This window comes from Aplidium turbinatum, chromosome 18 (genome assembly GCF_918807975.1).
Source record: "Aplidium turbinatum chromosome 18, kaAplTurb1.1, whole genome shotgun sequence".
Classification (NCBI taxonomy): domain Eukaryota; kingdom Metazoa; phylum Chordata; class Ascidiacea; order Aplousobranchia; family Polyclinidae; genus Aplidium; species Aplidium turbinatum.
In genome coordinates, this window is record NC_137489.1 from 5,937,662 (window position 1) to 6,009,577 (window position 71,916).

General features: G+C 38.3%; 4 protein-coding genes across 5 annotated transcripts; all 4 read right to left on the reverse strand.

The window, feature by feature from the left end:
* Positions 1 to 3,852: 3,852 nt before the first annotated feature.
* Positions 3,853 to 17,300, reverse strand: LOC145787321 (kelch-like protein 10). Its single transcript, XM_082599044.1, has 13 exons — positions 17,014 to 17,300; positions 13,040 to 13,148; positions 11,716 to 11,858; positions 11,185 to 11,364; positions 10,888 to 10,994; positions 9,935 to 10,089; positions 9,133 to 9,235; positions 8,755 to 8,918; positions 7,331 to 7,422; positions 6,619 to 6,724; positions 5,741 to 5,881; positions 4,774 to 4,991; positions 3,853 to 4,400 (listed from the first exon to the last, which is right to left on the reverse strand). The coding sequence occupies exons 1-13, from the start codon at positions 17,199 to 17,201 to the stop codon at positions 4,118 to 4,120; spliced, it is 1,989 nt and encodes a 662-aa protein (XP_082455170.1). The 5' UTR covers positions 17,202 to 17,300; the 3' UTR covers positions 3,853 to 4,117.
* A 2,294-nt stretch (positions 17,301 to 19,594) lies between these two features.
* On the reverse strand, positions 19,595 to 34,528 carry LOC145787615 (cilia- and flagella-associated protein 251-like). 2 transcript variants are annotated; one of them, XM_082599386.1, is made up of 21 exons: positions 34,379 to 34,528; positions 33,458 to 33,798; positions 32,342 to 32,469; positions 30,541 to 30,712; positions 30,064 to 30,167; positions 29,666 to 29,774; positions 29,223 to 29,378; positions 28,805 to 28,894; positions 28,311 to 28,398; positions 27,684 to 27,909; positions 26,912 to 27,094; positions 26,463 to 26,522; positions 25,874 to 25,953; positions 25,183 to 25,316; positions 24,548 to 24,712; positions 23,712 to 23,938; positions 23,035 to 23,271; positions 22,653 to 22,887; positions 21,880 to 21,970; positions 21,425 to 21,562; positions 19,595 to 20,506 (listed from the first exon to the last, which is right to left on the reverse strand). In XM_082599386.1, the coding sequence occupies exons 1-21, from the start codon at positions 34,503 to 34,505 to the stop codon at positions 20,310 to 20,312; spliced, it is 3,288 nt and encodes a 1,095-aa protein (XP_082455512.1). In that variant the 5' UTR covers positions 34,506 to 34,528; the 3' UTR covers positions 19,595 to 20,309. The 2 variants fall into 2 exon arrangements, with proteins under 2 accessions (XP_082455512.1, XP_082455513.1); XM_082599387.1 differs by lacking the exons at positions 32,342 to 32,469; positions 34,379 to 34,528 and having other exon boundaries at positions 33,458 to 33,594.
* A 22,673-nt stretch (positions 34,529 to 57,201) lies between these two features.
* On the reverse strand, positions 57,202 to 58,173 carry LOC145787439 (large ribosomal subunit protein eL27-like). Its single transcript, XM_082599184.1, has one exon. The coding sequence runs from the start codon at positions 58,104 to 58,106 to the stop codon at positions 57,696 to 57,698; it is 411 nt and encodes a 136-aa protein (XP_082455310.1). The 5' UTR covers positions 58,107 to 58,173; the 3' UTR covers positions 57,202 to 57,695.
* Positions 58,174 to 62,672: 4,499 nt separating this feature from the next.
* On the reverse strand, positions 62,673 to 64,261 carry LOC145787539 (transcription elongation factor 1 homolog). The gene has a single exon (XM_082599301.1). It carries the CDS (start codon positions 64,202 to 64,204, stop codon positions 63,953 to 63,955), a length of 252 nt encoding a protein of 83 aa, XP_082455427.1. The 5' UTR covers positions 64,205 to 64,261; the 3' UTR covers positions 62,673 to 63,952.
* Between the last annotated feature and the right edge of the window lie 7,655 nt (positions 64,262 to 71,916).

Below are 71,916 nucleotides of genomic sequence, written 5' to 3' on the forward strand. Positions count from 1 at the left end.
AAATATTTTTACTAGCCACCTAGTTAATGAAACTAAAATTGAAACCAGTTCTTCTTCAGTGCCTGAAGTGTGTGTGCACAGGTCGTTGTCAGGGGAGGGGGCACGCCCCCCTGCAGCAACGGCCTTGACAACACAATAATTTTTGGAGTTGCAAATTGCAATGCAATGAAATGCATGCAACAATTCTCTTGTTGTTTTGCTGCAATCGGCAATCGTGAGTGACTTTTACAATTAAAATGTAAGCGCAACTCTGATTGCAGCATCGTGCATTTTATCGCACTTTTCAAGATCAAGACTCTGGAGAGTGGGATTTTATTGCATAGGCTTAGATTAGGGGCGTAGCAAGTTAAAAGTTGTTCCTGTTTAAAGTTAAAGAAAATTAGCCATGCAGTAAGCATGAAGTAGATAGGCTATGTATGACCGCCGAGAAAAGATGCAAGAACAATACAGTAGTGTAGACCTATAGTTCAGTGCTCTCGCCAGAGCGAAAAAAGTAGGGAGGGGGGGCACCTGCCCAAAGTGAGAGAGCACCAAAATGTTAACCTAATGAACAAGTCATAAAAAAGCCGGTCACATAATAAACGCCATAAGCTTTCTTGGGGCAACAATATTATGAATGCGGAATGGTAATTTTGCAAATCAAAGTTAACAAATAACTAATCAACATAATAAGAAATCGGTTTATAAGGAGAGGCCACAGAGACAAAAAACGTAACAAATAATAGCCTCGTGAATTTGAATGAAAAATCATTTAAAATTCAGCCAGAAAACTGGGGAAGCGCTGCAAACTCACTCAGTGAAATCCGAGGATCGGAAGCTCAGGGAGTTTATCAGAGAGTTTTTGGCATTAAATGGCTAATTTTAACATTGAAAATTCCGATATTGTTGTTCCGATATAAATTTCGTTTGATTTTGCGTTTTTTTGGAATTTTTTGAATTATTGCTGACTTTGCTGTAAACAGCCTTTGAAGCAAAAAGCATAACACAAAGTTTGGAATATTAGCAATTTTTATTTGATTTAATTATTTTGCCTACTGCACGTAAGCGGCAGTGTAACTCAATTGATAAATAGCTTGGAACTAGTTAAATAGTTATAATAGTTAATATAGTTAATATAGTTAACATAGTTAAATATAGTTAAATTATAGTTAAATATATTACTTAGTTAAATATAGTTAAATAGTTAATTAAATAGTTAATAGTTAAATATTAAAATTAAATTAGTTAAATATAGTTAAATAGTTAACTAATATATTATAGTTAAATATATTACTTAAATATAGTTTAATTAGTTAATATAGTTAAATAGTTTGATACAAAGTTTGGAATATTAGCAATTTTTATTTGATTTAATTATTTTGCCTACTGCACGTAAGCGGCAGTGTAACTCAATTGATAAAAGCATTTAACTGGCAGAGATGTACGTATACGCCGCAAATTCTACGCCGCATACTTGCGGCGTAGACTTTTTGTTTACGCTAACGCTTGCGGCCACATTTTTTTGGATAGTTTGCGCTTGAGGCCACGCCGTAAAGTTTTCGCGGTTTTTTAGCGCATAGCGTCAACGCATACTTTTTAATGTATTTTTTTCGCTATAACACGCCAATACCTTCCAGCGCTGCAGTTGAAAGAATGTTTTCAATGGGCAAAGACATATTGGAACCAAAACACAGCAAAATGTCAGACGAACACTTTCAGATGCTTGTGTTTCTTTGTGGAAATTCAAAATAAAACTTGTTTGTTTCGAGTGGTTTATACCGTGTGAATGTTTGGCACCTAGCAAACAAAATGAGTTTGCGCTAGTGTATGCGCTAACGCTGACGCCGCCAACATTTTTTACAAGTTACGTTGACGCATACGGCGTATGGTTTTTCGAACGTTTGCGTTTGCGCTGACGGCGTCAATATTTTTTGTATGCGCGTACATCACTCCCAACTGGTATCTGAAGGTATAATTATAAGCAGGGCGGTTACCTCAGTGATTTGATTCTGGATCAAGAGGTTGAAGATTCGATACCCACTGCCGCTGTTGCGATTCTATTCATGCATAACTTACAAAATGTTTTGTCTCTTTACAGTAGCCTATATTATGTTCAATTTTTCGTCATGTTGATGAAAACACTTCGTGCTGCATGGGATGGGGCAGCGCTAATCAAGAAAAAAAAAAATTATCGTTATCGGACATTATAGGCGATAATTTATCGTTTATCGTCATCGCTTAACTTTTTTTTGATTTATCGTTTATCGCTTTAGGCATTTTTCGTTTATCGATTATCGCTTAACTGAAAAATGAGTTATCGTGCCCAACACTGCACAATTTGCAACTGCCAAAATATTTTCCTTAACTTGGAAGCAAAACTAGCCCAGTTTCTGTGGCGAAAACTAGTATTGAATAGCACTGAAAATAAGTCACTAGCGCTGGAAAAAAAAACAGTCTAGTTCTTGAAACTTTTGTTGATCATGAGGTCGTGTTAACCGCCCCACATAGGCTACACCCGGCCGGAACGATTTATTAGGGGCCTACTCATTTTAGTCTGTCTCATGTTTTTTGACTGTTTAAGAACAAAAAAATTACTACAGAAGCTCTATAACAATAGCTAATTAAATTATGCCGTCTTAACTGCTTTCCTAGGCTACCTCTTACTGGGGGCTCAGTTATATGTTTAGTTCGCGCAGCGTTTTTTGACTTGTAATTTTACATTTTTGGATATTTTTTTCGCTAGCTCACCAACATTTCGTTTATCTCGTCGATATTGGGCAAGCATAGTTGATGGTGCTCACACAACCCTGTAGCCTAGGATAGGCTTTCTTTTTTGTTACCGTATATATATGTTCAGAGTGCACTAATTTTTGTTTAAAGTACGATACGGCAATAAACTGCATTCGATAATTAAACTTTCAAAAAGAGGCTCTATATAGGCTATGCTTTAATCTATAAGGACATTTCTTGTTAATCGAACTATTAGGCTACAGCTTTTACTTATCCGTTTTCGTTTTTTAGGCCTAATATCATAGGCTACTTTTTATACCTAGCCTATATACTGTATCTAATAATTCAATTCAAAAGTACAGTGACATACGCAAAGATGGTGAGAGTTTGTATTTCACTAACTGCTAGGCTCTAGCCTCGTCTACCATAAACTTTGGTCAGACTAGAGGCTACTGTAAAGTAGCATTAGGCTATTCTTGATAAAAAAAAGTGTCAAATTATATCGCACGCTCCCCTCTCCCAGTAAGAAATCCTGCTTACGCCACTGAACGTAGGCTCAATACGAGTTGTTCACTAGGTTGAGTAAGCTAACTACGTCATCTACATAAAACATTAAATGCGACGTCAAGTCAAGAGTGTTATAGGCTATCACATATTTTTGTTTTCAATGCAAAATCTATCTAAATGAGTAAACTAGTTGCTGCAAACTAAAAAAATTATCGTCAATGCAAGCGGAGTATGGTAGGCTAATCTTACACAATACACAATATGACTTAGGCTACTGGTTATTATTAGCAAATGTTTTTTTTTCAATTCGTTTTAGTTTCAATTCAAAAAAAAAATCGAAAACCTTTTCATATAAGCTACATATGAGATGGAAAAAGCATTATCTTTGTGCCAATTCAGAATGGTAACGCCTAGAACATCACACGCCCAGGGCGAAAGAGAAGATTGAATTGAGTCCTGTCTTTGTCATGAGTTACCATGGGAGGTGGGGGGAGACAGGTTATACCTGGGACTGGTATATAAGTCCTCCCCCCACCCCCTTGGTAACTTATGACAAAGACAGGACTCAATTCAATTTTCTCTTTCGCCCTGGGCGTGTGATGTTCGTCTTTTCCATTCAGACTGTGGTGAGCGAAAAGTGACTGGTATGGCTCACTTCAAAATGGTGTCAATAAACACTCAACAAGCAAATTTCACACAAGCTTAGTGGTAGCCTAATTTGGGGTAGGCTACAAGTTAGGCTATTCATATAATAGGTAATTCAGCTTTTAGTCTGGGAAAGATTTTTATTCTTTTAATTTCTAATTATTTTATTGTACTGAATTACTGCAACGTCTCAATGATTAGGTTTTTATTTTTATAGCCTAAAGTTTAAAATTATAGAAGCTCCGTTTATCAGCATTTAGTGTTCTTCGATTCCATTTTGTCCACTTAAATCTTGGTTAGCAATTATGTAGCCGTTTGGTGGTATTCGTAGGTTGTACGCTCCCATTTCGTCGTCGTCACTTGTTACTTCGTCACTACGTTCAGAGAAGGCATTTTCTTCATCAGGTCGGGCCTCTTCAGACAGAGCAGAAGGCATGTCTCGTGGTACACAATATTTTTTAATGATCTCATGAGGTAGCGCAGTTATCACGCAGCAGCTGAGGGCACTACGACAAATGTGCATGTCTTTCACTGCATACCTTCAAAAATTAATTGACCATGTGTTAAAAGGAGCTAGAATATAAAAAAGTATCAGCCTAACGTTTTGGTCCCTTTTAAATACAAAAACTTTGTAAGTTACGCTACATTCCAGAGAAGACCAACGAGCAAAAGCTCAGAAAAAATAGCTACAGTTTGATGAACTTCACAGCCTACAATCTACATTTACTCATTGTTTACACAAAGTGTGGAAAAATGTCAAAAAATCTTCATTACGGCAGGCTACGAAAAAACGCAAGCAAAAACCTCGCTGATGCTTAAACTTGAAAGGTCTATATGAATGTTCAAATAAAAAAGACAGTAAAATAACTTATTAGTGATTTTTCACTCGGGTTTAAATAAAATTTAGCCTACCATTCGTTTGTTGTGTCATCATAGGCCTCCACATCAGCAGACGTTTTCTGCCCATTGTATCCACCGACGACAATCAACTTATCATCAATCACTTCAATTCCGAAGTTCGATCTGGGAGTGGCCATGCTACTAGTGTTTTTCCACGAATTGGTAAGTGGGGAATACGCCTCTGCGTGACGAAGACGGTTGATACCGTCAAAACCTCCTACGGCGTAAATCTGCAACAAGACTCACAGTAAGTAGCCTACTGTAAACTATCAGATGTTACTTGAAATTTTAGGTTATTTGTGTTGCAACAAAGTCACACACAAGGCCGTTGAGGGAATAATTTAGGCTCGGTACCAATGAGATCCTAGGCCCCCAAATTAAAACACTTTCAAGAAAAACGCAGCGTATCCAAAGTTGGTCACAGCAGAAAACCATAATATCTCCGCGGGAAAGTTGTAACATAAAATTCCCGAATCCTTTCGTCTGTATGCGATGACACCGAAAAAATACCCTTCTGAAAACGTCTTTTCACGAATTGTATTTCAGCAAAGAATAGCCACAGGCTGTCGAAAAGGGAGAGAAACACGGTACGCACTAAAACTTGTCAACACAATACAGATTTCTGGGATAAAAGACGGAAATTTCGTTTAGTACTCTAGTTGGTAAGCCCAAGCAAAACAGTTTTAATATTTGACCAACCTTTCCAGCGACAATTTTAAAATGACAAAACTGACTTAGGATATTTCAAACCACATAACTTGCGTATGTAACGTAACAAAAGTATTATGAGGTGGTTTCTTCAAGTTTCCAGGCCTCTTGGAAATGTTACCGTCCCCTAAAGTTATCCCAGGTCTAAAAGGGTACCTCCTGGACCTGGTGTCTACTATACTGGCCTTATGCCAATGGACAGGCTACTGATGGGAGAAATTAAAATACAGTAGTGTCAGTATCGAGTCAAAAGAATCATCATTTTTCTCACCAATCCATGAAAGCTGATGATTGATACTCCAGACCGTCTGCTTCTCATGGGAGTTATACGCGTCCACACCATCGATTCGGGATCATAAAATTCAGCTGTGAAAAGGCACTCTTGTCCATTGAAGCCCCCTGCTATGTAAATCTAAAATCTTAAGTGAGATCACTACATCAGTTTTAAACTCTTTCACGCTTATAAGAGGTCGTCTGAGTGCCTACAACGTTGGTATAACTGATGTTGAATGGAGATACCATCATAAATAAGGTTAGCGAGCTATTAATTTATTAAATAGCAGTGCTTTAGGTTTGTAGGCGATTAATTCACGTGTCACAGATTCAACACCAAATGCACATTGTCACATAGAAACAGCGAAGAGAGACCCTCTGTAAGGTTACGAGTAAATTTTATAACCGAATAATGAGAGAGTGATGGCGTTCGAATGGACAAACACCCCTTGAGAAAACACTCGGTGACACAGATATGGCTGACTCGATGACGTAGGCTTTTGCCGACCCCGACTGCCTGTTCTGTTTCTTCATTGTGCTCTAAGTTGTAACATTTTTTGTCGTATCCAGGCTTACCCCTGGTGGTTAAAAGTTTAGATCAGTGAAGGGGACAAGGAAGCCAATCTTTATGTCCACCTTCTGGCATGCCTAAACTGAGCGCTAAAGACAGCCGCACGCTCTTGAACGGTGTCGAACTGATGCCCTTTCGCAGTGCCGTATCAGAGCTCTTACCATTCGGCTAAGTAGTCGATATTTGACAATAGAAACAATTGTAGCAATTGCGACAAAAAAATAGACGGTCACATTAAATCAAGGGTGCAGTGTTGCCTAATGGGTTTTCTGAAACAAATACGAAGAACTATTTTCACCGCTCACCTTTCCGTTGAGAGATGTAGCGCTTGCGTCACTTCGCCTCTCATTCATGTCTGGTAAGTCGCACCAGGTCTTCTGCGATGGATCATAGCATTCACCTGAGTTTAATCTAGTAATTTCAGAAGTTAATTACAAATCTTGTAATTCGGTCTGTACAGTTTACCACAAGAGCAATTGAGTTGGTAAAAAAGTAGACTACCCGACTTTTCAATCACTACACTTTGAACATGTCAAAGTCCTTCGGAAACTACCTTCGGAAATTAAAAAATATGTTTTAAAATGTACTGCAAACACTTAAAACCTAAAACTTGCACACATAGAAGGAATGACATAGCAATCAGTCTAGTTTGTGTTTCTTTCTCGCAACCGCAACAAACATGTTGTCACTTACAATCCATAAGCGCATAACACCAATAATTGAAAAACCAATAATAGGTAGCCTACTTAAGCTTTCATATTATTTATCATAAACTCATTTTTCGTTATTAGTCAAAATAGACATTGTGACTTTACAAAAAGTTCTTTTCATAACAAACCCTATAATAAACTAATTATAATATAAATTTATCGTAAGCTATAAAATAGCCTAATGAACCATCGGTCTCAGAAGCTCAAACAAAAAAGAAGAATGAAATGAGAGTGTTGTTCATGAAGCATCCCAATCGATTCTGAAGGCGAAGAGTAATACAGTAGTAAGATGAAAATTACTTGGCACCTTTTTTCCCCGTTCATTCCGCCAAGAGCATAGATGTTCCTATTCAGCACTGCAATGCTGATGTAACAACGCTTGTGCAGCATGGAGGGTTCCTATAAAAACAATAATGTCTTAAAAGTGCAATACTTCACATTGATTCTTTATGAAAATTTGATTTAACGATTCAGAAATTTTTTGGCAAATTTAATTGTGACAGTTTTACTTTGCCGATTGCTACAGTCAGATTTCTGGGGTAAAGTAGCTTAGCCCTACTTTCTAAGAGCAGTAACTAACAAGGGACAACGAGGAAACCGACTTGCTTGGTTCCATCATAAAGAAAATTAAAAAACCTGAAACCCTTTTATAGATTTCAGATAACATGAAACCAAGGAACTTTCAGAAATCATTAGTTAAACTACCATTCAACGTTTTATAGGCAGAGAAAACTTTTTCTCGAACCGTAGAAAATTTCATTGTCAGATCACCGCTTCAATGCGTGATGGAAATCTACAGATAAATCTGCATCAGGCATTGCAGAGTGCAAAAAACAGTGTTGCAGAACGCGTTTTCGAATATTAAATTCTCATCAGTGCAACTACGTTTATGAACGCAATAACAACGGTTAAATTTAAACTCAATACAATACATTACAAACATTATAAGGACATATTCTCAGTGTTCAATTGAATATTAATAAATCCAGAGACATCAGAAAATCACTTCCCGCATGCAATTCCAGACCGACATTACTCGCTTAAGGTTTTTTTTGTTAAAACAAACTTAATGTTCAAAGCAAAAAAGCTTTACAATACCGTCTATTAATTTTCAGTGCTTATTTAAGTACTGTAAATTAGTATACTTCGGTAGATGTTCATTGTGATGGCTTTTTTGCTTTGAACATTAAGTTTGTTTTAACAAAAAAAACCTTAAGCGAGTAATGTCGGTCTGGAATTGCATGCGGGAAGTGATTTTCTGATGTCTCTGGATTTATTAATATTCAATTGAACACTGAGAATATGTCCTTATAATGTTTGTAATGTATTGTATTGAGTTTAAATTTAACCGTTGTTATTGCGTTCATAAACGTAGTTGCACTGATGAGAATTTAATATTCGAAAACGCGTTCTGCAACACTGTTTTTTGCACTCTGCAATGCCTGATGCAGATTTATCTGTAGATTTCCATCACGCATTGAAGCGGTGATCTGACAATGAAATTTTCTACGGTTCGAGAAAAAGTTTTCTCTGCCTATAAAACGTTGAATGGTAGTTTAACTAATGATTTTATAGATTTTGTGTCAAAATTATGCCACTTTTATAAAAAAGAATGTCACCTATTTTAAGTAAGTTTGCCCTTCTGGTGTACACCTATCGAAGTCGTAGCCCACTGATATCTGCTTGCGCAGCATTTGGCATGCCCCTGCCAGCAAAATTTTGAAAACCAACCTGTATCCATTCGCACGTCGCAACATCCATTCTTCGAACAGTGTTGAAGTAATTTACTCCATCGAATCCTCCGATGACGTAAACGTAGCCTTTTAGGTAAGCAATGCCGTGGTAAGCTCTAGGTATGTCGGCTACGGTTTTGTACTGTCCCACTGCATCACCATCTGCAAGAAAAATCAAGTTAAAAACGATAGACCGTGGGTTTTGAGGGAGTAGCCTATATTTACTGTAACTTAAAAACAATTGCCTACTATTTGAATAAGGTGTATGAGAGCTAAGGAATTTGATATCGCTCTACAAAGATCAGAATCTTGAGTTTTTCTTCATTCTTGATAACATGTTAGGAGGCTACAACCAAACGTCTATTGTAGGGGCTACCTGGCAAAGTGCTGACATTGAGCCAGTTTTCCGCTCTTGGGTCGTAAGCTTCTATGGCGTTGGTGGGACTTCCCCCACTCCATCCACCGACCGCCAATAAAACCTGAAACCATGAAAGCGTATGTCAACCGAATCTCATACAGAGCTATTGCCAAACCAACTTTCCCCTCTTGCCTCATATCAATGCAATACGTTTTACTGTATCTGAAAAATTAGATGTTTGCACCCAGCAATCCCATCATCTTTGCAATAAAAATTTGATCATACACTGAAAATATCATGCAAAAAGTAATTAAAATAGCATACAAACTTGTACTACGTCATACGAATTAGTCACATTTTTGTGATTTGTACAGAAATCTTACTGAATTCCTTTGTACAAGAACTTACAGTATATACATAACTGTGTTTAAATAATCCGAAGCAATTTTAAAACAATAGCTCAATTGTCCGCCCCAATAGCTCAATTATTGGTTAGTGCATCACTTCTGGAACAAAGAAGCTTCAAGATCAAGCGGCCCTGGTTAGACTCTCAGGGCTTGCGCTTGAGCAACGCACGTTAAGGACTGCTCTCCATTCAGCGGCATCTAATGGATGGAATAATTTCCCGGCAACAAAACTTCAACAATCGGAAACTTCACTCTGTCAATCTCGGTGACCGGGCCTGCATCAGTGATTTAAAGCCTTTAGTCTACAAGTATGCGAAACTGAAGGATTAAGCTCTGCAAGAAGCTTTCCCAGTCCAAGGATAAAGATTCAATCAATCAAACACCTTTTGCAGACGATCCTGAGTCATTTTTACCTCAAAAGGCAATCGAGGACGTAACAATGAATTGAAATAATGAGCTTGACTGGATATAAAGTCTCCATCATGGGAATGCAGATCACAAACAACTTTCATAGCTTCTTTGATTAGACCACGACAATCAGACATTGTTTCGGCGACCAGCTCGCTTCCTAAGAACAAAATCATGAAAAAGAAGTCTATAACCTATAGCTAACAAGCTATACGCAAAATTAAGGGATTTTCAAATAAACAAAGCCTAAACGCTTTTTTCAATATAAAAACCCTACTTTTGTTTATCTCAGCAAGCTATGTCCTAACTACTCTTACTGCCTGTTTAGTTTGTCAAAAAGGGCAAAACATTATGTTTTCGAAACAATTTCTCATTATTGCCTACGTCAACGGTTTTTAACCAGGGGTGGTAGCACCACTAAGGGCCAAAGGGGTGGGAGACGTATTCTTAAGTCTCTGTGGATGGCGAATCATTGCGGTTAGTTATAGAATGGCGTTGGAATCTATATCTTGATTGCTGAGGTTTTTTTCATTCTGTATTGTGGCCTGTGGTGATCATTGTTTTTTACCATTTTAGAATGGGAGAGAGAGAGAAATATTTGCAACAAGTATTTGCTAATTTTAAAATGCTGCCAATATAAAAGAAATCAAGAGAACCACTGGCATACGTAAACAAGCATTACAGACAAAATGTTTAAACAACCAACCTCGAGGGATTATACTATAGATTCCTCAAAGATATGTGGTTTTATAAAATTTAACTGAAATGTGCCTTGTTTGATAAAAAATGCTTTGTTTTTATTTTTTGCAGGACATGTGACCAAGTGATTTTCTGGATCCGCTATTTTGACCTGGTCATCAGCTCATCATAATTAAAGCCATGCGGATCACCCGGTTAAATAAATTCTACAAATGCGATATCTTAGTAAGCTAAACAACAATTCTGTAATTTTTCCGACCTTTGACTTTGGTCATGAAATATTCCGGGTCCAATAACCCGAGTCTAACTCCTTTCAGCAGCTGAGTGAAATGCTTGATTCGTCCAACGCGGTCATGTGACACCCACCTGTGATGATGAGAAGTCGACGCATCACTGGTTTGATAACAATCAAAGTATCGTTTCCGAAAAGCAAAAAAAAACTTAAATAAAAGTTAAAAATTGTCTTTAATAGCAATTATTCTAAGTTTGTTATTTTAAATATAAAGGATACGGTACTTTGTTCTTGCAATAAAACTCTTTAAATCACAAAGGATACCTAAAAATTGCTTCGCAAACGCTTTCTTCCGCGTGGACATTTAATCGGTCATCATTAATCAATAGATCCATGTCTTCAAATTTTAGAAAAAGGAATTCCTCACTGAGACGTGACACATTTTCAAAGGAATGCAGGATATAAGATGTTGCTGCGTCGACTAACCTAGCACAATAATAAGACCTGCAAGACAAATAACCATTTTTGGAGCGCTACTAAAAGTGATATATAATCAAGCAAAGTTTGCGTTTGTTTTCACTTCACAAATAAGCCGATTGATATTTCATTAAACTATTGCACGTTTCATGTTAGACATACGGAGCAGGCTAAACTATTGCTCTGTTAATTTTACTCAAAAACTTGATTTTGTTGCAAAAATAGCTTATGTAACTACGTTGTACTATTCAGTAGGCTGTCCACTCAACCATTCAGCTTAGTTGAAACCTTTGAGCTACAGAAAGTTGAGAACTAATTTACGCCACTGGCCTGTCGCGGCTCGACTACTGCGAAGATACTGGACCCTTTCTGTTTTACCTTGCATATTGCCTGATGCCAATACAATTGGTAGGTGTGAGTTGTTTCTTGAGGAAAGCGCAGCATTTATCTTTGACGTATGCAATCAGAAATTGATCAGCAGCAGGCAAAAGTTCTTCGACGTTTGTTGAAGTGACAGTAACCTGCAAAATAACAATAGTGTGTGTGTGTAGGCTACGCACTACACATACAAGAATCTCAGATATGCTTTGCGATCAACGCTTCACAAAGCAGACAGTGTTAAAACAAAAAATACATTTTTACTGCAAATTGGCTATCTTGATTGTTGTTTCACCAAAGTATCGTAAATAAACAATTGCACACAAATGCTTCGCTGACAACTATGCTGGCTCAGGGTTGCCAGACTGAAATTTGAAAAAAAGGCCAAAATCAACAAGAAAAAAGGCCAAATTGAGGCCAAATAGGTAGAAAAAAGGCCAAAAATAAGCCAAACTAAAATAAGCATTGTAATCAGGGTTGTCAGACTGTGAAAAGGTCTTAATGCCAAAATAATACAAGAAAAATCCATGGAAAATTTTCTTAGGAGGTGTAGGCTAGGGTGCATCGTCTATAACATTCATATTTATCGATATCTTATGACTTGTAGCGGATTTTAATAAATTATAGCAAAAATAATTCTGAAAGTAGCAAGTATATGTATATAATAAAAGGACTGTAGCAGATGAGTTTTAATCCGCTACAATGGTGACATCTGGCACCACTGGCTGGCTTAGAGGGGAGCGCAGTCTGACTCGGCGTCACATTACAAGTATATATTTAACAAGTATAGAACATGTATTGAACAATGGTGAATACGGTTTTTATCTGGTAAAGTTACGATATATGAGAAATATTGACTTTTTAAAGATTAAATTTAAAAAAGGCCAAATTTAAGGCCAAATCTAGAAAAAGGCCAAATGTATAATTTCTAAGGCCAAACGGCTTTAAAAAAAGCCAAATTCGAGAAATTTGGCCTTAAAAAGGCCAATCTGGTAACCCTGTGCTGGCTATACCATGACTCCATAAAAGCATGGAATGCAGATAAAAGAACTTCTGCTTGGATGTGATCTGAGATCAAAATTCTAATATAGCCTACGTAGGCATACAACTAGCCTATAGCCCAGGCCACATTAAACTTTTTAAGAGCCTATTGCTAACTCCAAACTGTTGCTTGATCAGATAAAACGTTGGTGTACCCCACTCAATTACAAATTCAATTGGTTGTAGGTCGCATACATAGTAGCCTAGTTTAGAATTCAATAAATGATGCTTCGTAATTTTGTCCAAACAGGCTTAAAAAAAATTATAAAATACTAGAACTTACTTGACCAGTGTATGCAAAGTTTAATAAAGAAGCCATCACCCGAGGGGGAACTCCCGGAATATCGATCTCTTGCTTTTCACTGCTTTTCCATTTCCCCAAGAATAGTGACCTGGTTCGAAATGCAAAATAATTGGCAACGTTTTTTTTACTATAAAATTAGACTTTTTTTAAGGCTGCATGTATTTACCTCATAGAAATCCTAAGAGAATAGAAGCGTCATTCCCATTCACGCTCCACACACCGCGATGGCACCACTCGAGTGCGCCCGCCGCCAATTTTGTTAGCACAACCAATTGTGAAAGCCTATTCAACCGGTACCTCTAAATACCCATTGTCAGGCATTGTAGGCATTGTCGGGCATTGTCAGGCATTGTCAGCTTTTTGGGGGGTTGTGGAGCATTTTCAGGGGTTGTCGAGCATTTTCAGGGGTTGTCAGGTATTGTAGAGTAGTCTAACTACTTTCAGGAATTGTTGGAAATTTCCAGGCATTGTCTAGGATTTCCAGACATTGTCGCTCAATATCAGTGATTGGCAGGTTTGGTAGTCATTATGGAACATTTTCAGGCATTGTCGAACATTTTCAGGGATCGTCAAGCATTTTCAGGCATTGTCAGGCATTGTAGAGTAGCTACTTTCAGGCATTGTCTAGGATTTCCAGGCATTGTCGATCATTATCAGTGGTTGACGGGTTTGTTAGGCATTGTCGAACATTTTCAGGGGTTGTCGAGCATTTTCAGGGGTTGTCAGGCATTGTAGAGTAGCTACTTTCAGGCATTGTCTAGGATTTCCATGCATTGTCGACAGGGCCGGATTTACCAATAGGCTAGGCAGGCTGAAGCCTAGGGCCTCAACGTCCAGGGGCCTCGAAATTCGATTTCAAAGTTTGTAATTCTTTTAAAAACTTGACAAGTTTAAACCCTACCTAAAGTACCTATATACAGTATATCAAGCTTTTCAGAGCAGAAAATTCTATACACAAATTGCAAACAGTCATTATTACGTCGTTACTCGTTTGCATCATAATAAAGGCAATTATTGCGCGCTTTCGGCTGGAAGCTTCTATGTTAAAGTGCCGCAGTCTTCTCCGCAAAAAACATTATGAAATAATCTAATGTTTTTTTTGGAGAATCTAGTGTTTTTTTTTAAATTTTGAGAGTGGCAGCATCAACTTTCCTTCTGTTGTTAACGAAGAAGATTTAGATGATTTGCAGGAAGAATAAGGAGCTTTGCCTCAAGCGTGCAATGCTCTGCATGATAGTGATAACCTTAGCCCACCAGAGTTTTGGCTAAAACTGAAAATGGACAACCAAGATTTAAAACTTTTAAAGGAAGCGTATCCAGAAGATGTTGACCCAAGTCACGAAACTTATGATGAACTTCTATGTGCAAGAAAAAAAATTAACACTGCCTTTCAATATGTGGAAGCAATATCAAGACTGTTTCTAAGCTTAATGGTCACTAACTGCTCAGGAGAGAGATCTTTCTCAAGGCTCAAAAGTATAAAAATAAACTGAGATCGACAATGTCTCAAGTTGCATGATTTTGCTTTGACGAAAGCTAGAAAAAAAATTGGTAGCCTAGTCTTACTCTATTTGATGGCTGTAACTATTTCTTAAGTCCTCGTAAACATTGGCGTAGCCAGGGGGGGGGAGGTTGGGGGTTTCAACCCCCTTTTGGCACGCGTGTGACGTCACGATATTGAGAATAATGCTTTCAGTCTCTTTATGTCTCTAAAACAAAGCTTGCCTAATTTTAAACGAAACTGCATTAAAAGAGCGAGTTTTGCCAATACCAAACATTCAAATATCTCAGCCAGGAATTAGCAACAGGAAAACATAGAGACTTAGCTTTATTTCCAAAAAATGCAGAAGAAAACATGATCTTATCCTTTTGCTATGCCACCGGACGGTATCATTTTACAGGAATATTTATACCCACATTTTTGTTGAAAATGCTCTCAGAATTCACCAAATTCAAATTAATTTTTCAAAATTTTCTGGGGAAGGCCCCCCAGAACCCCGCTGCTGGGTGTCGTTTTAAGCGAATACGCCGTCAACCCCCCCCCCCCTTTTCAAAATTCCTGGCTACGCCACTGCTCGTAAATAAACTTTACAATTGTTGTAACGGTTGTTTAATCAGAGAAATTAAAATTAAAAGCAAAACTGCTTTAACTAAATTTTTATTCTTTTAATTAAAAATTTGTACCCATAAATGTGGAAAATGAAAAGAACGAAGAGTTTATAATGCACTCATATTTTTAACATTAAGCAATGACATGTGATGTTGTTTAGAGAGAGTTTCTGAGCTCAAAAATAGGGAGGGGCCTCACAAATGGAATAGCCTAGGGCCTCTCATGGTCTAAATCCGGCCCTGATTGTCGATCATTATTAGTGGTTGACGGGTTTGTTAGGCATTATAGAATATTTTCAGGCATTGTCGAACATTTTCAGGGGTTGTGGAGCATTTTCAGGGGTTGTCAGGCATTGTAGAGTAGCTACTTTCAGGCATTGTCCATGATTTCCATGCATTGTCGATCATTATTAGTGGTTGACGGGTTTGTTAGGCATTATAGAACATTTTCAGGCATTGTCGAACATTTTCAGGAGTTGTCGAGCATTTTCAGGGGTTGTCAGGCATTGTAGAGTAGCTACTTTCAGGCATTGTTGGTAGGCTAGTTTCAAAGCATTGTCTAAAATTTTCAGGCATTGTCAATCATTATCAATGGTTGACAGGCTTGTTGTTAGGCATTGTCGGAAATTTTCAAGCATTGTCGAACATTTTTAGGTGTCAGGGGTTCTCAGACATTGTAAAGTAGGTACTTTAGATTCTTTCTGGCAGGCATTGTCGGCAGTGGCGTAGCTAGGGAATATCCGCCCCTCCCGCTCCCCCCCAGGCCCCAGCTACGCCACTGATTGTCCGACATCTTCAGGCATTGTCTAGGATTTCCAGGCATTGTCGAACATATTCAGTGGTTGATAGGTTTATTAGGCATTGTCAAACGTTTTCTTGGGTTGTCGATCATCACCAGGTTTTGACAGGTTTGTCAGGCATTGTCGATACTTATGATAGCCAGGTCATTTAAACGCTGCTGTGTTTGTGTATACCGTAAATACGTTTACAACCTACGCAAAATAGAAAGCGATCATTCTGCTGCGCATGCAGAGCTGGGAATAAAAATGCATGAAAATGTTCGACAATGCCCGACAAACGTGTCAAAAACCAATAATGATCAACAATGCCTGGAAATCCTAGACAATGCTAGGAAATGCCCAACAATGCCTGAAAGTAGCTTAATCTAGAATGCCTGACAACCCCTGAAAAAGCTAGACAACCCCTGAAAATGTTCGACAATGCCTGACAAACCCGTCAACCACTAATAATGATCAACAATGCCTGGAAATCCTAGACAATGCATGGAAATGCCCAACAATGCCTGAAAGTAGCTACTGGTACTCTGCAATGCCTGACAATCCCTGAAAATGCTCGACAACCCCTGAAAATGTTCGACAATGCCTGAAAATGTTCTATAATGCCCAATAAGCCTGTCAACCACTGATAATGATCGACAATGCCTGGAAATTCTAGACAATGCCTGGAAATTCCCAACAATGCCTGAAAGTAGGCTAGCTACTCTACAATGCCTGACAACCCCTGAAAATGCTCGACCATCCCTGAAAAAGTTTTCCCTGAGCCCTTTTTGAGGCGATTTGTAAACGCATTTTGATAAGGCATTTTGTAAACAATTTGTAGCACGTATATCAACTTGAGAAAGCTCCAGCGGTGAATACCATGTGCTAACAAAGATGGCGGCTAGCAAGTTGCGACGGTGCCGCATAAAGCACTCTATGACGCTTCTACTCTCTTAGGATTTCTATGATTTACCTATTTGATAAAAATATAACGTAGGCTACGTAGCAATTTATTGACAGCAGAAATTTTAAGCGGAACAAAAGAAAAATTTAAACGAATTTTACCTGAAGTAGTCGCTACATGCGCAAAGCACAAGCCTGTGGACTGGAAATCTTGCATCTTGTACTTTGAGAACGACATCACAAAATATCCCTTTGTGGCGACATTCATTGAAGGCTTGCCAAGCGTTATTCAAATGCAAAGAAGACTGAGTTATCATCGACGATTCAGAATCACTTTGGCTTACAGCCATTTCCGGGTAGGCAGTTGCCTTGAAAAATATTTTGTATTCTCCAGATTGGTGATTTCGATTTTGTTTTTTATTTTGAATAGTCGAAACCAGTCTGCTGGTCTGAGACTAATATTTTAGATGTCATTTTATTTAAGTGCCCTTCAGGTCTGTGACAGCATATTTGTAATTATGAGTCATATATATGCACTATGATCTCAATTACAAAAATTATGATGTCACAGAGACGCATTTAAATTTTTTGAGCTAAACGGATTTCTTCCAGAAGGTAGGCCTACTAATTCCAAACGAAACTGAGACAAAGAAATTTTGTCCGAAGCGAAATCTTGTTGTAAAATATCTATTTGGAACACTTTTGCTAGGCTATTTATTAAATGTATGGACATGGGATTAGGTTTGCTTTATGTTGCAAGATTCTCACGTAGTATCGTATAAGTTATTTCTGAATTGAGCATTGGAGCAAATCTCTCTACAATTTAACGTCTCTTGTTCCCCGTATTGCGAGTGTTAGACGCCAACGAATGTCTGCTTTGCCTAATGGCATTTCTCCAAGCCACCAGGTCCTGAGGTTCGACCGAAACAAAATCTCCCAGTTGTAGATCTTCCCGAATATTGTCGCCAACGCTTCTTTGGAAGTCCTCGAGGGTTATTCCCATGGACGTCAAAAAACTGGATTTTTTTTCAGCCACGCAGCTTCTTTTATGCGTTACACGTTTTCCGTTCCAACGCATCCTTCTCCATCTCATGACATTTCCAAGCTGATGAATCCCAGCTCTTCCATCGTCACTCGGTCAAAAAGGCCTTAGCATATCCATCCTATCATGGTATTGTCGTTATGACATAGCGAATTTTTTCTTCGACAGTGATGGGCTAGATCTCACTTGCATACAATAGGTCGTAGGACACTCCTCATACACATGACCACGGCTACCGAAGGAGATATCCCTGTCTGTAAGGATAGGGATGAACTCACGGAAACTTTTACAAGCCAATTGCACCCTCACTTCCATGGCATCAAGCCCGGATTTAAGGGGAGACAGAGGGTAAAGGTGCCCCGGGCCCCCCGAGTTTTAAAGGGCCCCCTACGTGGAAAAATTGTGATTTTGTGTTATTACTTTTTTTTCAGCCTTTGAAACTTCTGCAAAATGCTGTGCAGTGCAGTGCTGGATTAATAGTAGGCTACTGTAGACGTAAAGATGGTTTTTCGCGCTGCAGGCGCGAAAAAATTTTTTGCACGGGGCCCCCGATCTAAAAGTGCCCCGGGCCCTCCATCAGCTAAATTCGGCCTTGCATGGCATACATACAGCCTCCCGATTACACAATCATGTCACCAAGATAGTAAAAGGCAGGCGCGACGTCATACTCTGTATCACCGGTTGTAAGCTTTTCAGCAGTTGGCTCCAAAACTACCGTTACTTCATCGCTGCACTTTTGCATAAAGTTAGAATTTTGAATTAGAGAGCCACCAACCCCTGAACACTTGTGGTGAAACAATTTCTTACAATGAGCGCAATAAATAGAGTTCCTGCCAACGCCTCTCCGACACATACCACATGAAAACTTCCCTCTATCTTTGAACTGGCGGTTCTTACAGCTTGAGGAGTGTCGGATCTTAATTTTCTTAACATTCATGTGAATGGTAATAAAATGGAAAAAAAATTCTATTGTCGTAATTCATGTAAATTGGCACAACAGAATAGATGGAATCTAAATACACGCAAACATGTTTTGCGCTTGGACAAATGCTGTTTGTAATTGGTTTCCATCACTTTTTAGCTGAGTAGTGACGTAATTACAAACGGAATTGCCCCCCTCCCCTTAGATCTTCAAGTGCCATTGAAATTACGCTTTTAACCTAAACAAAATCTTTCTTTGTAGGCAACTTATAAGAAAACTTTACTTGTAGCAAAGCGGATGTTTTTACTTCTAAACGGTTTATGAAACTTAAAATTGTATTCCAAAACAAAACTTCGTTCCTAAACTTTTCATCAAATTTTCCTATAATTCAACTGATGATCCACTGGGATGCACGGTGTGACAAAACATTTTAAATAAAGTAAACAATATCACACCAAATCAGAAGAATCGGTTTATTTAAATACAGAGCTTTCGCCACACAAGTGTGGCTTCATCAGTATAAACTTATTCAAATAGAATAAGAATAGAATAAGTTCTATTTGAATAAGTTTATACTGATGAAGCCACACTTGTGTGGCGAAAGCTCTGTATTTAAATAAACCGATTCTTCTGATTTGGTGTGATATTGTTTACTTTATTTAAAATTGTATGTCTGGCTTTTTTAAGCCTGCCAAACATAATTTGTTCGGGTTGCTTGCAATTCAGTCGTCGTACAACTTCAGTTAAAACTTTAATAGCACAACTATAAATAAGCGAGATAAATAATGCGATACAGAACTCGGCATTTGCCACCTATTAAAAGTTACCACTTTTGCGCTACGCCGAAGTGCTGCAATAATGATTGCTTTTTCAAGCTAGTTTAATGATTGGTGTAAAAACAAATTTTAAGATAAAATTGCAATGCATTTCATTGTTACACTTTTTAAAGTGCAAATAATACAAATGGTCAATATTGAAAGAAAGCAAAACCAACAAAACAATATATGTAGGTATAGGTAGGCTACAGATGAATAAACTTTCAACATAACAAGTAAAATTGCTAAATAATAAACACAAAGTTCTTAGTAGTAAGCTAATTACGTGTAGGCTTAAAAATTGGTAAAAAGGTAGATCGCTGGTCGCTGCATAAAAGCTACATGTGAAGATTGTGATCCGCTGATGCATGTTGAACCATACATCATTCCTTCGTCATAACAGAAGTCATGCCTTCGTTGTGCTTGTTATGGCTACTCAGCGATAACAAGAAACCTTTTTAGATTCAAGTGTTGCCACGTTGAATACGATGCACTGTGACTTTTGCTGGCTGGTACAAAAGAAGGGAAAGATTTATATGATGACGTCACTCACATATCTAACTTCATTAAAATTGAAATTGGTGACAAAGTTATTTCTGAAAAGAGTTAGGCTATCGCATTCCTCAACGAGTCGACCACGCAAGAGCAACAGCTCTTGTAAATTCATAAAATTTACTGTTTAACCATATAAGCTTAAGCCCAAAATTTCACTGGCAAACATGGCTGGGGAGATGGCTTCCGATAGAACTTGCTCAAGATCTCCGATTACTTCGTCATGGTCCAACGCTTCTCCCAACTCAACACTGCCACCTTCAGGGTAAAATCCCAGCAATGTAGCCAGACACTCAGCAAGCTCACACTCCGTCATATGCTCCCCTGGCACGTAACAATAAATATTAAGAACTGATTAACATTATGACATAGCATTACTGTAATTTTCAAGAATGTTTTAGCTCAATGCGTTCACAACATAACTGAAAGGCTCGCAACTTAAAGTCTAACAACAAAAGTTTCTGAATTCTTAAATTTCCTCTTCTTCGTTTGAGCTTCTGGGGAGGAGAGTCTATCTTTTTAACACCTCAGGATGGTAATGTCTTCCGGAGTTAACTGAGGGCTACTAGAAAGCAGCCAGCCTTCTATCCCATCGAAGACACGCAAACCTTCCGCTCCATTCCAAGATGGTACAATAGTCGATGTTGTGGTCTAAGACTGATCAGGGAACTACATAGTTTGCTTAACTTGTACTTGAAAATGCTTTATATGCTTGAACTTGATTAAAATCAAACAAGTGGTAACCATCGTCTGATTAAAGCCTGAGGGAGAGTGTGCGCCGTTTGGGTTCATAACATAACAATTTGGCTCACTGAAAGGAAGACTATTGGGTATGAATTCACGGCGACTGTTCAAACATATTAACATAATGTGACATTTCTATGAAAGTTTTGCCAAGTCTGGCGTAGTCGTCGACTTTCCGATATGACGTGCCCCAACGGAGTCATATAACACATAAGAATCTTCCTATTCCATGCGCCGGCATTCCGAGCCTGTTCATTTATGGGGTCATCGTTTGCTGGGCTTGTCAAGTGACAACAAGTATAATAGCTTACAGTGCCAACCAGTCCTCTCTGACATGACCAATCCTAAAATTATAAAATATCTCTTCTTGTATTTTTTTTTTTATTGAGCTATAAAACCTAGTAGGCCTGACCCAAACAACTCAAAGTTGGTAATAAATTCTTTCCTTGTTAAAACGAATATATTGAGTGAAGTAATAAGATTTACAATTAGCCAAACCTTTTCTTTGTAGCGCGCTGAGAAGCACATCTCTGTCTACAGAAACTTTCTTGTTTCCAACGCTGTGCCCTAGCACTTCAAATGCGTGATGGAGGTCGTCTGGGGAGAGACCAAACGCAGGTCTGTGGTTGATGTATACTGCAGAATAAAAAAAAGGCGTTGATGACGACATGATCTGTGTCTTTGTCTTGAATTGTACATTTTTTAATGCAAGTTAATAAAAGATTTATAAAAAAAAAATACAGTTAATAGTTTAATAAATATCAATTTTTGAGAAAACCAGGAGTAAGCCGGTAGTCCTTTTCAAAACACATAAACATTAAACACGCATGAATGAACAATTTTCTTAAAAGTAAATTATTCTCACGTTATTGTCAAACTGTCATTAACGTTTGAGGTCTTTTACAAAAAAAGTCAAGGCAAAATTGTGTAGGCAGGTTTACGCCACCGCTCACGTTTAATAAAGTCGCCAAGATCGATTTCAGTGGCGCATTGTCCGGTATCGACGTATTGGCCATACCTCATTTCGTTCATCATGTCTTCAACCTAATGTAGACAAAACAGCGTTTGTTCAATGTTCATGTACGTGGTCGAGTGGTGAGAAGGTCCGACATACGTTCAGAGGATCAGTGGTTCGACTCTCATCAACACCGGACGGTTGAGATTTAACCAGGGGCGGATCAAGCAAGTAGCCGTATGGGCGGGGGCGTGTTTAGCAAAACACAATCATGTGTAGGTTTACATTAATCCGACCTAGCAAATAGCCTACACCGTAAATAAAGTTACTTTTTTGTGTTTTAGAGGAGAGGCTTGTTCCCCCTTGATCCGTCACTGGTTTTACCACGTAGTTAATAATATGTGCAGATAGACAGTAGGTTGACTTCCTTGTGCTCTTGCTCGATTAATTTAAATTTTAACCAGCTAGGTAGCCTATTACTCTGGGCTGCACAAAACCGATGTAAACAAGAATGATTGACGTTTTGTATTAAGCTTGTGAAAAAGAAATGATTCATGTAGTGTAGTTATGCCACATTAGTGATTGGATGAAGGAATAGTAGATGCTCTACTGTTTCTGGGTGGATATCGCTTTAACTGACCGTTTAGCCATAGTTGCAACCGTTTTATAAACTGAACCTACTGTTTTCGAATTGTTTTTGCATTTCAAGAAAAAAAAATCGAAAACCTAAGCTCATCGCAATCAGAAAATATTCTTCTACAATAACCTTACCTCTTGCTCTGAAGGATAGAAGCCCAGAGCTCTCATTATAAATGGAACTTGTTCAAGCGGAATGACACGCGATGCAATTCTTTCTTCCGTAAAATTGATGCCCTGGTGGCGTAGCTGAGCGTAGTAGAAGTAGTTTTCCAATTCAGTGAATATTTCCCCATCCTTCCCTCCGTCCAGCAATCCAAAGAATGGAACCAAGTCTTCGCCGCCCAAAGACGCCACTCCTTCCATGGCCCTGATGGCAGAGAAGTCTGACTCAGTTCAGTTTATTTCACGAAACGGAGAAAAAGAGAGTCAAAGAGAGAGAGAGAGTGAGTGAATGAGGGAGCTTATTATTATGTCGCATTTTCAGGTGTAAGTCAAAGAAGACCTAGTTGTTTACCTCATGTTTGCGAACCACATAAAGACGTCGTTCTCTTTTCCTCCAGCCGTAAATATGTATTTCCCATCGTTGCTACAAATGAGTTTTTCAACGCGGCCAGGGTGCGCTATCGAGCAGAAAGAACGATGAGGATTGCCATCTAACGGAAGCAGCTGAAGACCGATTTGATTGCCGGTGGCGTAGCAGAGCATTCGATTCGAAGATGGATCGGAATTGTGAGCAGGAATAACAGTGATTCTGCAAATTTCAACAAAGCAATTTTGAAAATTGCGTACGACAATAAATGGCAAAATCGTCATTTCCGTAGGGTGGCAATTGACTAGTAGACCGTATGGTCGTCTCGTTGTCTCCCTGTCGGTATGGGAACTTGTGCAACTTTTGCATTGTGTATATTACTTGCATATTTCAAACATGTGCCTATGTTCCTATTACTGACAAATAAATCATTGATTGATTGAACTTAAAGCTAGGTGACGAAACACAAACTAGTTAAATCAAACTATTTCTTTCAATGTTCAACTATGTTAAATTACTTGTTCAAATTTTGACATTCCCTGCTTTGTAAAGCGCTGAGGAGCAACACATTCTGCGATGGATACAGCGCTTTATAAAACAAGCATTATATTATTATTAAGCTATTGCAGTCATGAAAATATTTTTCCGTATGTTTAACTCACAATCTGACTGGGCTTCCAAATGTCGGTCCCAGAAAAGTTCTTCTGCACATCTTGGTTGTTACATTATACAGTTTCATCTTGTACTGGCTGTTACTTGTCAAAAGAAAGCTCTCCTTGCACACCGGCGGATACCAGGCTATGCACAGAGGAATTGCACTTTGCTCTATACGGTCAACTGACAATAGCTTAAGATCATGTAGAGAGCTTGATTGAAGGTCATACTCAACCTGCAAAAAAGTCTCTCATCTTTTCCACTTGAAAGTGAAATATATCAAAAGAAAACTACCCCCAGACAGCAAACCAATCGTTTTTTTTGCACCGATTCAAGGTCAACAGACATTGAATTAATGTAAAAAATGACTGATTTGCTGTCTGGGTCATGGCCATGTCAGCAAATCTATAAATATATATTTACTTCAAAATTATCAAAGGCAAACTACAAGAACAAGCAACAAATAGTAAAATAGTATATATAAGATAATCCAGTAAGATGATATCATCTTTCGGAAAAGTAAATGTGGAAAGAATTCACTGCTCTTTTATGGGTGCACTCGTGCAGGGTGCTTTGTAAGCCTGTGTGTCAGCCGGCTATAAGGAATTTCATGAGATGAAATGAAATCAAGTTATGAAAAACCACATTTTGGTTCACACACGTTATTTAAGTGGGCCCAATTTAATTATGTCCTTTTCCAAGACAAAATCTCTCATTTTGGCCGCTGCCCAGCCAGAAAATCTATCACTTTTTACATTGATTCAACGTCTGCAGACGTTAAATCAATGTAAAAAGTGATAGATTTGCTGGCTGGGTGACGGTGCCAGTTTCTCTCGTTTCTTACCAAAAGTCTGTCTTTTCCCAATGTCAGGAGCCTTGGAAAATTAGAGTCAGGGTCAAATCCGAAGGTAAGATCCTGTATGGGTTGATAATGGGCTTTGTAACGACCGAGATATCTCCACTCTGTGCTTTTGTAGTATTTTAAGACAGTGGTGACATAACCTGCGTCCTGTAAAAAAATCAAACTTGAATTCCAGTAAAACAACTGGAAAGAGATAGCAATATTGTTCTTAAAACCATTTTTTTTAAAGTCAATCAAAACAGTTCTGTTGAAAACTCATTTTGTAATTTGGCTACGCATAGTTATGCTGACGTCAGATTTTCGTATTATACCATTGTTAAAAATAGAAAATTGCCAGCTGCAAACAGAGAAACTTGGAGATTCATTGCCTCCAACCCTTGACAAGAGGAACTTAATGATGATGATGATGAGATGCTAAATCCTACTCCGGCGGATTCTTTCAGAAAAAAAAGCAATAACCATCTTTGCAAACAAACCGTGCTAATGAGTTCAGACATTGCAAGGATGATTACAAAAAATACAAATAGTTAGGAATGCTGCATGTTAATCTTATTCCCGTAGAATTCACTAGTGATTGAAGTAGCCAACACCTAAAAATTGAAATTACGTCTGCTTACCACAGTAGCCAAAAACTTTGAATCATGTGAATAAACGCAGTGCGTGATTGCATCACGAGCGTAGTGAATCGACATCTCATCACACAGTGATATGGCATCAACGACATGGATTGCACCAGAAGCCATTCCAACAGCTAAATGACAACCGGGTTTAAAGTTTCCCGCCGGTACATTTTAATGGATAAATGATTAGAATGATAACTTGTGAAGTTCGCATTTAATCAACTCTATTCGTAATGATACAGAGTAATATAAAAGCAATACAGGAGACCCTACTGTTGCATAATCACATCTGCCATCACCTTTTCCTGTATGGCGAAATCTACGCATGCACTGGCCTAATGGGTAAAGCGCCCACCTCTGAGCCAGGTAATCTGAGTTCGACACTCTGTCGGGTCACATTAAATACCTTGTCGAAAGGCATTAAATTTAATTTCACTCATCACTCACCATTAAAAGATTACTCGGCTGGGTTTGGGTTAGTATTGGACTTGGTTGAGCCTTCATACAGCTGTGATAAAGCTGTTTGTGTTATAGGTTGTAGCTCAGAGAGCAACACACATTAGCGATGGATGCAATGCTTTATAACTTAAATAAAAAAAAACAAGACACGCATCACGTAATAAATTTGTTATCAGCAAGGTTTTTAACATCGTTTTTTTTGCCAGACGTCCATGAGGTCTACACTCACCAATTTGCAATCCGTTGTGGTTAAAGGCGAGAGAGCGCACTTTCGCCTTGTGCTCAAATACTCGAGTCACCATGACTTTCCTAAAGCAACAACACAGTTAAAGCAAAATGGTTGAATTTAAAAAATAAAAATCGTGAATGTGACACCTTCTTGACAAGACATTGACAGCATATGGATGTGCAGTAGCCCACTTGCATAGCTATCCAAAACTGATAACAAAGCCAGGCATTTTTCTCTCACTTTTCTTCACAAGAGCAAGCAGTGTGTGTGAGAATCATGTTGTTCGCCCAACTGTGAGAAGAGTGGAGATTATATGTTAATAACTTGTTGTTTGTCGTATTCAGGCTTGGTTTGGTTAGGCTTACACCCGGTGGTTAAAGACTTAGATTAAGTGGACTGGAAGGCAAGGAAGCCAATCTTCGTGTCCACCTTAAGGCATGCCTTTGAGTGTCCTGCCAGAGACACAGCCGCGTGCTCTTGAGTGGTGTCGAACCGGCGCCCTTTCGATTGCCGTTCCAGGGCTCTCACCACTCGGCTATTCAGCCGACGTGTTAATAACTAATGTTGTATAAAAAAATAAGAAACATACTTGGTTTCGTAATTTAAAAGCTGCAACAGGCCTCCATAACCTCCAATGCAAATCCATGGCCTGGTAGGAAAATCAAAACAATTCATTTTTTTTTTTTCAGAAAGGATAATAAGAGAAAAAAATCAACGCATTTTAAAATAGTTGGTGGCAGTCCTACGAAGAAGTGAAATTACGAAGCCTTAACTATACTTCAATGAAAAAAAAACAGTAATTGACCTTGCCCTGTCATAATGAAATCATGCAGTGATACCCAAGCAAACAAGTTTTAAGCTTTGAGAATAATTTTTCGCTATAGGCTCTATTTGCTGTAAATCTCTTCAAGATTGCCACGTGTGGCAAACGACTGAAACGACGTAAAAGCTTCTTGCTTGCTAATCTACAAAATTTGTAAACTTGGATTCCACAAACAAATGTTCGAGCATTTTTGAGCACAAATGTTCGGCACTCACTTGTTGGGCGAAGCTGCCAACCCGTGCACTGCCGCGTCGTGATCTTTGTGGATTCGCGTCACTACCGTCCCGTCTGTTTTGACGTGGACGACCTCAGCCGCCTTGGTGGACAGGATGAAGTCTCGAACGGCGAAAGTGTTGGAAGGAATTGTGAAGTCGGTCGGGAAGTCGGTGCTTTCCAGGCTGTCAAAGAATCGACGATTTCAATTCGATTGCATCAATTCAACGTCAAGTGAAAACGAAGATACAGTTATACTGCGTATTGCGTAGTGAAAACATTTGCATGTTTTTAACATGACAAGACCAGGTTCACCTTTCATGTCCTAAAAGAACTTTGAAAAAATCTAAAAGTCCCCTTCCCCACTCAAGGGGAGAAAAAGGTGGGCAATGAGCGATAAAAAAAAATTAGATAGTTATAACTTCATGGGAGAAGGTACAGCGAGCAGCATGTAAAATTCAATAAAGCAAAAAGATTTAAGATTATTTGAATTTAACTTAAAAGAGCAAAGATAGTGAGTTCTAATGGCTTATTTGGATGAGCGTCCTACTCTGAACAATTTACAAACAACAATTTAATAAGCGGACAAACAACAAGCGGAATCATAAATCCGCCAATCTTGATGAAAGGCCTGCGTTAAATATTTAAAGCCTCTACAAGTACCCAAAACTGCCAAAATTGTGTTTCCAAAAAGCTTTCTCCATCCGAGGATAAACATTTCCACGACACATACAAAATCGAAAGTCATCGTTGCAAATCATAAGTTCAACTTACGGTTCTGAGGAAAAATTGGTCTCATGCTTGAATGAGATGCCGTTGATCGGGCCAACCTTAAAGTTTGTATAAGCACAGATCAGGTTGAGGTTGCTGTCGTAGAAGGTCACGTGACCGGCAGTGTCTCCGGTGACAATATAGCAATCGGTTTGAGCAATGGCGGTCAGACCTTTGTCTTTGACGCGGACAAGCTTCAAAGGACGCTTTTTATATTCAGGAACCGCGCCTGGAAACAAAAATTATGTCATCTCGCAAAAAAGTTTTATTTCTTTGACAATGTAATCTAAAGTGTCTTTACGTCAAACAACGTTAAATACTTTGAAAAAAGTTAGCAAAAAGGCAGCATGGACCAAGCTCGCTAAATTTGTACGTTTTGCTTATTGATTCAATGTCTATGGATGGTGAGTCGACGTAAAGGGGCGATACTTTCTAGCTATGGACCCAGACACCAAAACTCGTCATTTTTACATTGATTTAACGTCTGCATGCGAGGGAAATGCAGTATAACGCAGACAGCAAATCAACCGTATTTTAGATTGACTCAACGTTTGCAGACGTTGCAGACAATGTAAAAAACGATTGATTTGCTGTCTGGGGAAAAAGTCTTGTACTCAGTTGCAATGTTACCTCCAGATGCTTTGGTGGGTCGTATTGGTTCCCATACCACAATATTACCAAGCAAAGTGGCGCTCAAAGCACGGTGTGGTAGGTCCCGCTGAGAAAACAAAGTAAGTCGCCTTGTTTTAACTTGTACTTGAAAACAATGTTGACAGTACTTTTCGGTGAGTAAATTAGTCCTTTTAGCTGGCTGTTATTTATACTTTGAGTCTTTATCTAGTCTAAGATCAAGGGCAACGTCTTTAAGAGACACTTCATGATATGTTTCAAGGTAAACACAAAACTTGACTTTATTTCGTTCGTCCATTTAATCGATATCTTCACGCTTCAATAAATCTAAGTTCACCAAAAACCTAGAATACGATAAAACTAAAAATATACTCGCCATTGTGGCACAATGTTATGAAAGCGTAAAATTTGAAAAAACTTTTAAAATTGAACACATATTGTTATTAGTTTCAGCTTTTCACCAACTTCATTTTCATTATTTTCATAAATCTTACTGGGAAAACAGATTGCGTAAAAAGTCCAACATTTCTGTTAAAAGTAGCGTCCGAAATAAAAGGGGCGTCGTATTCAAGGGATCCTGAAGCCTGCGACATACAAAACTTGTCTCAGTGAATTTCTTCAAATGTCGGTAATTTCACTTGCCAACAAGTGACTGCGAAGTGACAGCATTTCATTGTCATAAAAGCATAAGGGTGTGTCCTCTTTCTGATGAAAACTTTTAGCACCCAAACTTGAAATACAAAACATCGTCATACTGTGACATAGTGGTCAGTGTACGTTGTTATTCCTTTTGTCTGAAGAACAGCTATTGATATAATTAATGGACAAAACAAGCGTTGGCTGTTCAACGGCGGGTTTGAACCCGAGTTTAGGCGGCTGAAAAGATGGGCATTCAACAGTACTAGATCTTACCCATGAAAAAAAGAACGCTTCATCTTCACTGTTGGTGAGGAATAGTTTGCTGTTGAAAGGATGAAATCTAATGCAGGTCTGCAATTGGCACATATCGTCCAATAATATCCTTCCAATGGGAACGTCTGAATTTGTCGTCCAATCCCATGCAGCTATCTGTTGGATACCATTTGGACTCACATACTTTTCGCAACAAGATAAGCTTGTGAATTTAATAATAAAAAAATTATTAAGCAGAAAATGAGATTCGAAGATTTTTGCTAAGAATGAAAATATGTCAAGATTAACAATTTTAATATCACTCAACATGCACAAACAAGTCTATAAATCAAAACTTGCGAGCAGGTGTAAAAACTACTTTATCTGTACAATTATCTGCTTCTCACACAAGAGTTCTACATATAGCAGATTTCACTAAAAAATAGTAGCTTTTACACATTCACCTCTTGAGGCATTCCAGCGCTTACAGTCGCCAAATACTTCGCGTCGTGAGACATTCCAATCAGTGTCACGCCGTGTGGGTGCGCTTCAAACAATACTTTGACTGGGATCCTGTGATGTCACAGATGGATTTTGTCCACTTTAAATTGACCAAAACGAAAAATCTGTTCTGTGCTGTATACCCAGACAGAAAAATCCGTCATTTTTACATAGATTCAAAGCTCAAAGGTTCAAAGCTCTACAAGTAGCCTACGCGAAACTTCCAGGATTAAGCTTTGGAAACCTTTCTCAGTCCGAGGATAAACATACAATTAATCAATCAAAACTAATCAAAAAAAAAGATTCTATGAAAATTCCAACAACGTGGACGGTACCGTAGGCTAAGTTAAACAATACTAACCCAGAGAAAGTGTCCCATATGATGACACAACTATTGGGACCTTCATCAGCAGTGGCCACCCAACGCCTGTCTTCACTGCATGCCGTACAGGTCAAAGTATTTGTCTGAAATTGATCGAAAGCCTACCTTGGTAAAACCACCCAGTAGCATATCATCTTATTGCTCTGCAATGGTAGGCAACTGCAAAGGTAGGCTACGGAAGATGGAGCAACGCTGCTTGAACCCTCGGATGAAGCAACGCACTAACCAATCAGCGGGACCTAGTCGATGTAATAATTCAAGAGCAGTAACGCTTTAACAAGCTGAAAACTTCACTTTGCGAACCTTGATGACCGGACGTCAATGGTTCAAAGCCGCTACAAGTTTACGAAACTTCAATAATCTTTCAAAGGCTTTCTCAGTCCGAGAATAAACAATTACCAGACAACGATCATCAGAAAATTTACTATAAACTGACCAGTGACCATGCAATCTTACGTGTCCTTGAAGTAGTTTTTGACAGTTATTTTCATAGTCATATAATACGGAGACGTGTGAGGCAGCAAATAAAATGGCGTTGCGAGACTGGCTTGCTAGGTTGAGGCAAGGTATGCGGCGATTAAAACCAAAAGCCCATTCCATCGTTAGCGGTTGCATTACGTCTTCAATCCTATAAAGTGGAAAAAAAATCAATTTTTGACTTTTATTGCTGCAATAAAATTTTGTAGAAAAAGTTCGCCTTCTGAACACGATTAATAATTAAAACTTGACAAATACAGGGTGCGGCAGAAAAACCTACCACATTTCAAACTAGGAAAAAGAGACAAAATTTATAAGCAATCAAAACATTTATTGTCTCATCTCAAAGTCAAAAGGTTACCATTTGATGTATTTCGCTCATTTCGCTCAAAAGCTTCAGTGCCGAGGCATGCTTGCGAGCTGAACGAATAGGAGATTGCAAAATTGACTCTTTTACAGCAAGGATGTTTGTTGGAGTTCGAACACTTCGAAGCCTTCCAGGTGGCTGTCGCTTTAGTGCTGAACCTGTAGCTCTGAATTTTTTGACTCCGGGCACAGGTCAGAGCATTACAGATTTTCGATTGGGACCAGGATCGTTATAGTTTAGTTTGAAATGAGTCTTAAAATTTCTTAATTTCCCCATGTCTAATGAAATCTTCCACAATAAATGCACGGTGTTCGCCAGTCCAGGCCATTTTACATACAGATACAAAATTTTAAAAACGTGCACAAAACATTGTTTAGCCTACTTATAAAAACTAAAACATGAAACACAAATGGTAGGTCCTTTGCTGCAAAATTTCAATTCAACCTCCTGTTAGACTGCTACAGCTTTGGTACAATAACAATTTGAAATGTGGTACGATTTTCTGTCGCACCCTGTACAAGATCAGCCATCAGGCGAAAACCACTAATAGAAAAAAAAAAGTGGAAGTAGGCTATAGCCTAATTCTTGTCGTTTATCCAGGAATTAAGTTTGACAATTGGTTTACACAAGGATTTTTTTAGTTACAAAACAAAAATAATATTAGATCATCATCATCATCGTATTGAGTAACAAATTCTATCAGACTCATTCACAAAAACTATGCAAAAACCTACGTTTTAAAAACCTTAACCTTCCCCTAACAACAAGTTGGTGTGAATACAAACTAATACTTTTCGTTTTCGTATACGTAACGTACACAATCCAATCACAAAACCGCAGTGATGTAGGCCTACGCGTATACAAAAAATATTGACGCCGTCAGCGTTAACGCAAACGTTCAAAAAACCATATGCCGTATGCGTCAACGTAACTTGTAAAAAAAGTTGGCGGCGTCAGCGCAAAGGCTACACTAGCGTAAACTCATTTTGTTTGCTGGGTGCCAAACATTCACGCGGTATAAACCACTCGGAACAAACAAGTTTTATTTTGAATTTCTACGAAGAAACACAAGCATCTGAAAGTGTTCATCTGACATTTTGTTGCGTTTTGGTTTCAATATGTCTTTTCCCATTGAAAACATTCTTTCAACTGCAGCGCTGGAAGGTATTGGCGTGTTGTAGCGAAAAAAAGACATTAAAAAGTATACGTTGACGCTACACGCTAAAAACCGCAAAAACTTTACGGCATAGCCTCAAGCGACAACTATCCAAAAAAATGTGGCCGTAAGCGTTAGCGTATAAACAAAAAGTCTACGCCGCAAATCTACGGCGTAGAATTTGCGGCGTATCCGTACATTTCTGCAAAATCGTGAACAATCATTGTCATACGAATTTGGTTTGATGTGCTTTTTACTTTGTCATTGTATCCCCTTCCTTTGCAGTCTCCACCCTGGAAGGTTGAAATTGATGAGAAGACGTGGTCATTTCAGGACTCGGAGCTTCGTTGTTTTTCTGCAGATTTTCCTCTTGCTCAACTGTTGGCTGGAAAGAACCAATTTCGGATCCTAGTCATACTGGATACTTTTTGTAACTAAGCAAGGATGTTCCGAATCGGTGTTAAGCCAACATTCTTCGGAGTGACGGGCAGAAGACACTTTTGCCACCCGGCTATGCAGTAAAGAAAAAGTAGCCTGCAGTCAGCAAGTAAGCTACTTGGACCATTAAAGCATGTGTTTCTTGAGTTATTATGTAAATATAAAGTATAGCCTAATGTTTTCGTTGCAGCTGAGAAGCTAAATTCAAGGAAAGATTTAGATTCAGCAGTTTCTAGTAGAGGAAATAGCCACTAAATGTAATATATCAAGTGTAAGCAGACAATTTAACCATTAATCCTGGCAACCGAAACTGTCTAGTTGTTTCTCCGGCTCAAGATCACGCGTCGCTGGTTCGACTCTCGGGGTGTGCGCTTGAGCAACGCATCACAGGACTGCTCTCCATTCAGCGGCACCTAGTGAATGGAATAATGGAATAATACTACCACGAATGACCTATCAAGGCTTTGTCAGTCCGAGGATAAAGATTCAAAACCAAGTCTCAAATAAACTATTTGCCAATCTTACAGAGTTGAGTGATTGTTGGAATCTTTATTCTAATTATTTAAACGTTTTAAACGCTTTATCTTGGTCGCGTCGCATGATTGTAGTCTGCAGGCCTCGAAACACTGACGCGGGCCTTGCAGCATGTGAAGTTTCTGCTGGTCTAGTTGAAGTGTTGTTTATTGCAGCCAACGAATTAATCCATCCACTAGGTGCCGCTGAATAGAAAAGAGTACCGGAAGTGCGTTACTCCAGCGCACATCTCCCAATTAAGTGCAGGCTATGTAGGCTAGAAAAGGGGTGCTTTTCCTGGCAGTCAGTACAAGGCTGAACTCGCTCGAAAAGCCGAGCTATTTGCGAGTCGCTGTGTATCATGCCAGCTAGTCTTCTAGTAACAATCGGTTGCAGATAAACATAAACTGCAGGCTACTTACATCACTCTTTTCGGGTTCATCAACACCGGCGGAGACCAGCGGACAATTTACTTCTCCCACAGCGTCAATCTCAGGCAGTGTTTCAGATTCCTCGCCTGAACTAACGTCATTTTCGAAGGAGTCAATCTGTTCCTTGATCTTTGCCATCCCCGCAGAAGAAACGGAAAGATCAGATGTAGTGTAAAAAGAACTGTCGGGTCCTACACTCAGTTTACTGGTGTGACTGTGACTAGTCGTCGGAAATTTAATGGCTGACGCTTCTTTGCTTTCTGAATCCTTGTGCGGTTGAAAATCTACCTTGTTTTCACGCAACGTTCTATCTCGTTCACTTTTATTTGCACCTGTAGAATAAACAAAAATTGGCAGGTTTAGGAAGCTAAATTGTAAAAAAATGTAAGTAGCCTACCCTTAGCTGAAACTAGATTTCATAACTTATTAAAATGTGACACAAAGTGTTAAGCATCTCAGAAACGCAAAAACCTACAACATCACACAACTCAGGCGAAAGAGAAATTAAAACTAATCGGGAAAAAATGATGGTTTACGAAAATGAGAGAACTTGTATACCTGGGACTGGTAGCCTATATAAGTCCCTCCCCCCACCCCCTTGGTAACTCATGACAAAGACAGGACTCAATGGACATGGCTCTTTCGCCTTAGTTGTGTGATGTTCTAGGCGTTACCCTCAGAAACACTACGGCTTAGGTTAGGTTACCGTACATCTCCTACTTACACTATACAATCTGTGGTCTTTATTTTGCAAATGGTTTTAGGCCCAACTATTAACCAGCAGTTCCATTTAGGCTTAGATTCCATCATAAATTAGCCTACCAGTAGTGTTAGATGCATAGGCTACACAGTTTTATCTTATTTCAAAAATCTTTGATATAGGCTAGACCTATATTGCAGAAATTATAATACCAGAACTAGAAGCATCGGTTGTTGTGCCATCAGTATCAATGCTGGGTAGACTTTTTCTCTTTCCTGTTGGTATGGCTGACGCAAAATTAATTGCATCCGATTCTTCCACCTCATCGATATCAGACATCACAATGGATCAACTGTAATTATATTAGGCTACAGCAAAAACAATGAACAAAACCACTACTCAAACAATTCAAATGTGCAATTTTTATAATCACGCGTTTACGGTTGTTCACCACTGAAGACGATACGACACATCATCAGCTAAAATCTCAACTCGGGCCGAATTCCTGATTCTTAACTTAATCTACAAGCTCGCTTCAAGAGAAAAGCAATTTAGGTTGATTTTACCATAAAATAGCCTAGCTTGAAAACCTAGGCTCATTTAAGCCTATGCTACATTGAAATCATATAACTTCAAATCAAATTTAAAGCTGCAGAAAACTGTTTAATTTTCCATACAGACTGCAACTGTTTCCGTTGATCTGTTCAGCAAAACCAGCAACTTTCATGCAATGTTGCCAGAGGCTCATTTGAGAGTTTTTCAGCTACGACTCCAAAATTAGATTTTGTCCCCACTAGTGGGGGGTAGCCGATTCGTTTCTTGTAGCTATTGTCGTTGCTTTTGCTGAAAAAGTTCAAGTCCAAATGGCATAGGCCTACTTTTAATTGACAACACTTTTTGATGTATTTTACATCGCATCTACTGTTCTACATTCCTACAGTATAATATCTAAAGCAAACACTGATATGTGAAGTAGCCTAATATTTTTTCTAATTCATCAATTTAAATCGTCAATCCAGCGGTGCGAGATCTGTTCTTAGGGGCACGTGAATGTTGAATCTCAAGAGTCTTTTACAAAATCGGGTAAGACTCCTTAATAGTTAACCGCACATTTTGAATTGCAGGTAACCATCACTTTTCACCCATTCCAGAAAGGGGTTCAAGAACTCCTTGGTAATTTCAATGTGATGCCAACATCAAGGTTGCCAGATGTTTTTTTTTTAATTTTTAACCCAATTGTTACTGAAAAGCAGCCCAATCGTCACAAGCGATAAAACAAGCCCAAAAATATAGTCAAAATCGAAAAAAGTTTGGTGTAAATGGAACGAAATCAACAAAAAAAACGCGACTGCCAAAACTTTTTTTCGATTCCAAATAATAACTATTTCTGCAGAACTGGCAATTCGGGAAAATAGATTAAACATCGTTTTAGTGCGCTTGCATTGTTTTTTGTTGAATGAAACTTTTTCAAACATAAAATTTCTTCTTCCTCCTGTTTTTACCGTTTTATTTTCGGATTTCGGGATCTGGTAAGGCACTTCCTCACGATCCAGGAAAACGAGTGTCGATCATGCGCCACGCAGGGCCGGATTAAGGGTGTATAGGGCCCTGGGCTGAGCTGAAAGTGGGGGCCCTTATCAAGTGACATTTTTCGCTAAAAACGAATGGTGGAGTGGGGCTACGACACGGGCCCAGTTGCATGTATCTGTGGCACCGAGCCCCAAACAGCGGACCAGTGGCGTAGCCAGAAATAAATTTGGGGGGGCCAAATATTTGATGAATTGAAGAGAACAACAAAGTGTTTGATTTAAAGCCATCACCACTTGATGCGTAGTGGCGTATCCTGGTGGGTTGAAGCAATAAAAGTGGTAGGGGGGTTAGAGCGTGCCGAAGGCACGCGTATTTTAGGGGGTCCGGGGGCATGCTCCCCCGGAAAATTTTTGAAAAATTACACTCAAATAATGGATTATAGCGCTTTCTGAAAACACTTTTAGAGTAATATTTGTATGAAATTTGTTAGCAGATAAACAGCTATTAACTTATTAAAGATAGCTCTTACACACGAACGGGCAAAAACTGCGGCTAAAATTAGAGAACACTAAAAACTCAGCTACACAAAAACTCAATAACTACACAAAAACCCAACAGAGTAGGCCATTCTGAAAATGCTTCCATAAATTAGTTAAAAGAAACGTAAATCGAGTAAATTTTGCGCGATTTACGATTTGCAAAATTTATTGGTGTCTTTCTGTGTGTCTAAAACAAGTCCTTGGGGGTGTTAATAGCCAGATGTCTTGGAAAACGATATAAACTTCTACAAATCTGTGGTGTATCAACGAACTTTAGAAGACTCGATAGAAGAAGAACTGCATCATATCTAACTGACCATCTTGTATCAGATAAAGTCTTCAAAACAGGTAAACCATCTAGGAATTTTCGATGGACTTGCCAACGATGAGTAGACGAGACGAGCCATGAATAAAGGCTTTGCAACAATTCAAAAAGCTCAGCGGCAGAACGGCATGTTTCTACATGACATTTAGGCTACCGATTAAATTAAGTGAATGTGCTGTGCAAGGGACATAATGAGCTACACTACATTTCTCGCGCAGAAGAGCTTGAAGACCGTTATACTTGCCACTCATATTGGCAGCATTATCATAACTTTGACCCGTAACCCGTACCATTTTCGGATATGAAAGTATCAAATAAATATGTTTTTGTTAAGAAAACGAAGAAAAATTGAATAACTGGGGTTGGGCAGGGGTGCTGTAGCACCGCAGCACATATGGGTGAGCCGCCCTTGCTTGTTTGAGATACAAATTAAAGCAGTAATCTCCAGCTGTGCAACTAAAAAAATTAGTAGATATTTTTCTTTGAGGTGGGGGCCCCCACCCCACTTTTTGGTCCGCCCCCCCATAATCCGGCACTGGCGCCACGGCTTCCTGTCATCCTTTAGCTCACGTCTTCTTGGGACGCCCAGAAAAATGAGATTAGTTTAGGACCCGATACTAAACTACCATACCGAAACTGTAAGAGCAAGACAGGTTGCGTGTGAGAACGTTTGTAAGTCCGTTTTGATGCGGGATGGTGGACTTTTCCCAATTTCATCGCTCAAAAATGAATGTAGGCCTACGTAACACGTTTGTATTACTGTTTACATTTCATAGAACTTTGATAGTGAGTCTTTCATTTTTAAAGATTGTTCCAGACAATTGTTCACCAAATCAAACGTCATATAAAACCGTTCAGGTCTACTGAATATTAGCGTATTACGTCATGGAATTTTTCCTAAAAAATGAGCCAAGATTGCACCATCGTTCGTAAGCCTGTTGAAACATTGCATCATCGCCTTTGAACACCTGTTGAGAATTGCTTCACAATTCCTTTCATTATTACGTCACATTAACTGCTTACGTGCGTTTGAGATATTGCCATGTATTCTGATCATTCCTAAAATTGTTACTTGGAAGTTGGTCGCATATTTAACTGTTTTGCTTATTGCTTGCTAGCTGGACAAAATTTCCGTCTTTTATCTAAGTAGTTTGGATTGTAGTGACAAGTTTTTAGTGGTGTACCGCGTTGCACCTCATTTTCGATAGCCGCGGGCTAATTTTACAGAAATACACTTTTTGAATAGACGTTTCAAAAGAATGTTTGTTTTTCGGTCATTAGGGGAAGGTGGGGTAAAGCGGACCAACGGGGTAAAGTGGAACCCCGCCTTTTTTTGCTATTAAAGTTTCACTACTGTGCGGATACCATTAAGTTTAGTGAAGCATGACGAAAAGTAGCTGCACACGCCATTATTCAAGGTTTCATGGTTAAGAAGACACGAAAAAGCACGGAAATTACTTTTTGCACCCTCTGATCTATTGAAAGGTATGTATGGTAACTTACATTGTATCTTATGTACATAAGGTAGAAGTTTTTTTGAATGATAAAAATGAGCCTCACTATATCACGTACGCATTACGTAGATTCACTCTTGTTGCTGACTAGCCTAAATTTGGACAACAGTTAAATTAGTAGTAATGTAGAGGTGGGGTAAAGTGGACCAGTGGTGATCCACTTTACCCCGTCATAATATTTTTCTTGTTTATGATTTCTTGACCGAATTAAGTGCTGTGTTACTTATAATCTTGTAGCTTATTTTACACAACAGCTGTGTAGGCCTAATTAGCACTCAAGTAGATAGTTGTTCTGATATGGTTGGTTGGTTATTGAATCTTTATCCTCGGACTGACAAAGCCTTGATAGGTTATTCCTGGTAGTTTCGCATACTTGTAGAGGGTCTTGACGCAGGGCCGGTTACCGAGATTGGCAGACTGAAGGTTCCAATTGCTGAGGTGTTGTTGCCTGAAATTATTCCATCCATTAAGTGCCGCTAAATGGAGAGCAGTCCTGAAATGCGTTGCTCAAGCGCACACCCCGAGAGTCGCGTAATCTTGAGCCGGGCTCGCAACCACTAAGCTATCGGGGCGGAATATCCCACCAATCATGATCGAGTAGACGAGCTGGTTCTTAACTTAGTTATATTCTTGTTTTTCAGAATGCCTCGTTATCACCAAAGGACATCCTGTGGGCGCATGAAGCCAGAGCTGGTTGCAATGAAGAGGATGACAACTTTATCTGTGAACTCTGTTTTTAAAAAAAAAATTCAAAGTTTGGTCCGTAATGGACTTATGAACTGCAGTTGTGAAGTTTCATAATGTCTTCGCTAATGATGCTAGTTGTAAATAATTTGATTGCATGGAAAAAAATTACGAAATTTGCTCAAAACTTACAACGGTCCAGTTTACCCCACATATGTGGGGTAAAGTGAACTATTGGAGGTAATTTTAAAATTAAAAAAAATTATATAAAAAAGCTGGCAGTCATTAAAAGCGCATTTTAAAAATTGTCGAAATATGTTAGAGTTAACACTCAAATAAAAAAAGTTAAATTTTTTGGCAAAATCAGTGAACTGTACTGAATTAACCCTTAGGTATTCCACTTTACCCCACCTTCCCCTACATACAGACGAACGGATCCGCGAATCTTATGTTACAATTTTCCCACGAAGAGATTATGGTTTACCGCTGTGACCAAAGATGTATCACACTTTTAGTAATTAGGGGAGACATTTTTCCAAATTTTCTGAAGGTTAGCCTCCACCTGCTACTGGTGTTGCCTAAGGCAACACTGGAGGGGGTACATCTGCAGGGATCAACTTCTTGCTGTTTAAAATCCTGGCAACGCCACTACAAGGCTACAGGGTGCTAAACTGTCCAGACCAGTTTAAAGTAGTGCTCAGGCTTTGTTAATAATAACATGTTTTATTTTGCGCCCATTGCGACAACATACAGTACACTGCGATTACACATGCAACACAACAGACAACAGGATGCAGCAAAGGAACCATACAGTTATCGAGTTAGCTGGTCCCATTATTTTGGCCTGTGTCTTGCCCACACACAGCCGCGTGCTCTACAGCGGTGTCGAACCAACATCCTTTTGAACGTCGTGCAGACGCTCTCACCACTCAGACGGCTAGATGTTAATGGAAAGGTGCCGAATAATTAAAATAAATTAATTATGGCATAATTAAAGGTGCCGGTAATGGAATGCTTTTCATCAAGACACAACAACTGCCAACTAGAAATTTATTTTCATAAACATTGGGCTAATGTTATTTTTTCTGAAATGACTTCACTACGCTACATTATTTTACTGTTTTGTATTTGGCTGTTTAGTGTAAAATAAATATTTCACAATTTTTTCTTGAGTGTTAAATGTAATTCATGCAATGTGAAAAAAAAAATCACAAAATTTTTCTCCACATAAAAAAGATCTGTTTCTGACTTGCATTTGCATTGGAACATATCGCAATATTATTGAATGCAAGAAGACTGATAGTGTGACTACACAGAACAAAAATGATGCCTGGCGAGAAATTACAAAAGATTTCAATGGTGCCTCGACCTTCGCAGTTAGAGAAGAGGGTACGCTTCGAAGATTATGGGAAAACATGAAGGCCCAAGCAAAAAAGAGGGCCTCTTTGGCCAGCCAAGAACGATTCACCACTGGCGGTGGTTCACCACAAAAGGGCAATGACACCGAAAAAGATGGTGTTGTTTTGGACCGTGTAGAAAGTAAGTCAACTCTGAAAAAAAGTGTTACACATGCTAATTAACATGAATGAGTGTGTGTTTATGTAGACTACACTTTGTAAAATTTTTCTTATGGTTGTTCTTCATTTTGCAGATATGATAGCATCACAGTTGCATCCACTTGAATGTCAATATGACGATGATTCATTTTTGAATTCTACGATATTACCTCTACCTTCAGGTTTGTCTTCTATTGTGGTTGTGCTTACCACAAAGCACAAGTATCTTATCTTTAATTAATCTGTCTTATTTGTTCTGCAGAAACTGCAAATAATGTACTTCTGCTTGAGCCATGCACAGAAGAGGTCAGCACTGGCAGCACTGCATCGCCTCCAGAGGATAATGTTTACGTAGAAAGTGTGCACGAAGCACAAAGTTTAAGTCCCTCTCCAGAGACACCAGTCACTGCTGCAAATGAGGGCACATGCAGTGTGGTTGCAAGCAAGAAAAGCCCCAACTGATAATATTGACAAACGAAAAAAAAGTAAACCTTTAAACAATGATGTAATTGAAGTAAAAATGCAACTACTTTAACATGAATTGGAATGTAGAAAAAAAGGACATGAAATGAAGCTGTACTACATGAAAAAAATTGAATTAGACGAACAATAGGGTGGGCTGAAAAACATTTATTTTTGAATTAAAATAAGTGTTCTAAAAAGTTGCAAAATCGACCTAGAAATCATTACCAAAAATTTTGGGGGTTGGCCCCTCAATCGGCCGTGCCACCCAGCCCAAATCGCCATATCTCGAAAACTACTTGGGCTGAAAGGGTCAAACAAAGCTCCAATGAAGCAAAAACACAAGGTTTCTATCTGTCCTAAGAGATGTTTTTATCATAGTTGCACTACAAATTATGTTATTTCAAAAAAAAAACGCTTTTTATGCTAAACTCGAGGGGACAAAACCACACAAATTGTAAATTATTAAGTATTTCAGTACTGCGGAATTGATTCCTGTGCTGATTCTGTTTATTAAAATACTTAGTTGTATGACTGTTGAATGCATTGTGCTATAATAGGACATTTTATATGCTAAAGTTTAGTTACAAGGATTTTCAGATATTATGCTTTTTGCAGAATACTTGGTAAAATTCTTGTCATAAATATCACAGTTACACCAATTCACTGAGAATGTTGAATGCTTATGAACCCAAACCTTGAAGAAAACCTAAACTAGAAAAAACACTGCCTGGTGGGGACCTACATTCAGTAGTGCTGACCACTTTCCACAAGGATATCTGCCAACAAAAGAAGATGTAATTAAAAGAATGTTACATGAACAAAACTTCAGAACTAAAATTACTGCCCAAAAGATTGCAGTGGAGTTGGTTGATCTTAGGACAACCTACAATGTATATACTGTGGCTGCAGTTACAGTAAAAGACATGATCAACAACACAATGATCAAATTCAGTGAAGTTGTCCGATATTACAAAAAGAAGATAAAAAAAGCACTCTTTTGAAAAAAAGAAAAGTGATTTGATGGAAGACATGTACAAACTGTTTGACATATATTGCAGCAACCAAAGCCAAAGAAGGCAACTTGAGAGGAAATATGAACTTCGCATGACCAATAAAAATCATGACTTTTATGAAGACCAAAAAGGTGCACGAAAAATGAAGTGCCTTGCTGTTGTTGAACCTCTGACTTCATCAGATATAAAATTTAAAAGAAAACTCCATCTTCATGAAGATTCTGTTACTTCCATTGATTTTGAGATGGATATTGAAGAGGCAAGTCCTACCTGTTCAACAAGCACCACAAGCAAGACAAGGACAATTTGTGGCGATCCCCGCCGCACAATAAAAAAAAGTAGGAACATATATTTTCTGGCAACACTGTAAAAAACCAAATAACTGAATATTCCTGCCTCGTTTCTCTTTTTTTTTGCTTTCTGGTTGTACTGGTGCTCACTGCTCATATGTAGACTTGTAGAGTGAATAATAATGTGTTGTCTGGAATTCTTATGGGAAAGAAAACAAAGCAAATGAAGCTGAACAATTACCAAAACTTGAAGTGAAGAAAAAAAGACAAAGTTTGAATTGTGATTTTTTAATTGGGCAGAGTTAAAGTTAAGTAAAATTGTATTCTGTAACTGTATTCGTAATTAATTAATTCGGTAATTGTATTTGTAATTAATTCATTAAACTTATGCTGTCATTTATCATTGTCATAAAATAAGTTGAAAAAAATAAGTCGGGAGCCCTTCTGGTGTCAGATAGCAATTAGGGTAACCTTAACCCTCATACCTTAAATTCCCGCACTGGTGACCCCGTTTTAGCCTAATTTCAACCTCCTATTGTACTGTATATATCCTGATTTCATTATTTCCACTCTGGCTCACCCTTATAACACAAGATTTAAACAACTAAACAAAACACTTCAAATAAATACCGGTTCCAACATGACTAGCTCTGAAAGTGTGATAAGCACAGTTTCCACTTCGTTCATTGACAGCATTGCATCTAACTCTGCTCCCACTTCACTCCCTGACTTATCTGCGAAAAAAATGTGTAGTGTTTGTAGTCTTTCCTCTCTTACATGAACCTTTGACATTTCTTGATTTGCAGTGTATGTCTGTATCTCTACATTCTTTTTTAATTATGTATGTGGTCCAGATTGCATATTGCTTGTGAAGTTTCCGTCTGGAGTGTTGGATAGTTTGAGCATTTCAAGTCTTCTTCAGTAGTATCTAAGTTGTTGTCATGCCTCGTAATCTATCCTTTTCACTAAATTCTTGATTCAGAAATACTATCAGCTCCTGCGATGCTTGAGTATAGTGGTTTCGTTTTTGAGTTCCCTTTTTTCATTGTGTATCAGAATTTGAATTGCCCTACAGCTCTTTAGAATCTCTTGAGTTATGGTGTTCATAATCTGTTTGGCTATGGTAAACTTGTTGATATGTGGCCACTTTCAACTTGTTGCTTTGAGGCTGATTAATGGAAAGTTTCCAACAATCTGGTCTCATGCCAGTCTGCCTCCTTGTTCAGCTACGTTTTTGTGCATTTTTTGTTGTTGTTCTTGAAACAACACATGCCTGCAATTTCTTGAATGAAGAGGTTTGTTGTAGGATTTTGATTGACTATAAACCACACTCACAAAAAAAAATGTTTTCATTGTGTTGTATATAACCCTTTCATGCACCTTACACATTTGTTAAAATTTCTGGCAGACACACACACTCTTGTCATTATACAATACTCACTACTTAATGTTTGTCATTACCGCCCTCTTATGTGTTTTGTCCGTGCATTTCGATCCTTGCATTTTACCTGTTCAGTCAACCTTTACCCCACTGGCAGCCTATTCTAAATTATGCTTGTCATTTGTAAAAATTTTTACTTGCAATTGTATGTGTAGACTGTAGAGATGAGATAAACTCTTAATGTTTGTGCTAAGACCTCCGTAGTTATGCTTTTAGAAGATAATTGTGCTCAATAAAGGTTAACTTTTTACTCTGCCCAAAATTTTGCCTGTTATGCAAACTGCATTGAAAACATGGACATTTGTATTCGACCTTGCAATCATCATCTGATTTTGTTTGACATGCTTCCGCAGCAGTTACCATAACTGTTCCAGTGTTCCTCATCTACACCAATTAGACGACGACGAACATTGCAGACCAAAAATCATGTACTGTCCAAGAAGTATTCGCTTTGCGAAACTTGTCGAGGAAGTTGCCCTTTTGTTTAACTTTTCCTCTGGGGGGAAGTCTGTGGCGATCCCCGCCGCACAATAAAAAAAAGTAGGAACATATATTTTCTGGCAACACTGTAAAAAACCAAATGACTGAATATTCCTGCCTCGTTTCTCTTTTTTTTTTTGCTTTCTGGTTGTACTGGTGCTCACTGCTCATATGTAGACTTGTAGAGTGAATAATAATGTGTTGTCTGGAATTCTTATGGGAAAGAAAACAAAGCAAATGAAGCTGAACAATTACCAAAATTTGAAGTGAAGAAAAAAAGACAAAGTTTGAATTGTGATTTTTTAATTGGGCAGAGTTAAAGTTAAGTGAAATTGTATTCTGTAACTGTATTCGTAATTAATTAATTCGGTAATTGTATTTGTAATTAATTCATTAAACTTATGCTGTCATTTGTCATTGTCATAAAATAAGTTGAAAAAAATTGAAATTTATTGCATTTTATCAATATTTTCAGATTCCTGATGAGGGCTTAGGTTAAGCCGAAAACGTTTGAATGTTAAACTATTTTGTATATATGTAAAAAATATATACTGTTGTAATGCTCAACCCTGTGGTATTGTTGTGTCTTGCCTGTCTTTGGTATAAAAAAGCAAAAATATTCAACACTATACTTTTAACATCGGCAAATATACATTCTTCAAATAGTAGTTCATCAGATACCTCTTCGGCTTCATCAGTTGATGAATTTCCACCACCACGTTCTATGATACAAGCTACTGAACAACATACTTGGTTAAAACAGCAATTAAACTGAAAAATGATGAAGGACTTCTTAGTATTCCCAAAAAAAAGTGCCAGACAAGAAGTAGATGAGGAAACTTTAAAGAAAGTTGCTGCTTTTTATGAGAATGACGAGTTTTCCAGAGAAAGATCAGGAGCCAAAGATTATGTCAGCATAAGTTTTAAAGTGCACCACCAAAAACGATTGCTGCTATGCAATTTAAAAGAATTGTATGCTGCATTTCTAAAGAAGTTTCCTCAACACAAAATTGGATTTTCCAAGTTTTGCTCATTGCGACCTAAATGGTGTGTTACACTTGGATCTTCTGGTGGTCATAATGTATGTGTTTGTGCAATCCACCAAAATGCAATTCTTAATTGTAGTGCACTTATCTTGGAATACAAAGAGTTGGTGACCAAGCTAGTGTGTAACGTACAAAGCAAACTGTGCATGGTGCATCGTTGTCCAAATTGTCCAGGTTTTTCAAATCTTTTTTGTTTTTGCAAGAATTAATTTCTGATAAAATTGATCAAGAAATCGCGTTTCAGCAGTGGGAATCAACTGACCGAACGACACTTGTGCGCATTGTAATGGATATGCCAGAATTTCTTCAGTTTTTGGCACACAAAATTGATAAACTCACAGTTCATTCATTTATTGCAAAATGCCAATCCAAGTATCTATCTACTCTTAAAGAAAACCTCCACTTGTGTCCAACCAGTTGTGTGGTTTTAGCTGACTTTGCAGAAAACTATGCCATGATTGTGCAAGATGCAATTCAAGGTTGGCATTGGACTAAACTGAACTGCAATGTATTCTATTCACCCACTCGTACTCTACTACACCAATTCGTCTGGAGATTTAAAGGTGTCTTCATTTTGTTTCATCTCAGATGACTTAAACCATGATACTAGATTTGTTCATCACATGCAGAGTGTTTTTACTTCTCATCTTAAATCTCTTACTTTCAGTTTGACCCAAATCCACTACTTTTCTGATGGTTGTGCTGGCCAATACAAAAGTTTTCTCAATCTGAATTTTCACCAACAAGATTTTGGAATAAGTGCAACATGGAACTTCTTTGCTACTAGCCACGGGAAGTCTGCTTGTGATGGAGTGGCCAGGGGAAAAAATGTTGAATCATGAGCAAACTGGGGTCATGTGAAGTTGGGTACCCCAATGTATATTCTTCAAGACCCCTCACACAAAAAACTAAGCATTGTTTGGTGTTTTTGACCTCATTTTTGAAATCCTTGGCCTCAAAAACATACAATTAGACATTTTGTTTAGAAAATTAGAGTCAGAAATGTAGATTTTAGGCCATTTTTGTAAAACACTGAACTGCACTATGGCGCCACTAGTGGCGAAAATGCAAATTTTAAATACACGATTAATTAAAACTTAAACGAGACAGAGAAAAAATTTGAAATATGTCTTCAATCATTTCTTTGTGTTTTCAAAATATCCAAAAATAAAAAAAATCCGACAGGTGAGGGTTTTCAATTTTCTTAAAATTGGTTGAATTATAGTGGAATGACCCATTTACAACATGGATGAATGGAAATTAAGTGCAGTGCTAAAACCTTCTAAAGTTTTAGCAAGAAAGGGAAAACATCAATTGGGATCCGTAAAGAGCCAAGAAAGGGGACAGACTATAACTGTCATCTGCTGCATGAATGCTGCTAGAAAATTTGTGCCACCCAGCATTCATTTTCCCGGGCGTTCGGGTGAAAAAAGAAAGATTTGTTAAAAGATGGAACTCCTTCAGTTTGTTGTTAAAATGAGTTAATGTAAGCTAGTTCAATTCTAAGTTATGTGTCCATTGGGTGTGTATAGTGTTATTTATAGCATTTGTCTTAAATATTGTGAATGGCACTGCTAAAAATTTAATAACACGTTAAATGCAAGGATTCAAGTCCTTCGCACAGTGGCTGCAAATCAGACCCCAAAAGCAGGTATTTTTCCGATTAACCGAGAAGTGTTTCAGGAATTTGAATTTGCTCCTTCAGAAACAACTGAAAGACCGTTGGAAGTTGAAGACAGTTCTGAGCACAGCCCTGCTCAGTGAGCAGCTCTGCCAAACATCACAGTATCAAGAACAGCAATCACAAGTTGATGGAGGCTGCAGTTCTGAGCAGTTTTGTCCGTCACCCCAGAATCAAGAACAGCAATCAGAAGAGTGCTTTTCTGAACCAGCATCTTCCTCACTTGGTTTGACTGTGTCTGTACAAGACATCAGTCCTCTCCCAAAACCAAAACGAATATATGTCAGTGAGAAAAATTCCACCATCTTAACAAATTCTCCTCATAAAAGAATTGTTGCCAAGCAGTTAAACCAAAAAGCCAATCAAAACGACTAAAAGTCCTTATTTAAACTACACTCCTCCAAGAAGGTAAAAAGGGTCCAAAAATCAAGTTCAGTTTACACCTGCATAGTCTGTGGAGATACAAATGATGAGGACTGGATTCAGTGGTCGAAGTGCAAGGATTGGGCACAAGATTGTGCCAATGTTACTGATGCCACCTTCTAGTATTGTGACTATTGTGCATAGTTATTGTGAAGTTATGTAATCCACAGTCCACAATACCTTCAAGAATGTCTTGAACTATTTTTCAAAATCAATGACTTCTTGTTCTTATATAACATGTGATGCTATTTTAAGTATCAAGCATCAGTATCAAGTTTTCAAATTGAAAACTGCCAGTGCTAGTCATAAAATTTGTAAATGATAGAATGTAGTTTTTACGGTTCAAATTACACATTTACACACCCCAATGGTCCAAAATACACACCATATGTGTAATTCGGACCATTTTGCCTAATTATTTTGTATTTTTTTATTGTACGTGAATTATATTTTCTACACTGGTTTGCAAGTACCTAGACTGTATCTGGGTGAAAAATAATACACATTGACTGGAAGTTGGCTGAGTTGTGCTTACTTTTCTTTAAGGGGTTCAAAATACACACCTTTCCCAGGCAAATAGATCAAGCAAGGTACAATATTAATAAGCAAAAGTAAGCACCTCAAGCCACACTACTAAAAGTACGGTGTATTGAAATTTTGAACAAAACTACTATTGATCAGTTCTATGACCCAAAGAAACTATTACCGTAAGTCATAGAATTTATGTCATTGCAAATTGGAGTAGGTTACAAAAAATTTCAGTTCCCGGTGGTCCAAAGCAGATTAAATTTTAAAGGCATCTTCGGTTCATACGAATTCTTGGTTGTGAGGACTTCGAACGGCAAACCATCAACAAAATCGGGGTGTGGTCATTTACACAAGCAGCTAAAGGAGAAAACCCTTCCTCCATTTCACTTTCTTTCATGGGGACGATTTTTCCCAAAGAATAACTCCTGCAAAAGAAGTAAAGATGAAAGCAATTTTTTTTGTACATGAATCTACAACGCAAACGAATTATTGGAAAAGGACGATCTCTCTGGTGAAACCACAGTCATCCTCAATTTTGACCCTAAAAAACGAATTGCAAAGTTCTTTACACTGCAGTTTTTCTACCTAAATGTACAGTTGTACAATGTACACACAATTGATAACTATCGAAGCATGAACTTAAATGGAAAAGTCTTGTCCCTTGCCCTTGTGAGTGAAAGATGTAGGATATAAGATTGGACATATTGAAATGGAGGGAAGGGGCGAAGAAAATCACTGTAAGTAAGCCGACCATTGCTACTGGTTGGGGCCCAGCCAAAATCAATGATAATGAAAAAACGTAAATAAAATACCCAGCTTGAAATGCATAACTACATTTATGTTTAGCAAACGCTTCGAAGACTACATTGTTTCACCTTTCAGTGCTAAGATATGAAATCAATATACAAAAAATTGAATGCTCCAATTTTTACCTGCTAAACATCTATGAAATGCGCATTCATCCATTTTTTGCTGCAATAATTTGCAAAAATTTTGTTACAACTTAACCATAAAACCCAGTCAAGCATGGGCTCCGTTAGAGGGGGGCCGCGGGGGTGATTACCCCTCCACCAATTGGAGTGGGGCGGTAACTAATGCAAAATTACCCCCCCACTAATGTAGAGATAACAATTTAATTTTATATTTTTTCTACTTTTGTGTTTTATTTTCATTTTTTTATTTTGTTGCACAACTTTTTAGTTGTTTGCTTGGAAACTCCGACTCGCAAGACAACGCAAATATACAATAGAGACCTGCATAATGCTATGGGAATTGTTCAGGAGCTAAGTAGTTTGCAAATCAGTCTGGCAAGTTCAAAATCGCCCTACAGGAGGAATCCCACCATGGCTTGCCGCTTGCACACTTTTTGCCAAACAAGATGGCTGACACATGTACCGGCCATTTCTTCAGCGTTGTCAAACTACGAAGCCTTGCTAAACACACTTCAAAATTTCAACAATGCGAAATCATTAGGCCTTTATTCCCAATTATTGCAAGGCAACACATACTTTGCATTGCAGTTTTGCCAAGTTTTATTCAAACCACTCTGAATTCAGCGACATGATGGTGCTGGTTGAAAACTCAAAAGTTAATTACCAGAGTCTTAGAAATGAAGAACAATTTATGCAGTTATACAAGGAATTTCAGCAGCAAGTAGATAGCTTAGGCTTAGGTAAAGTCCAAATTTCAAGAAAGTGTTGTGAGCAAAGTGCTTCCCATGATCTCGCTTCTCATTGCAGAAGGCAGATCTATGCATCTATTGACAGCATAGTGCAAGGCCTCACCCACCGCTTCAATGGACAAGAAATTAAAACTCACCAAATGCTTGAAGTTTTAGTATCTGGCACAGTCAACGACAGTGCTGTTACAGCGTTGGAACGATATGGCTTCGACGTGAAAATTTTGGGCCAAGATTTAAGCCACTTCCATCAGAAATTTGGGCCGATCAAGTATGTGTGCGATGTTCGAAACAAGTTAATGGGACTTAAGCGTATTATAGTCAAAGGGTTTTATGCCAGTGTGGAAAAACTTGTAAAATTGCTATTGGTCAATGGCTCTTCTTCTGCAGAAGCTAAAAGATCGCTTAGCTCGCTACGCCACTTAAAAACATCGCTCCGAAGCACAACGACTGCTTCAAGACTCAATTTCATTGCCATGTACCATGCCCATTAAGTGTATTTGGATGAACTAAGTGTAGATGAAATCGGCAAAGAATTTTTTTTAACAATGCACAAAGATTTAAAGTCTTTAGCGACTTCTGACTGTTCTGCTTAGAATAGAAGCAGAGTGCACACAGTGTTTTGTTTGAGTTAAGGTGTTCGTTTATAATGTTATTTCTTTGTAGTTTTTGTGCGATTTTGGCACAAGGCGTTACCTGGGTGTTATGGCATTTTTGTTTAGCGTTATTTCTTATACGGCGCAGATGGTAGGCCTTCCTGTAGTATCAAGATGTTGAATGTGGGCCTAACCCTATAGATGCTGAAACGTTTCATTTCACTGTGGATTTTATGGCACAGGTTGTCGTGCTGTATTCATGTAATTGTAAATTAAGTTTTATAGATTATAGCTTTGACCTTAACGCTTTTGGCCTTTTAAATCTAACCTTTTAGCGTCTGAAGTGCAAAATTTGGAGGACTTGAGCCAAGGAAGAATGCAGAGAGGGATTTTGCGTACATCCCCTCTTCCAGTCAAAATTGTCTCAAAACCCCAAAAAAATGTGGCAAATGTTAAAAACTTTTGCTCGTGATTTCAGATTCGTTGAAAGAATTTTTCGATTTTAAATCGTGCTGAAAGGCAAAAAATTTGCGCCTTCGGCGCGAAACATCCAGCCTAAGACACTGTATAAGAAACTGCAGCTTTCAGTAGGCTAATATAAACGGGGTCTGGGGAGCGACCTTCCAGAAGTAGGCTATATGTGATGCGATAATCCATAAGCCCCTGTCGATGTCACAAAATCGGTACCGCCCCTGCTTAAATTACCCCCCCACTCTCAGGAAGTGTCCGGAGCCCCTGCAGTCAAGCCATGCAATTTTTGCAGAATGGCCTGTTTCGGCGAGAGCCCTTTTCGGCGAGTTCCCTATTCGGCAATTTTTTGAATTTTTTTTTAAATTATCGGGTACCGTAGCCCAATTATTATTGCCATTTTAGGGTTAGGTGTTAGGGTTGGGGTCTTATTTTAACGTTTAGCGTCGTTAAAACAATGTAAAAGCGGCAATGATAATTAACCAGCATTTCTCAACCTAGGGGTCGCGAAGGTCATTTCAAGGGGGTCGCAAAAACATTCATAAAAAAATTTTAAAAACGCAAAAATTTCCGGAAAAATAAAAAATCTTTGCAACAATCACTTTAGTATGTATACAGTAATGTCGTAGCAAGTTACTAATTGGTTGCACTGTTACGAAAGAGAACGCGTAACTCGGTTGTAGGCCAATTTATCATCGTTTGTTCAAGTAGAACGATATTTCTCTGAGCTCAAAGAGATTCCGCATTTGTATGAAATCCGTTCTCTACTGCTTTGGATGTTGCTGATACTCCAGAGAAATTGTAACAAGACCAATTTTATGATCTTAAAAATGATTCTTCTGCATGTGACGTTTTTCATGAAATGCCACTCTCAGTTCTGGTGTGCTAGTTATGCGTAAATCATACCCACAACTATCTGTACTAGCTTTTCGAATATTATTTCCATTTGCCACAACATGCCTCTGCGAAAGTGGGTTTTCAGCTCTTGTCCATATCAAAACGAAGGCAAGAAATCGAAGGAAAGTTGAAGATGATATGATCACTCAACCACTAATTTCAAAGTTGGCCAAGCAGTTGCAGAGTCAACCGTCGCATTAAAAGTTGTGACATTCACCAGTTCTTTGAAATAAATGTTATTGAAATGTATTTTTGTTCTAATTTATATATCTATAGAAAATATAGAGGAAGGGGGTCGCAGGCTGTATTAATCACCTAAAAGGGTTAGAACCACATGAGGTACAAAAAAGGGTTAGAACTACATGAACCACAAAAGGTTGAGAAACACTAATGTAGACAAAAATGTTACGTTTAAGTCCAGAACAAAGATCAAAAACTTGGCAAAATTTCCTAAATTACAAGTGTTCATCTTCAACAGTTTTGAAGTTTTTAAAAATTAGGACTGAATTCCTTATCTGACAACACTAGTTTTATAACCCCAGCCATGTCCTTCATTACTTTGAGTGCAGATGCTCCTATTTTTGTAAAAGCTTTTTTTAGCAGCAAACAACCCTTTTATTAGCGCAATACTGCAATAACATCATTAAATCGGAAGTAGAATTACGTTTTGCAGTGCAAAGGCAACAATTGCCGTTATAATTGAACAAAATGGTCTATGGGATAAAAAAATGGGTCAACATAGGCGAAGTAAAAATACAGCCAATATCAAATGGAAACAAAAGATAGGAATTTTGCTGGGTTAAAGAAAAGCATTGGTTATTCTTATCATACCGTATATTATGAATATAGCCTCAGGCCCTCAGAGGCTATATGCAGTTATGGACCTTCACTGATTTTTCTTGCCTTCTCTGAAGCATGATGCATTTTTCTTGCCTTCTCTTAAAAAAAAGGCTATGTGAGTAACTTTTTACCTCGACTAACTTTAATGTGAATGTCCATGACTTGTAAACGACTGCATCAGTTTAAGATTCCAATAGGCGTCAGTTCCACACCATCCAGGAGCTTTTTTAACTTCATCAATATAATAGTGCTTTTTTTTTTGCTGCTTCCGGCTGCAACAATATGAATAATCAGGTTTAGTTGTGAGAATTGTTTTATTTTACTTGTCAAATGTTTGTTTGCCCAAAGGGATTTCAGGAAAAAAATTTTTGAGTTTGGTCATGGCTACATGGCCAAAGCACCCCCCAAAGTTATCCCCCCCAAAATTTTTGAAACGTTGTTTTCATCTATAAATGATATCTTTTCACCAATTTTGACTGGAAATTCAGATTCCTTGCCCCCAAAAATGGTATTCTACATATTTTGGTTATTTTTTTAGCTATAAATTGGGAGATATTAGCAAAATTTGAATTTTGGGGGGGCACAATGCCCCGGTCGAGTGGTGAATTTCAAACCCCCACAACTTCTAAACCACTTGGTCAATTTCAAAAAATTTTTTTTTGGTGTGCTCAGTTAATGATTGTGAACTAACTGCCAAAGTATGAAACATTTCCAAGAGTATTGGTTTTTTCATGACCTGAAATATAATGGAATGACCCTGTTAACAAGTCATAGTTTAGGGATGCAACCTATTTCGTCCCCTAAAAGATCAAGAGAAAAAATAAAACAAAGCTGAAGTCATTGATCAGAGTTTCCGCAAACATTTTAAATTTTTTCCCTTGAATTTTGATAGGCCTCCACAAAATAAATGGGACTTTTTCTTTGTAATGTTGTCTAGAAATGTAAGTTGGAAGTGAATAGATCATTCCATTGAGGCAGCTGGTGATCATTTGTAATGGAAGGGTTACAATCTTAATTCAATAGCCCTAACTCGAAATTCGGTTTATCAACTATTATTCCAAGATACTTTGCGTGGTCAACTGTTTCAGTAACTCCAAACAGCGACTTCGTCTGTTTCTTGATCTATTCAAGGGAAAAATTTTGAAATGTTTGCAGCAATTCTGATTAAGGACTTCGGCTCTGTTATATCTTTTTCTCGGTCTTTTCAGGGGACGAAATAGGTTGCACCCATACCAGTAGTTTTGTGGCTACAAAAATTCAATATACTTATTTCAAGAAAATAGTTTATCACATGCATTATTTAAGGGTTTTATTTCGCTGAATGCTGCCATCTTCATATGTGCATTAAAACATACAACTTAACGTTTCACACTTGGCGCTGTTTGCACAAAAAGATAAAGCCTATTTAATAACACGCCTAGCCCTAAGTGCATAATTGAGATCATTGTCTTGCTTGAGTAACAGGTGAATATAGAAGTATGCAACCTACTTCATCCCCTGAATACTTCGTCTCCCGACTTCGCCCACTAATTTAGGGGACAAAGTGTTCAGGGAACGAAATAGGTTGAATCCTTACCAGGGTTCGATCTTAACGCTAGTCCGCTAGCCAATAGCTAGTGAAAATTTGCGCGGACTAGTAGAAATGTTGCAGTACTAGTCCGATTGGCTAGAGAAAATATTAGACGGTGAAAAGTTTTTTTATGTTTTAAAATTGCATTGTTTGCGTCTGTAGTACGAAGTGTTTTTGTGCGTATTGTTGCTCTCTTGTGCGTACTAAAATCTGAAAGCCTTTACTTTAGTTAGTTTCAGTCTAAGCCAAAACACTTATCTTAATACGTCATCAGACAAGTGAAAAGTCAGTAACTGGTCGGACTAGTGCAAAATTGTGTGGGCTAGTGAAAACAGGGAGCAAACAGTCCGGTGGGCTAATGAAAAAAAAAGTTAAGATCAACCCCTGCTTACTAAGGGTTAGAAATGTTTTTATTTAGGGTTAGAAATAGAAACATTTCTAACCCTACCCCTTAATAAGGATGCAACCTATTTCGTCCCCTGAAAAGATCGAAAGAAATTTGGAAATGCTTTCTGGGATGCAACCTAGTTCGTACCCTAAACAGTTCGTACCCTGAAAAGATCGAGAGAAAAAATTAAAAAAAAGCGGAAGTCGCTAATCGCAGTTTCCGCAAACATTTTAAAATTTTCCCCTTGAAAAGATCAAGAGAAAAATAGCACAAAGCCTAAGTCGCTGATCGCAGTTTCCGCTAACCGTAACCCTAATCGCAGTTTCCGCAAACCCTAACCATAATAGACTAATCTATGCTCTAAACCTAACTCTCGCTGCTCGCAGTTTCCGCAAACATTTTTCCGTAGTTTCCGCTAACCCTTACCCTAACCGTAGACTAATCTATGTTCTAACCCTCGCTGATCGCAGTTTCCGCAAACAATTTTCCGCAGTTTCCACTATCCGCAGTTTCTGCTAACCTTTACCCTAACCATAGAGTAATCTATGCTCTAACCCTAACCCTCGCTGATCGCAGTTTCCGCAAACATTTTTCCGCAGTTTCCGCATACCCTAACTCTAACCATCGAGTAATCTATGCTCTCTAACCCTAACTGATCGCAGTTTCCGCAAATATTTTTCCGCAGTTTCCGCTAACCCGAACCCTCGAGTTTGTGTGCGGAAACTCTGATCAGCGACTTCGGCTTTGTGCTATTAAACTGCGATCATCGACTTCGGCTTTTTTTTAACTTTTTCTCTTGATCTTTTCAGGGTACAAACTGTTCAGGGTACGAACTAGGTTGCACCCGCTTTTTGCAACTCTGATCAGCGACTTTGGCTCTGTTGTATTTTTTTCTCGTTTTTTTTTAAAGGACGATGTGTTAAGGGACGAAATAGGTTGCGCCCACTATAGCCATAAAGGTTATATTCAATATATGTCAAATATAAACTCTGCCCCAAGAAAAACTATCAATGTAGCTGCAGTCGGATGCAACTTAGTTCATACGCTGAAAAGATCGAGAAAAAAAATTAAAAAAACCCAAAGTCGCTGATTGCAGTTTCCACAAACAAAAACCCTTAGGATCATTACCGGAAATTTTTGAATGTTGGCGGAAACTCCGATCAGCAACTTCGGCTTTTTGAAATTTTTCTTTCGATTGCTTCCTAACTCTAACCTCTTTCAAAATATTTGCGATCAGCAACTTCAGCACACTCTTTATCATTACCAGATATTTTAAAATGTTTGTGGAAACTGTGGAAAAACGGAAACTGCAATCAGCGACTTCGTTCTATTCTTTTCTCTCTATCTTTTCAGTTTGTTTGTTTGTGGAAACTCCAACCAATGACTTCGGCTATTTTTAATTTTTTCTATTTGATCTTTTCCTAAGCCAACCCTTTTAAAATGTTTGCTGAAACTGCGATCAGCGAATTCGGCAAACTCTTAGGATCATTACCAGGAATTTTAAAATGTTTGCGGAAAAACGAAAACTGCGATCAGCGACTTCGGCTTTGTTTTAGGGGGACAATTTCAAAATGTTTGCAAAAACTGCCATCAGCGACTTCAGGTTTTTAATTTTTTCTCTTGATTATTTCAGGTTACGAACTGTTCAGGGTATGAACTAGGTTGCACCCGCTGCAGTCAATACCGTACCAGTATACCCAAGCAACTCTTACAGTACTGTATGTTGGATGTAACCTAATTTGTACCATGAATAATTCGTACCTTGAAAAGATCAAGAGAAAAAATTAAAAAAGCCAAATTTGCTGATCGCAGTTTCCGCAAACGAACAAAAACTCTTAGAATCATTACCAGAAATTTTAAAAAATTTTCGGGAACTCCGATCAACCCTAACCCTTTTTAACCGTATCTGTCACTGCTTCCTTTTGGCGTCAAGAGTTACTGGCCGAGACCATCAGGTCTACGTCTCTCTTATTGCTAATTACTCCGTCGGCTTACATCAAATAACAACAGGAAAAAGTATGCCGTTGGTCAAAAGCCTTATCTATCACTTCAATCAATTTATTTCGCAAAATATATTCGTAATTGTGTATTTTAGGTAGAAAAGGTGATAAAGACTCGGTTTTTGACCTATTTTCGCCATTTCTTGGTCAAATTTCTTAGTTTACATTTTATTTTGAAAGTCCTCTTGCATAGAACACAGAATTTCATCAATTTTGTTTTTCCGTTTTTGTGCAAACAGTATTCCATGTACTTTTTGCACTACAAAGCAATTTACACAAATAATAAATTACCTTCCTAATTGATGTCTGCCAGCAAAGAATAACTCATATCGCGTCAAAGACCAACTCCCTACCCAGACAGCAAAATCGATGTTGAATCAATGTAAAAATGACAGATTTTGTTGCCTGGGTAGAGAATGGAATTTTAGCGCCGTGGTGTTATGACTGACAGACACAAAATGAAACCGCACGCTAATAGTAAACTGTCAATCAAGCTATTGAATATCAGGAAATTTCTTGCATTTTATAACTGGCTGTGACAAAAGGTTTATTGTGAACTTCACAATTATCCGATACCAACATAATCGGGATTAAAAGTTGGGGCAAGAAAAAAAAAGTAAAAGTCAAGAAATCTCAGGTTTCTAGCGTCACTGCTTTTATGTGAAATTGCTGAATTAGCAGAGGGCGCGACCATAAGGTCTACGCCAGTAACAGATACGGTTAAATGTTTGCGGAAACTCCGATCAATCCTAACCCTAACTCTTTTAAAATGTTTACGGAAACTGCAATCAGCGACTTCGGCAAACTCTTAGGATCATTACCGGAAATTTAAAAATGTTTACGGAAACTGCGATAAGCGACTTCTGCTTTTTTTAATTTTTTCTTTCGATCTTTTCAAGGTACGAACTGACGGTACCTACGAATTGTTCATGGTACGAATTAGGTTGCATCCCCCAAAGTTTAATAAACATACCTGATAAACGGTGTTCATCTTTTTGTCACTTTCCACTCCAAGACTTAACTTTTTTTATATTAGATACAAAGCTATGATGGCAATTAAATCACTTTTGTATCTTAAACAACCTACATATTAACACCATACAATTAACAAATATGTGACTTTGCCAGTAAATTACATGCATATTCATTAACACGAGTTTTGCAAGATCATGATACCATAGTTCAATATGAAACATATTACCGTACAATGAGTAAAAATTCAAGCACATGTGAAGCAATTAACATAATGCATTACTGTCAAAGAAGCAAATTGCAAATTTGTTACTTGAACAATATTTCTGCTAAACCGTGTAAACAACAGCGGAGCAAACACAAAATACATCAGTAAATATTTGCCAAACAAAGCAATGAATTACCTCATAAATCCTTAAATATTATTAACATCAATACCACATAAAAATACAATTTCACATAAAGTATGATGCTTTGAGTTCATTGATTCAATAATAATTAGCATTAGAAGAGCTGTGTGTTACACTGTATTATGGTAGGCTACCAGTATGTCACAAAAAGTTTCTTGCTGATGTTAACAGTAGAATCAAAGTAATAATAGAATCTTAAAATCGCAACTTCTGGAAAAACCATTTGTTCTTGCCAGTTTTGTATCGGTCTTCAAACTTAACTTTCACTTCTCTGCGAGCTTTCCTTCGTCCAGCAGCATCCTTGATTATTTCTTTGTTGACAGATGCCTTATCAATGGGCACATCAACAGAGTATCTGGTAGGCATCAAGTGATTATAATTCATCACCTTGACAAAAGCCTTCATCTTATTGCGTTGCTTAAGCTTCTTTTTTGACATACTTTTTGTCACTTTACGTGGGTAACGGTCAATACCAGCGACCAAAGCATGCCCATATTGACGGTCGTTTGTGCCATCATCTTGGCTTTTAATAATTATGCCTTTTCTACCGGCATATCGGCCTGCGAGAACCAACACGACCCTGTTTGGTTTCAAAAACTTGCCCATTTTAAGTCTTTGCGAGCAGAAGAGAAATACACTCCCCCTTCAACGACTGTTCGCAGCAAAAAAGAAGGAAACGTGTTTCGGATTGTAAAAAGAAAACGCCACCTAGCGCACATCCCTTCAAATATTTAAAACTGTTATCAAAATAGGTACTAAATTGTCATGAAACCAAAAAAGCAGGGCAAAAAACAACGTCTGTAACACGCACTATTAAAGCTCTTTTTATCGATAGTATGGATAGTCAAGTAAAATTTACTTCGTTGAACTATATTCATTATGCATAAGTTTCAATTATCTGCTGCAGAAACTTGTAGTGGATGGTGATAAAGTCAAAAAACAAATGTTGAAATCAATAAGGCTGCAATCTTTTTCCAATTATTGCTTTTAACAGATCTACACTTTTTATACAGGGCACATACTATTCAATAGATTAGCCATTTTAACCCTTATTTTTAACTTTGATCTTGGAAGTCACATCATACAAACCCCGAGGTTTTAATCACTGCCTGAAAAGATAATTTATTTTTTGAACCGCGAAAACAGCACCATTTTCACAGCAAATGTAGTGGAACGTGGCAAAACGTTCGCTGGCGAAACGTGTCCTCTTTTTAGGCGATGAAAATATGGTAGGCCTATGCCTAACTTAGGCACAAGTTAGAACTAAGCATTTTACTGCCAGATCGAAAATCGTGGGTACAATTTTTTTTTCTATAAGCGAAACAATGCGGAACTTATTTGGTTCAACTAAAATGCAAAGTTGGTGAACCAAACTCCAAATCCACACCACCCCAAAACTTTTGTAAAAAAAATGAAACTCTGAATTCCCTCCATTTTCCAAAAATTGGGCAAACAACGGCTCTACTTCGCAACTCTATTCTCAACTCCAAGCCAGGGACGCGGATCTAGCAAGAAGCTTAACGTTTGGAGAGGGGAGTGTTTTCCTTAAAGTACAGTAGGCTACAGTAGACCAACTCGTCCGCCCCGATAGCTCAGTTGGTTAGCGCGTAACTTCGTGAATGAACAAACTTCAAAATCAAGCGGCGGTGGTTCGACTCTCGGAGTGTATGCTTGAGCAACGCATTCCAAGGACTTCAAAAAGGTTCAAAACCAACCACAGTGTAATAAATTGGGTGGGCATAGTTGCTGAAGGAACTGGCTAGTGATGGCTACCCTACTCTCGTTGGTGCCGAATGCTTAATATAATAAGAACCTTATCTTCTCATATAACGTTGCTTGCATCAAGTATGGGACTTTCTTTTGCCTTTTAGGCTACTGTAGCCTACACAAAACTTTTTTTCCATTACAACTGTGTTTGGTGTTAGGCCTACACAGGGTCTGATTAAAACTCACGGAGGCCCGAGGCACAGCTAAGTTTAGGGGCGCCTATTGGCAATCGCTTTCGATGCAATGCCATGTAGGCCAGTGACGATCGGTGAGGGAAAGCAAGGAAAGCAGTGCTTACCTGAGCAAAAACTATGCAAAATATAATGACTGAATTCTAGGTTTAACTTCTTATTATTTTTATCACGTCTATTTTAACTTGAAAATTACTGTGTTCGTGACTACAATTACTCGTAACGCTTGTGAGTAGTCTAAATCCTCACCAAACCGCATGTCTTGCCTATAAACGCCAATTAACGCAAACGCTCCTGTCAGAAACAACCACTGAGGCTCCAGGAAAAGCAACTTGCAAAGTTGCTTTCCCCACGTTCAAAAACGTCAAAAAACGCCTTCGTTTTATCCAATCCTCACTCGTTTTGCAAAATGTCACCAGCTGCTTAGCCAAGCAGATGTGTTATGGTTAGAGTTGCTTTCCCAGTGACGTCAATGCGTACAAACGCTGGACTATCTCGTCATACGCACAGAATGGTCTCTCGTCACGGTACACAGCACAGCATCATAAAGGCGAAAAAATTGTTGCTGTTTTTTTATGTCTCCTCGCCATGTAGGCTACTTTAGCCTACTAGCTTTCATAGTCATGCCTTTGCCCTTTTTACAGCGTTGATATAACGTTACTTCGCCAATGAACGTTCAGGTGCGGATGCAATATTTAGTTCGTTAAGCTTCTATACGCAGGAGGCAAACTTATCCAGCTTTTTGTAAAAATTGCTTGCGGTTGTAATGTTTAGGCCTAAGTGTTAGTTTTTGTAGTGTAGGCCTAACTGAATACCTGAGAATGAACATTCATGATGAAATAAATATTTAGACAACTATTATTCCATGTCTAACACTGGATTTTGGTCCTGCAACGTTAAAATTAAGATTGTTCATGACTTCTAAACATTAAATGGGTGTATGATCATTGACCACGACATAGGCGAAGCACAATTTGACAGATTTTTATTTTTGATTTGTTTTGGAAATGCTCTCAGAGCGCACCAAATTGGAAGTGTTTTTCAAAACTTTCTGGGGGATGCTCCCCAGACCTTCGGGCTTCGCCCGACGGTTACGCCCTTCGTGCCTACTACCTTGCTGCAGCATATTTCCAAGTTGCTTTCCCAACGGTTTAAGTCACCGAACGTCACTGCCATGTACTCTCTGCAAATGATGAAATATGGGTTAACAAATAGTTCAAGCAAAACTATAACTTCATAAATAATAATTCAGGATGAATGGCTTAGGATGAATGTATTGGTGTGCGCTTGAGCAACGCACGTTAAGGACTGCTCTCCATTCAGCGGCATCTAATGGATGGAATAGTTCCCCGGCAACAAGACTTCAACAATCGGAAACTTCACTCTGTCAATCTCGGTGACCGGGCCTGCGTCAGTGATTCAAAGCCTCTACAAGTATGCGAAACTGCCAGGATTAAGCTCTGCAAGAAGCTTTCCCAGTCCGAGGATAAAAATTCAATCAATCAATCAATATTATTCACGACATTAAGAAATACCAACTTCAAAATATAAAAACATTTTATGCAAAATTTACCTTATCACGCAAATTTAAACATTTTATCAGGCCCCCTGAACGCAAAAATCTGAAAACTTTGTTGTTCTAAAAAAGGGCATACCCATGAGGGGGCTCAATCAAAATACAAAACTAATATAAAAAACAATATTTTATGCAAAATTGACCTGAGCATGCAAATTTAAACATTTTGTCGGGCCCCCCTAAACTCAAAACATTGAAAATTCTGTAATTTTAAAAGAGGCATAGCCTAGGCTACCCATGAGGGGGTCCATTCGACAGACGGAACTAATATAAAAACAATATTTTGTGCAAAATCGTTGAAATCAATCTTTTTATCGCATAAATTTAGACATTTTGTCGGGCCCCTTTGAACTCACCGGGCCGGTGCAATGCACCGGTCGTCCCCCCTCTTGTGGACCCTGCCTACGGTACTTATGTCAAAAAATTGGGGGCCCCCAAAACCAGGGGGCCTGAGGGCTGTGCCTCATAGTTAATCGGGCTCTGGGCCTACAACATTTTCGTCATGTAATTGAATCATTACCAGCTAAAATGAAAGATCTTCGTCATACGACCTTCACACTGCAAGATTTAGTAGCCTAACGATTAAGATACGCGGCAAAAGTATTGTGCACTGTGCGCATCCTCACTCTTCGCACAGAACTCGGCAAACATTTGGCGATCATCTTACTTCGATTCCAATTTGTAACTGGTTTTAAGAGATCTGTCATTCTGAAGTGGACATCCCTAGCCTATACTGCATCGTTGATTTTTGTGCATTTGAATCGTTCCCGGTTTCGCAATAAGACGTGAAACCTGGTTGTGAAATCAGAATGGGAACGCGTGGCCAGATAATCGGTAAAATAATTTTGTTGCTTGTAGCCTACCGATAGACTACTAAGCTTATAAAAAGAAAAGAATGTTCACACCTCAGGAACTCTTTCCCGCCTTGTCCGCAATATCCAACCACCTCCCCCTTCAGTGCGGACGTCTTGGACAGCCTCTAACCTAAATTTATGCGACCCGCGTTTGGACTTCCCTGACATCAAAATCTTAATCCGCCAATGACAAGGTGCCGAAAGCGAGCCATAAGATGCCCCATCCAGCAAATCAGTCCTTTTTTGTGTTTATTCTCATGGTATGATCACGTTCCCTTGCATTTGTAATGGACGTACTGCATAATGAGACGCCGCTCATGCACAGCCGTCGTTAAGACAACAACATTTATGGGCACGATGGTGGCGAAAGGTGATCACGACACGGTGGTCTTCAGCGTTATATTATTGTTTTTGGTTTACATCTTCGGGTGTGCGCTTGAGAAACGCACTTCAGGGTCGCCCCTTCGTTGAGTGGCATTGGATGGAAAAATTCACAGGTGAAAATGCTTCAACAAGCGAAGTTTCACTTTGTCAATCTGAGTTACCAGGTTTGCGGCAGTGGTTCAAGTTCCTACAAGTATGCGGTATTGCCAGGGTTGAGCCTCCAAATAGAGTTCTTAATCCGAGGATAAAGATTCCCACAATTAATCATGCGAGATGTGCAAATTGGAGGTTTAAAACGATAAAATATGTTTCAAAAATATTTCTGGTCTGCCCAGATATCCCTGGGTTTGCCTCGTTTCAAGTTCTCAGTTTAGAGTCAAAGAACACAAAATTCTTGCTTCTCCAGCGTGTTATATTAACCGGGAACAATCTTAAGCCAAGACAAAGCAATAAAAGAGCAGTAACTAACACGGTGAAAGCGGTTGCGCATTACCCAAAAAACATTTACAGTAACAATATGATCTAAGTCAGTGATTCTCAACTTTTTAGTCAAGAACTCTTTCGGCATATTTACTAAGCCTGTTGTGTGGACTCGTAAATTTGTAAACATAATCTTTAAAAAGAATTGCAAATTTATTTCCAAGTACGTGAGCCTGAATGCCCAAGTTTTTTTTAAAGTTGGCTGAAATCAATGCATTAACGTGACCAACTGACCATATAAAACATTTTCCAACGCCCAGGAGATTTCACGGATTACAGGTTGAAAACCACTAGTCCACTAATGTAAGAAATCCTTTTAATGAATTTTCCTCTCATACGAAAACAAATTAATAAGCTTACTACTACACGAGACGTTGTCAAAAACTACAGTCACTGCAACTAAGAATACGATTTTTAGGTTGCATTAAATTGATAGAACCTGGATTTAAATATAACGATGCAAAATGTTTTACTGTTGTGCTTTTCGGTTCCAACAAGCTATCAATAAAATATCACACAGCAGTTTCAAAGATTGTTAAGGAAACTATCACCACTTCATACAAAAAATAAAACAGAGTATGGTAAATGCATAAAAAAGGCATTACAAGTACTCATGCATTAACAGTTGTAACATACTAGCAAGTTTAGCAACTAATATTCGAGTACAAATTTTGAGCACAATTAGCAAGTAAAAAATTGTGCAGCAACTTTTGAAATGTTGGATTTAGGTTGAGTAAGACTGCAAAAAGTTCAACATTAACAACCTAAAACTTTATAAAAAAAGTAATAAAACATGAATCGACAGTATAAGATAATGGTAATAATGGATTAAACCGTTGGGGATTCAGGATTTTAAGTTCAGATTACTGTAATTTTTAACTTATTTTGTGAATGTGTAAATCACAAAACCTTTAGTTAGCCATGAGATCACTTGAAAAACTTTGGAGTAAACGCCTGAAAAATCTATTAATACAAAACAGTCTTGAAATATAACTACAAAGCACATATTGACCTAAGGCTATCATGAAACATTTTTCACAAAGGAAAAATCATGTCCAATACCATTTGCTGGTTCATGAAGAGCTAAACTTCTCTAAACGGCCTGAACAAAGTTCTCTTCTGGGACAGTTGAAAACATAACCTTCTTAAATCTTTTCTAAATTGCCAAAATTAGAATTCTTGGCAACATTTGAGCATGTGCTATTGGTTGGCTGTTTCACAAGCATCTATCCAATCGCTGTATACATCAATGGGTTCGGATAAATAGTTTATTGTTGTTTGATATTCTTCCATGCAAACAGTGCATGATACCACTCCTGTGTTTCTAGCTCGATCCATCTTGACCTCACATGACTTTTCGTGATTACAAAATGGACAAGCAAATTGAGTTTCTAGAGGCTCAGTCATTTTCTTTTTTGGTGGAGCTTTTCGCTTTGATCGCCTTCTTCCCATTATTAGCAATAATATTAACTTTGATGATATATTTCAATCACAAATATGAACTAGAATGGTGCTGCAACAATAAATTATAAAGAAATATCGATTTATAATTGTTTTGATGTTTTAGCTGTAGCTGTAAGGTTGTATTCTCTGAAGTAATTCTAACTATTGCATTTTCAAATCAAACTTATACAGGTGCAAAGTAATTCATCCCCTGAACACTTCGTCTCTCAAATTTGTCCATGAAAAGATCAAGATAAAAAATACAACAGCACTTAAGTTGCTGATCGTAGTTTAATAGTTTATACATTTTAAAACTTTTGTCATGAAGAGTTAAGCAGTGCCGAAATCTGAGTTTTCTCAATTTTTTCAATTAATTAATTAAGAGTTGAGAACCTTTTACTTGTCATAAAGGGGTTAGGTAGATTTAAGATTAAGAATTTGTTGCGGCACATAAAAATTTAATGACTGATTTCCAACAAGTTCTGATTCCAGTTAACAACTTCAGCGCTGCTATATTCTTTATGACAGAATTAAATAAATTTGCGAAAACTCCGATCCACAACATCAGCACTGCTCAATTTTTTATCTTGATTTTTTTTAGTGGATGAAGTGTTTAGGGGAAGAATTAGTTATCATAAAACTTACAATACACAAATAGCCTTTTGAGTATACAAATAGCTCAAATAGCCTAACATATTGCTAATGTCGAAAGTAATATTGAGTAAAGCATGTTTAAACCAACACATGACTAATAATATGTTAAAAGGTTGGCGATAAAAACTTTTTTGTGGTGGAGTTCTGTCACCACTTACAATATCCTTAATTTTTTCTATATCCGACATACATAGGCGTCGATTTTTTCTTAGAAGAGAGGGATTCTGGGTGGGCGAGAGTTTTCAAACAGATTTCATTGAATGTGTATGTTCGCAAATTCGCAATGGTTAGTCTTTCTCACAAAGACCTTTTGGAACCTGGTTTTAAGAATGCGCGAATAGATGTTTGACTTTGCTTCATGTTTAACTTTTCAATAATGAAAATTGAAATGACAACATCGTGCGATGCTCCAATTTATACCCAGCAACAAGTTTGTGAGGAAAGATTTGTAAAAAGCGATTGTTTTAGTACATCTTCAGTTTGTATCGGTTATTTTATTGTCATGTTAATTATGATGTCATATTCATATCCTCTTACGCTGACATGGAACTGAAGTTTGATTGTGACGTAACGAAAGTGAGACCAATCGAAGAAAAGATATGTAAATAGATGAACGTACGACAAGTGGTTTTAGAAGAGAGGAGTGTGTTAATGTGCGCATCCGATTTAGCGTTTCAAGTGCAGACACACTTGTCAGCACAATTTCGATTACCACGAAAAGCTAGGCCACGCGGATTCTAATTGTCTTGGCTTTCTGCTCTAGACACTAGACAGGTTTTCAACGTGCGACAGCCCAAGAGAGAGAGATGAGTTCGCCGGTTTTACAGCGTACTGGCATGGTATTGGCTTGATATCAAATCTTGCCCAAACGCCTTTTTTTTCAACGCAGCGTTGTTGCAAAATTGCTTTGTTCTGTCAGATACCTAGCGAGAGACATAGCGTAAAACAAGAAGTTGCTCTGCAGTTGGTTGAATAATTCAGCGTTTAACAAAAACGGAAATAATTGGAACGAACACTTCATAAGCGTCCTGAAAATAGGGTGGGCAAAACATATTTTGCCCACCCTCGTTTCATGGCAGGGTGGGCGCCGCCCACCCGGCCCACCCTATTTCGACGCCTATGCCGACATAGCCTATGTCTTATGACATCAATCAAACTGTAAAGAAGAATAACAGGGTCGGGTGTAGTTTACAAGCGCTAACATTAGGCCTTGGGGGGCAGTTCTATTTAGTATAAATAATTATAATTGACCCTGGGTGGGGGTCCCAGCCAGAGATTTCCAGAAATTCCTTCCAGGAGGCCAACTTTTTGGAAACACAGTTTTTATTTTGCAGGCGAATTACTGTAGTACTGTAATTCGCCCGCATTAACTAGGCTATCATGGCCTACACCTGCTCTTTCCCCACACTCCCTCAGTTCAGTTGTTTTTATTTCTGACCATCACAGCAAAAACAATACATGTCAAATAGGGTGGGCTGAAAAAACTTTTTTTTTTTAAATTACAAATGGGGGGGTCCTAATGCCTGGCAAATGATCCAAAAACATCCCAAAAAAATTTTTGGGGAGTTGGGGGCAAAAACCAGCCTCCAACTCCCCCATCAAGGTCATGCGGGGGTCAAATTTCATGAAAATGCTGCAACTCGAGAACCGCTTGTGGTAGAAAGCTGTTCTTACACTCAAATGATGCAGAATAGTCATAATTCTATCTGTCCTAAAACAACTTTTCTTCGTAAGTAATATATTTATTGAGATATTTAGAAAAAACTGGTATTCCATGTTCTTATGTATATTCGCATGTGCGTATCACATCAGCCTTTCTAGATTTTCGCTATTAAAACTGCTTCAGCAGTCAGCACTTGTCACCAAAGCATTTTGATGAGTTGTGTGCAATAGACAATTACTGTAGACATAGAATTAGACCAATGAACGTCTTAAGAGCGTTCATTAAAAACGAATACAAAACGATATACTAGCAAAATCTAAATCTAAAATCGTCTCCACTCCTGCACACATGAAAGGCCATTCAGTTGCAAAGTTATCATAGCAGTGTACACTGTACAGTATAATGTTCTGCAGTGTATAACTGAAATGTTGTAGCCTACTTGTATTCTAACTGGCTTGACAAAACGTTACGTTGGCGTCACATGGGGGAGGGTGGGGGTCAAAAATTCGGAAAAACAGCGTTATGTAATATTTGAACCTTCCCTAAGACGTTTCACAATCAAAATACTACTGGCATCTTGTTTTGAGTAATATAAAGTTGCAGTGAAAAACAAAAAAACAGTGAAATAATGCAGGATGCAGCCCACAGAAAAGTGACACTGCAGTTATTACTTTGCCTAATCTGTGGCAAAATGAGACTTATTGTCAATTTTCTTCATCATCTTTCTGGATCTAGTTTTTTGCCGTATAAGCCCATCACGTCGCTCAAATGTTGCAACTGCTGTTGCTGCTTCACTGACAAGCTTAATGTGGCGCTCAACTGCTTGATTGTGGCATGGATGTAGCAGCTTAAAAGGGTTGGTACGAATGTCATTTACTTCGGCAGAGGACTTCTTCCTAATTGCTGGTGGTTCAGTTACACCGCCCATATTCATGTCCACAAGTTTGTAATAAACTTTGGCCTTTACATTAATTTTTGGGACTGTAAAACGGCGAAAGGTTTCAGAAGATACGTCTTCATCTGGTTCATCTTCTGGCCAATATCCTCCTTCATAACTTTCTGCTGGGATTTCAGCATCAGCACTTGCCTGCAGCTCACCGCGGATAGCCATAATTTTGTTTACTGCTAAACAGCGAACCTGGTAATCACTATCACCCAACATGGCCAATAAAATATTTTCTGGGTGAGCAAAATAGGCATTGCGCTCGAAAGATGCTATTGCTGTTTCTCTTATTTTTGGACTAGGAAACTTTGTAATTCGCTCTAGCAATGCAGGGAAATTGCACTTGCTCCACGGATTTTAAGACTTTACATTTCCGAAGAAAAAACATCAAAAAACCTTGCTCTTTTAGCAGAATTTTGTGTTAAAATTTTCTTTCCCTCCTGGTTTGAGATAAAACGAAGAAATGCCATATCTGAAGGAGCAAAGAATTTCCATGCATTGCTAGAGCGAATTACAAAGTTTCCTAGTCCAAAAATAAGAGAAACAGCAATAGCATCTCTCGAGCGCAATGCCTATTTTGCTCACCCAGAAGATATTTTATTGGCCATGTTGGGTGATAGTGATTACCAGGTTCGCTGTTTAGCAGTAAACAAAATTATGGCTATCCGCGGTGAGCTGCAGGCAAGTGCTGATGCTGAAATCCCAGCAGAAAGTTATGAAGGAGGATATTGGCCAGAAGATGAACCAGATGAAGACGTATCTTCTGAAACCTTTCGCCGTTTTACAGTCCCGAAAATTAGTGTAAAGGCCAAAGTTTATTACAAACTTGTGGACATGAACATGGACGGTGTTACTGAACCACCAGCAATTAGGAAGAAGTCCTCTGCCGAAGTAAATGACATTCGTACCAACCCTTTTAAGCTGCTACATCCATGCCACAATCAAGCAGTTGAGCGCCACATTAAGCTTGTCAGTGAAGCAGCAACAGCAGTTGCAACATTTGAGCGACGTGATGGGCTTATACGGCAAAAAACTAGATCCAGAAAGATGATGAAGAAAATTGACAATAAGTCTCATTTTGCCACAGATTAGGCAAAGTAATAACTGCAGTGTCACTTTTCTGTGGGCTGCATCCTGCATTATTTCACTGTTTTTTGTTTTTCACTGCAACTTTATATTACTCAAAACAAGATGCCAGTAGTATTTTGATTGTGAAACGTCTTAGGGAAGGTTCAAATATTACATAACGCTGTTTTTCCGAATTTTTGACCCCCACCCTCCCCCATGTGACGCCAACGTAACGTTTTGTCAAGCCAGTTAGAATACAAGTAGGCTACAACATTTCAGTTATACACTGCAGAACATTATACTGTACAGTGTACACTGCTATGATAACTTTGCAACTGAATGGCCTTTCATGTGTGCAGGAGTGGAGACGATTTTAGATTTAGATTTTGCTAGTATATCGTTTTGTATTCGTTTTTAATGAACGCTCTTAAGACGTTCATTGGTCTAATTCTATGTCTACAGTAATTGTCTATTGCACACAACTCATCAAAATGCTTTGGTGACAAGTGCTGACTGCTGAAGCAGTTTTAATAGCGAAAATCTAGAAAGGCTGATGTGATACGCACATGCGAATATACATAAGAACATGGAATACCAGTTTTTTCTAAATATCTCAATAAATACATTACTTACGAAGAAAAGTTGTTTTAGGACAGATAGAATTATGACTATTCTGCATCATTTGAGTGTAAGAACAGCTTTCTACCACAAGCGGTTCTCGAGTTACAGCATTTTCATGAAATTTGACCCCCGCATGACCTTGATGGGGGAGTTGGAGGCTGGTTTTTGCCCCCAACTCCCCAAAAATTTTTTTGGGATGTTTTTGGATCATTTGCCAGGCATTAGGACCCCCCATTTGTAATTTAAAAAAAAAAAAGTTTTTTCAGCCCACCCTAATGTCAAAGGTTGAGAAAAAGATAGAAGCGACAAATCGCCAACGTTAAAACGTGCTGATGACCGAAATAGTTATTACATAAGTTGAAAGGATTTGGCACAGTTGTAAACTTGTAACACCTTCAGAAAAATACAAGATATAAAGGGAAATAAAAGAAAATGTTACAAATGAAAATAAAAAATCCCATATAGCTTTAGCTGATATTTCCAAGAATTGTATAAACAGACATTTGCTATGAAGAACGACCGTGGTGCGTTATCAACAGTGCTGATGGTCGTCAGGGGAAGACATCTTGATGCACTCAGCTCGTAGCAAAGAAGAGCAAGGCAGGCAAACAAAACCTCACAAAGAAATCCTACCACAGACAAAGCTATTTCAAGTGCAATGCACCAGGCCTTGCATGACTCACAAAATTATTACAACCTGACGACAGTAAACAATGAAAAAAACAAATAAAACAAACAAGCAAAAACAACACCACTACGGTATCTTGCGGAAATCCAATTATACCCAGGGAAGTTATGTCTTGCAGATATCAAGCGTGCTTTGATATAAAGTTACGTTGATAAAGCGATAATTATAAGACCACAGCCAGCTAAACTCATCACCTCCACAACGATTCAGGACTTTGAAATTCCCTTTAGTATCTTAAGTTGGCTGGCGGCGGCTAAATAGGCCTACACCCTACAGATTTCGTGAAGCACAACAGCTGTAGGAATTTCTAGATAAAGCCTGCTGCGCTGCCTAACAAGTAACAATACTCAGCATAATAAGTTAATAACAAGTTATTAGCAAGTATCGAGCTATCCACGATCACCAAACGTGAATAGGGTTTCCGCATTTGGAATTTCTCATTCAGCAACCAGTTTTAACTATTGTAGCCGAAAATAACTTAAGTATATTACTCGATTTAAAGGTTAAAAAAATACACTAGATTATCCCCCCCAAAAAAAAAACACTAGATCACTAGATTATTCCAAAAACCACTAAATGTAGCGGAAAATCACTTAGAGTGGCAGCTCTGATAAAAACAACTGAAACTGAACTTGTGGGCAGGCCCGTAACTAGCTTGGAGCACTAGGGGGGGGGGGGGGGGTGGGGGGCAATAAGTGTTCTAGAGGGGGCCCAACTTTAACCTTCTGTATCATGTACGAAAACGACATTGGTACAAAATGTGGGTATATTTACGCAAAAAAATTCATCGTAATACAGCGTTTACATTAGCATAGATTATCATAGAAACAGCAGCGTGAACTGGCATTATAGAGTGAATTACATGCTGTAGCTTAAACAGTTATAATGACGACAGCATAGAAATTGAAAAGCAAAATCATTTTTAAAACATGCCACCATCAACTAGTGATAAAATGGTTAAAAATTGGCATAGACACCGCAGCGAAGTTTATGATTTTGTAGTTGATTTTTTTGTTAGTTAATCCATTGCCTGTCATGAACTTTGAGTTCGTTTTAGTTTATTTACATTTTCCTCTAACGCACTGCATAAATCACACAAAATATACTAGGCCTATACATAGAAAATAGGCGTTGAACCATGATCAAATAGGGCTGCAGCCGCTGCACCTGTCACTCATCGTTTTGTAAATAATTGTAGCCTACAATGCACCTCATTTTGTCTAGTGCAGTGTTATAATATATTTTTTTACGTTATTTCTACGTACTTTGTTTCTGTACTGCTCCTTGTTCTAATGATTACTTCGTTGGCGTGTTTTGTCCTTCTGGCTGTTCTCTATTTTGTGTTGCTTGTTGTTGTGAGCTACCTGCCTTCATTTTTAGTATGTTTTGAGTTGGGGTGGCCGCATTTTAAGTTGGTTAAAACTTTATGAATAAAATCATCTTTAGTTTCATGACAATTTAACCAACTTAAAATTTTCAACTAGAAATCGCAAAGGATGGAGAGGTTGTTAAAACCTCAGCGATTAGACATTGAGCCTGGCAATGTACAAGCGGCCAGAGAATTTAGACACTGGCGACAAGTCTTTGAGAACTATATTCAGGAGCACTTACAACAAGGACCTGCCGACAACGAAGCAGGCGAAGCCAACCGTTTAAGTCTTAAATTAAAAGCATTGATCAGCATGATTTCGCCCCAAGTTTTTGAATACATTGATGAGTGTGAGACTTATGAAGGAGCCATGCAGCTTTTGGAACAAATTTATATCAAGAAACCAAACGAAATACATGCGCGACATGTGCTGGCATCTACAAAGCAGCACTCAGATCGAACCTTACATAAGTTTCGGCACCATTTAGAAAATTTAGCAAAGAACTGCAATTTTAAAGCTGTGTCTGCAGCAGAACATAAGAATATTATGCTGAGAGACGCATTTATCAATGGAATATTTTCGCGGAATATCAGGCAGCGTCTTTTGGAGAATAAAACTTTGGATTTTGAGTCGGCTTTCAACCAAGCGTTATCGTTAACTGAAGCAGAAAAAGAAGCCAAAGATTTTGAAGTTTACGACAGCCACAAAGCTGAT

Coding starts and splice junctions, on each gene's coding strand:
- LOC145787321 (XM_082599044.1), bottom strand. CDS start 17,201: ATGGCTGTAAGCCAAAGTGATTCTGAATCGTCGATGATAACTCAGTCT. Junction 10,090..10,887: donor TTTCATGACCAAAGTCAAAG/GTCGGAAAAATT, acceptor TTTTGTTCTTAG/GAAGCGAGCTGGTCGCCGAA. Junction 7,423..8,754: donor CGACGTGCGAATGGATACAG/GTTGGTTTTCAA, acceptor TTGTTTTTATAG/GAACCCTCCATGCTGCACAA.
- LOC145787439 (XM_082599184.1), bottom strand. CDS start 58,106: ATGGGCAAGTTTTTGAAACCAAACAGGGTCGTGTTGGTTCTCGCAGGC.
- LOC145787539 (XM_082599301.1), bottom strand. CDS start 64,204: ATGGGAAGAAGGCGATCAAAGCGAAAAGCTCCACCAAAAAAGAAAATG.
- LOC145787615 (XM_082599386.1), bottom strand. CDS start 34,505: ATGTCTGATATCGATGAGGTGGAAGAATCGGATGCAATTAATTTTGCG. Junction 33,799..34,378: donor AACCGATGCTTCTAGTTCTG/GTATTATAATTT, acceptor TTTATTCTACAG/GTGCAAATAAAAGTGAACGA. Junction 23,939..24,547: donor TGGGAAAAGACAGACTTTTG/GTAAGAAACGAG, acceptor ACTTTTTTGCAG/GTTGAGTATGACCTTCAATC.